This window comes from Carica papaya, chromosome 9, assembly GCF_054855325.1.
Source record: "Carica papaya isolate Zhongbai chromosome 9, ASM5485532v1, whole genome shotgun sequence".
Classification (NCBI taxonomy): domain Eukaryota; kingdom Viridiplantae; phylum Streptophyta; class Magnoliopsida; order Brassicales; family Caricaceae; genus Carica; species Carica papaya.
In genome coordinates, this window is record NC_142317.1 from 21,798,793 (window position 1) to 21,870,881 (window position 72,089).

Genomic DNA, 72,089 nt, shown 5'->3' on the forward strand with positions numbered 1-72,089 from the left:
ATCTTTTAATTCTAATAGTTGTAGTAAATGGAGAATATTACTCTCGAATACTTTGCTATTGTAACAAATACAATTTTTTTTAACTAATTCAATTTGATTTTAAATAAATTAAGAATAAAATAAAATTTATATTTTTCTCTAATTACTGTAACATAACTAAAGTAATTATTATCCTTTATTTAATTTATAAAAGTTAACTTCAATATTTGATTTTTAACTATTAGTATTTTATCTATTTCTATCTCTTTCAATAACAATATTATAAAGTAATTATGTTTTCTTTTGTTGGGCGGATAGGGTGGATAAAAGCTTCATAAAAATCAATACCAATAAAATCTCTACAGGTTGTAATAAGTATTCCTTTTCATGGAAAACAAATTTAAACTCTAACTTTTTTATATTAGTAGTGATGCCGTGATTAAATTGAGTTAAATCTCAACATGCCTATTATGTTTTTAGGCGAAAGAAATATTTCATGACTATTAGGTTCCCTTAGTTAAGGAAACTACCATAGGTCAAAATCTCGATCTAATTTTTAATTTTTTACTTTGAAACTGAAACTTATTTTGTAGAGATAGCTACAAACTAAAGGGTATTATTTCAAAAAATTATAAATTTTATTGCTATTGGTTGAGATGAATCATTGATATTTAATAGTTTCATGTAAAAATATTTTGGTGAGAAAAGATAGAAGAATTTACCTTAGACACTTACTTTCTATACAAATAGGAATTGAAGTTTGAGGATACATTATAAGGATTGAGGTGTGCACTAGGTCAATCAGATAAGGCGAGTATAAAAAAGAGCTTTTTGACATGTTAATTGTATGATACAATAAGCTTAGCTGTAGATCATAGATTTTATTAATTTGCACAACTAGAAAAGTAAAAGTTAGAAATCTTTCAAGAAAATTTTAGAAAAAGTGAAAGTGAAAGAAAAGAGATAAAAATGAGAGCAATAGAGAAATGTAGCAATAAGATAGGATAGAGTAAATGAGCTAACTATTTATAAGGTAAACATAGGATGATATCATTGAAAAAGAGAAAATAGCCACTAACATCCATTAACATGAGAACATGCATTTCAAGCACAAAAAATGCCCCATTAAAGTTTGTGACAATTGTTCATTTATCACAATTAAGCACACACTACAATGAAGTTTTTATGAATTTTTGTAAATTATCATAAATATGGTGTTTGAATACTTAAAATTCTTACATTTTTCTTGAAGACAACAAGTCTAAATCTTATTAAAATATAAAATTTATCACTTTTTAAATGTAATTATATGGATTAATGATGCTTTGTTTATAATATTTGATTCAATAGAATCAAAAGATTTAACTTATGACTGTGTTGGTAGAGATATAGTAATTAAATTGGATTTTGTTGTAAAGAGTCCTGACATATCCAACGAAAATAATATTCTGTAACGACTAGATTCCTTTAATTAGAACAATTATAATAAGTGAAAAAATCCGAATTAGCATTTTTCTTAAATTATTTATTAACATAAATATTAAAGAAGAATAAATAGACTTGGATTCTATACTAAAATATTTATTATTAATTATTTCAATAGTAATTATGATATCGTTCATGAAGGATAAATATTTTTTTCACATAAAAACTCTTAACGAAAGAGGAAAGAGGAAAGCATTAATTTTTTAATAAAAATTTAAAGAATCTCCCTTCTATCCTACTTCGGCCGAGATACTCATCTCTTCTTTCCTTCCCCTTATCCCCGACATACTTGCCGGGATATTCGACCATGATTCCATCAATTTTTTCCCCTATTCATCTCGTAACCATTTGCTCATTGGAGCGGGTTTCTGTAAGGGATTTGCGCGGAGGGATTCATCCCACTCCTGCTGTAGTGGTGCCACACTTGAATGGATGTGGAGTTTGCAGAAGGATTCTAAGTGCCCTAACCAACCGCACAATAGAATAAAGGTAGGCATTCATATTTGAAGATTGCAAATGTTGATTCCCCATTTCTTAAGTGGAGCCTCATTCTTCTGAACTGAGGCTTCCGAACATCAATGACCGCCTAAACCCCAGATAACCCCCATCCCAACCATAGAATATGAACGTGTGTCATAGTCAACAAAGCTCCCTAACAATTTCCCAAACTACCTAGCCATTGTTTTTGATACACAATCTGATGGGAGTGAGCGAATCTGTACCTAGAAGAGGCTCGTGTCAATACCTACTTTTATTAGATATTCTCCTTCCCTAAGGTAGTGCACAACCAACAAATGGTTGTTAAAAGTCCACGGCCCTCTGTTGAGCACTTTTTGGATATCTACTTTGCAGAAAAATCTATATAAGTAACAGTTAGAACTAAGATCTACAATATTTACTCCCCTTATCAGCCTCCAAAAGTCTGCCAATGTATTCTTCATCAGTTCAAACTTCACGACTACTTTCATCAAGAATCTTCTCACCAAACAGAGGTCATACAACTTTTGTTGTTCAGGAACAAGTTTAGTTAAGTCCTAGCCCCCATCCTCGTCCTCTGTGATTGACAATGATGCCGCACCATCCACTGTATTCATTGGTCACCCCTTACGTGCCAATCAACAGACTATTGAGAGAAACAACAATAACTTGTCTATGGTTCAAAAAGGTCTCACTGCTGGAAACAATACCTCTTGCAACCAAACAAAGAAAATGGAGAAGAAGGTCATCCAACACTAACTTCGAACTAAACCAAGTAAATTCCTATTTGCATTTTATTTACATTTGTAAGTTTTAAAACCTAATCCTCATAGTAAAGAGGGGAGGTAATTAACTCTATCATATGGAATGAAGAAATCATCAGGGCATATTAATTTTTTGTTCTAAAAGTGGTTTGAATAGTCATATGTGCTCATCAGCTATTTATTTCAAGCAATTGAAAAATTGTCTTTATGGCTCACTTGAAATGGTAATGGACATTTGGTATTCGATTTTTGATTTTTTGGAGCAAAAGAGTGGTTGTACAAAATAATTCTGCACATGGTGTAATAGGGGCTTGTTCCAACAACTATGCTGGAAGCGAAATTATAAAACTAAATCGATTTGGGAAACAATATTAGAAGTTTTAAAATAAAGCTAGGATTAAGTACTTGACAAGCTTGAGTTAAATTGATATCATATCTTGATGCTTCTCAAGTGAATTTCTGGCAGGCTTAATAAGTGTATGATTCCAATCTGGTTGATTCAGAAAATGTTCAATTGTTAGAATTATTACTCATTGTATTTTTGGTTGCTTCTGAATGGTGCAACTCCCTAGAATGATGGAGATTGTATAGTTTATAGCTTATATTTTTTGAGATAGTTCATAGCTTACATGCTTTACACCATGGAGTTATTGTTTATGCATTAAGTATGTTTGTAACATGTTGGTGGAAATAGCAGATTATGATCTAACTCACTAGCCTACATGAATCGACCATTATTTAAATTTATAAATTGGTAACTAATAGATCTTATTTGTTTACCTTCTTTTCTTGTGGTATCTCCAGTTAATCCTTATTTTTTTTCTTACAACCACTATTTTATTATGCCTTACTCTGTTCACATGAAATGCTTGCTCTAAAATGGATTTGTTGATCTTATCCAAGCACTAAATAATCGCCTACTTGCTTTTTCATTCCACATCAGGGAGTATTATTGGATTGATTTGTGAAAACTGAATGAGATTTATTTTTACAAGACTGAGGAGTAGTCATATGATGCAGTTAATAAGTTCAACATTTACCTTGATCAAAATTCTCCTTGGTTGGTGGAATGGATGCCTAATAAAGCAGGTTATCTAATTGGAAACTTACAGGCGACACACGGATTTCCAATTTTTTTCTCTAGGAAACATGTGGTCTATTGTAAGAAGTTTGGCAATAGCTGATCAATCACATGCCATACTGGATCTTATTGAAGTGAAATGGGCAGATTTAGTAACAGACATGCCATTCAAGATATGTTATCTCACTCTTGAAGGTTAGGAGCGCAAATAATCACTTGTAGTGATGCAAAAAACACATAAGATATTTGCTCTCGTATTATTTATTTATGATCTATTTTTTCATTATCTTTAACATTTCTCACTACATTTCCTTCTTATGCAGGCCTTGGTCTTACTATAATGGTGGTTCTTGGCCAAACTCTGCTATGGCAGGTTAGTTTGTTATGATTAAATATTCTCTCTGCTGCTAATTTTTTTTCATTGCTCCAAAGAACCCTTTGTAGAAGTTATATTTAGGTATAAGTTTCCTGAGTTGTCATGCTTGGATCCAATAGAATATGACACATTGTTGATGTTTTATAAAATAAAGCAATAATAAAGGAATGAAGGCAGTGCAGCTTAAGATTTTAAAAATGAACTTTTTACAGCTTACTGTTGTAGCCATAAAGATGAAAAGACCAGAAATCGCTGCAAGAGCTATTGAAGTTGCTGAAAAACGCATATTAAGAGACAAATGGCTTGAATACTTTGACACAAAAAGAGGAAGGTTCATCAGAAAACAAGCACAGTTATTCCAAACATGGTTAATTGTTAGATACCTTGTGGTTAAGCTTCTACTTGTAGACCCAAGTGCAGCCAAAATTTTTATAACTAAAGAGGATTCTAAGCTTGTCAATGCCTTCTCTTACATGATAAGTGTTAACCCCAAGAGAAAGTGTTGTCGGAAGAACTCCTGAAAGGCTTATAAAATATAAGAATATGAAGTTTCTTTCACACAAGGATAGGTAACTTCAATTTGTGGCTCAACTTACTTATATGAAAAACTTAAATGTATAACAATCAACTTTTGAGCAATGATTCGTGTATCATAGGATCTTAATTTAAAGGTGATATGTTGATTTAGGATTAGCATTAGCTTGAAACATCTTCCTAGATTGGAGATTAAACAAATTGTTTCTTGTTTACAGACTTTATATCATATACATAGTACTATAGGAGTGAAAGGCATTCAAAATCAGGAATACCCTTACATTATTTTAACTCTACTGTTCGATTATGACATTTTCTATATCTTGTAAATCATTTGGATTGGTTATGGTATTTTTCAGTCTCATAAATCATCATCGTGCCATCTAAATTAATGCTTGACAATAGAACTTTTTAATACATTTCCTCGGTTGAGTCCAGATCAGTTGAAAAAATTCAACTGCTATGTAAAGCATTGTCTGAGAGAGTGATTAGAGAGTGATGATACGATATTTCTTGCAAACTCATATTTTATTCATTACATAGTTTTGCATTACTACAGACTTGTAAGTTTTAAATTTTTAGCATCAGCTCATAAAGGAAACTAAACGTATAGGATTCAACAACTTTTGCTTCATTTGGTTCTAGCATTAGCCACGATCTTTCTCTCAATCTATACCACAAAAAATATCAAAAACAAAAAAATAAATATATTACTAATAACAATAGAAATTAACCTCATATATATGTATATATTTTCAATTTGTACATGAAGAAATTACGAAAAAATTTTAGGTTGTGGGTCACAGTGAGAAACTATATTGTAAAAATAGATATAGTATAGTATAGTATTAGAAGTTAAAATATTTGTATACGTATCTAATTGTCCCATTGGCTTTAATTTCTAAACAAGTTTAATCATTTTCTTAAGAAATTTAATTGCTACATTTCTCCAATATTTTATAATTTAATGATATATTACAATTTTAATATTTAAACTCTCTTATTTATGTTTTTTGAGAACTCAATTCTAGTTGATCTTCCATATATGAAGGATTATGAAATAAAATTTCATTCAGTGAATTCAAGCTAAAAATATGAGTGGTTCAAAAATAAAATTAATTAATATATACCTCATTCAGCTGTAAAGGATTACTAGTAACTACAAAAAAAGTAAAAATTGAACCGAATGAATAAGACATATTTAATACCGCTTAACGTAAGTACAAGTATATACTTTTGGACATATTTAATTTAGATTGTACTTTTATGTTTTTCTGTTATTTAGGGTAGAGAGGTAATTTCATGAAAAGTCAAATATGTGATTTGAGTTAGTTTGTAGTCTGAAACTTAGGAATTGTTGGAAGAATATGACTCCTTATAACGAATCTACTTTATAATTACTATCTAATTGTGCGTTATGCGTTAGGAAAAAAAAAGAGAACTTACCTCTATAATGCTTCCAGTCTAGCTCTTGCTTTCCTATTTCATTTCCTTATGTTTTTCCTCCTCTTTCTCCCGATTATTTTCTAACTCTTCTTATATTTCTAGATCACCTAAAATTGATCACATCGTAACACAATAACAAATGTGAGGATAAGATTATGAAGAAATTATATTGTGGTGAAGAAATTATATTGTGGTGAAGAAATTAATAGAAATAATTTTATAAAAAAACTATCTTATTGTTTTCTATCTAAATATTGCATCGTAAATATAAATCATAGCATTAAAGAAAGATTGAAAGAAAAGTCAAAAGCATCAAGAAAGAAAAAAAACATAAAAGCGTCATAATCTATTTTTAAACTTATGTAATCAAATATTTTAGAGTTTTAACATTATTTTTCATTCTAAAGTATGTAATCTTTAAAAGAATTATTATAAGATTATACTTAAAAAAATATCTAAATATAGAGAATTGAATGCTTACTAGAAGTCAAAATTTAGAGATTTCTTTCTACATTACTCTTCAAAATTTAAAAATTAAAGAGATGGAAATCTTATTTTCATTATTTTGAACTTACGTAATAAAATATTTTAGAGTTTTAACATTTTTTTCATTATGTTTTCTATAAAAAAACTGTTATAAGATTACACTTAAAGAATAATAAATTTAAAGAATAGAAGGCTTATTAGAAGTTAATGTTTAAAGATTTCTTTTCTTCATTAGTCTTTAAAATTTAAAAATTTGATTACTACTTAAGCAATTAAAGAGATAAAAATCTTCTTTTCAAAAACTAAATATATAAATATATAATTATATTTAAGAAGATGTTATTAGTTCCTACCTTAATTATTAAAAGTAAAAATATTGATTATGCCTCAATTATCAAAAACTATTTTGTAACCTCTATTTAATTTAGGGATTTCGTTGCCATCCTCAACGATTCTGATGGTTCCTCCTTCACTTTAAAAGAGGACGTCAGGTTGCAGGGAAAGAGGGAGAGGAAGAAAATTCGCAGCAAGGGTAAACTGAAAGGAAGATTTTGTGTGATTCTTCAATCAGATTAATCAGCTAGTGGTGGAATCAGGAGCAGAACATGGGAGGAATCCGTTAATCAGATTAATGCAGTCACTGAGAACAAAGGTAAGTGAAATTTGACTCTCACCACTTGAGTAGAATCTTCTAAATTCTTTGAGATATTTTTTGGAAAGAAATGAGTTGATTTGGGAATAGGGAGATTTTTTTGAAATCATATTAGAACCAGGAGTAAAAATAAAAAAAAATGGAGAGTGAGATCTAAGGAGAAACAGAAGATCAGACGAAATGATGGAATTATTGTGTGGACAGCTATGAGGAGAGGACAGAGGAGATATGCTAGAAACATTGGAGGAAAATTGAAAGGATGGGAATGTGAGAGGAATAGGAAATAAAAAAAAGGGGGAAATAGTGGTCTGAATATGATGTCTGTTTATAAATTATTATTCTGTTATCTTTTGTATTTAATTCCCTTGACATTTGTTTGGAAAATAGTGGTATTGTTGAGCATAAACAGGGAAACAAACTGGAAAAGGATTAAAAAATAAATAAATATAAAATTCTGGGAGGCAAATCTAGGTTAGCAGAGACAATATTCTCTGTGAGGGTGAAAGTGATGTTGTTTGGAAGTAGGAATAGGATTAACAACAGAAAAAACAAACTCTTGGAGACGATCTGGGTGAGGAGAGGCAGTGTTCTCTATGATGCACATGTAGGAAAGGATGAATTACACAAACTTTAATTAGATGTTTTCTTGATTTTAGATAGATGTAATGGTTAACCCTTATAGTCGAGGGATGTGAACACTATGCTTCGACGTACTTATTTTTAATTGGAGATAGAAGTTTATTGTATTTTTCGTGCTGGGAATATAAGTTCTTACGGTACCCCGACTCCCTATGGAGGTATGAGTTGTTACAGCTCTTATCCAATCATTTGAAATAAGAGGATCAAAGCACACAACTCCTCTACATGATCCATTCGATGGAACAAGAGATTTAATGCTTAACAATTGATCTATTTTTCTCTTATTTGTTTACTGATCATGTATATTTATCAATGTCGTTGATTGATTTGCATTCAATTTTTTTTAAAAGGATATCATAGATCACTTTCTTATAGCAATGTATAAAATGAAAGGAGATTCTAGTTGCGGTCCTAATTATTTCTATGACTTGCTTTCCACCTTCATGGCTAAATCTGAAATCACCTTATCAGACATGGATAAAGCTTTGTATGTGTATGTAATATATATCTCGATATAGATTTGAGTAGTTATTAACCATATTTGATTAATTGATGGGTTTAGTTATTTGGTTTTCTTCTCTTAATTAGCAAGGACAAATTATCTTATGCGGATTTTCCTAAGATTTATGCACTTTGCATCAAGATTAAAGGAGCCTCCTCAAGGTACATAAGTAATACTAATCATCACAACTTAAAACTCTTTAATTTGGAGTATTTATGTGTATTATTATTGATCTTAAAATAAATATTTAATAATAAAAATTCTCAAGTACAATTTTTGCTAGTAAAAATTTGTACATTTTAATATTTAAATGATATGTTCTGAGATGTATAGCCTAATTTGAACTCATACTCTTATAGATAAGGATGAAAGTACTTAGATATCAACCCAAAAGATAAATAATTATTAATTTAATTAACTATACATGTGTATACTTAATTAATTAAATAATTAGTTTAATAGCTTATGTGTTTCTTCTTTTACAAGAGATTATAAGTTTGAGTCAGATTGTATTTTTATGTGTATCATCATTTGAAAGTTATTTGTATTATATTGTAATTAGTGTACATCACTTGACTAATCTCAAGTCAAATTGTATTTTTATGTGTATTCTTACTTGGAGATTATTTGTATTGTGTTATGATTGATGCATATAACTTAATTAATAGATGTAGCCAATTTTTGTTTTTTAAAAAATAATTAGCTGATATTAATTGCAGCATTCGCGCTTGTCAAATGGTATTGAAATGTGAGGAATTTGTCAAGGCATCTGATAAAAAGAGTAAAGAAGGGTAGTAAATGAATTTTATACTTATTTTTTATTGGAGATATTACTAATATATCTCTTTTTTGAGTTTTTTTTTTAATTTCTTTTTTTGAATAAAAATTGCATGGAAGAATTAGATGCAAACATGAATTCTCATTAGTGAAGGAAAAAATGAAAATCCCTCTTAAGATAATATTTTATTTTATATATACTATAAAATTTTATTTTCATGGATATCTTTTTTTTTTGGGACTTTGCGAAATTTTTAACTGAATTTAAATTTGCATACTTATACAGCATGAGTTTTACTTCATTGAAAATCTGTTTTGTCCGTTGCATAATTATAGGCATTGATAATTATAAGGAATTATAACAATATGATAGTAGTTAAAACTCTTATGTTCTATTTAAAATTTATAAGTTTAACATTAATTAAAAATGTAGAATATTTTATACTGTATAAGTTTGTAAATTTAAATTCAATTAAAAATTTTACGAAATCTATAAGAGAAAAAGATATATATGAAAATAAATTTTATAAAATATATAAAATAAAATATTACCTCAAGAAGGATTTTTATTTTTTCCTTCATTACTGAGAATTCATGTTTTGTTGCATTCATTGCCTAGGCCACCTTTTTAAAAAAAAATTTAAAATTTCTTTAAAAAAACTCAGTAAAGAAATATATAAATAATATGTACAATAAAAAATAAGTATGAAATTCATTTACTAATTGATTTGATTTATGACATCGTCAATTATATATGAAAGTTTACCCTTCCTTACTCATTTCATCGGATGCCTTGACACGTGTGTATATATATATATATATAAACATATAATTCATATATATGATGGTGTATGAGCAATCATATGTGGCACAAATCATATGTGGTACCAATAAGTACGAAATTCATTTGTGATCGGTGGTCGTGTTTACTCACTAAGTTCTGTCCTAACGGTGATCTTAACGTCCTCCATCAAAGGCAGCGAAATAAACGCTTCAACGAAGTTGTTGCCTGGTACGTACATACAACAACATTAATTATTTATATCTATAAAAATATATTATATGATTATACAATTGTTAATTTATTATTATGATATTCAGCGCAATTAGTATCGTGATATACATACAAAAATTATCTATATACACACACACACACACACACATATAAATTGACAAAATTAAGAAGGTTATATATATATATATATGTAGACACACACATTATATATTTATATAATTCCCAATTATAAGTATCTTCTTTGAAGTTTCTAACCTTTCCCTGTAACGGCCCCGGAAATTTAAATGGAATATATGTATTAAAAATCTCAAATGTGGAAGCGTAATAAAAATTTTGATTAACATCCCTTATACAATAACCAAAACGTACTCAAACATGAAGGAACAAACTAACTAAAAGAGATACTCGAAATAAAAACTATAAATATAACTATAAAGTCTTTAGGCGTCCCCTTCGCCGTCTTCCTGCGGAACGGGCTCGGGAACAACGTCTTCCTGATCTAAAATGGTTAAATAAGAGATGAGCTACAACAGCCCAGTAAAGACATCACACTACCTCACCGCCACGGAAGTAAAGGTGGGTAGAAAACAAAAATGACCAATGGAGCAGAATTTATAATGAACTCGTTTATTAACATAAAAACCTTTACTGTCCACTTACCTCGGCGAGATCTATGAAAACAACATATGAAAATAATAACCTTATAATATCATGAAATCATACACACTTTATAACTTAACATATATCACACCTTTACATTTCAATCATCAGGAAACAGATTTCCTCTTTTACCAGCCTACTAGTATCCATGGGAATCCATAGGGGGTCCCCTCTACATGTGAACCATTAACATTTACAACCTGATTCCAGGGCTGTCCCCATACCCCGTCCGGTATGGGTGCCAAAATCATGAATCTCAATACCCCGTCCGGTATGAGGGTGAAACGGGCCGTCCCCATATCCCGTCCGGTATGGGCGCCAAAACACATGAGGTCTCCATACCCCGTCCGGTATGAGAGACCATGTTCCCGGTAGGGTTCCCTACGGACCCGGTCCGTCCACTACCTCCTAGGATATCTAGTTAGGCTGTCCACATTATTCACTTATCAATTCACATAACCTTTTTGCCTTTTTCCTTAATCTCAATCATTCAATCATACAAAATATGTAAACCAGTAATTGACACCAAATAAGACAATACAGTAACGGGTTCACCATAATACAAACCATAATAAAAGGAACCATAGTTCATGCATACAAGACCATAACATAATTACATTAAAAATCAAGCTGCATTTAATACTGGAAATTAAATCAAACAATAATAGACCAACACTATATCAGATTCGGGCTCCGTTGGCAACCTTAATCAATTATACATCTATAAAGTCACACAGTACAGTTTAATTATTTATTTAGCTTTAATATCGTGATAGGAAATAGGGTGAAGGGTCCTTACCTGTTTCAGGGTCTGAAATCGACTCTACAGTGCGCCTACAGGCTGTCCCTAATTTCCCTGAATTTTTTTCGAAAAACTGAAAAGCACTACCGGTACCTGCACGTGACCCAGAAAATCCCAAAACATACCTAGGGCCCCTTTCGGCCAATATCGCAGTTCTGGCCGCCGTGCTCTGGCGACGGCGCTGCCGCTTGCAGTAGTGATTCGCCTCGAGTTGGCCATTTTCGGCTGAATTCGGCCACACTTGCATCGGTTCCTGTGATAAAACAACCCTAGGACCCTCGGTGGGCCAAAAAATCTTGAAAAACCAAGGCTTACCGGCGGCGGTGCTCTCGGGTGCGGCGGCTCCTCCAGCGTGAGTCGTGTTTTGATGTTTGGCTCTGATCAACCTGTAGAGAAAAGAACGATGATCACAGTGGTATAAAATTTGCATTGAACGGAGGCCGGAAAGGGCCTCATCGGAGGTAAAAATTAAGGAGGGGCACGGCAGCGCTGCTAGGCTTCGGCTAGGTTTTTCGGCAGTTTGACCGGTGGTTTGGCTCCGGTTTGGCCATAGGCGGACTCAGCATCGAAAAACGAGTAAGGGGGAGAAACTTTACCTCGATCGACGGTCGGAAACTTCCCTGGTTCGGCGGCGGGTGGCGGCAGCCGGCTCCTCCAGCGTTTGGTTCTTCTTCTCCGGCGAGGCACTAGTGGCTAGGGTTTTTGTGGTCAGGTGTGGGTGGGGTTATTTATACCCTTTGCCTTTTAATCTCAACCGTCCATCAAGATTAAATCTGGACTGTTTGATCGCGATTTAATTGGGATTAAATTTGGGCCGTCCATCGCGATGCAATCTGGGTTGTCCGTGCCTGATTGAATCTGAACCGTCCGTGTGCGTGAATCTGGGCCGTCCATGCGCACGTTTGATCTGGGCCGTTCGTGCGCGCGGGAACGGATCTGGGCCGTCCTATCGCGGTACGCGGATTGCCCACGTGGCACGTTCCCTAGTCAACGTTGCCTTGCTACGCGGCGGGTCCTGATTGGCCGGGGCTGCTTACCGGACCGCTGACGTGGCTGCTGAGGTGGGTTCTGACGTGGCACAATTTTTTTAAATTGCGTTTTGACCCTCGATTTTCGATTTTCTTTTCAAAAACACCCCCAGAATCCAAAATTTCACCCTTTTTTCCCAAAATCAATTTCAATTAAATCCAAATAATATTTTTACCCAATTTTATCATTATTATTATTTTTATTTTCATTAAATTAAATTAAATTAAATAAAAATCAAATAAATAAAAATAAAAATAATAAAATAAAATTTTATTTTACTTGGGTGTTACATTCCCCTTTGCACCTTCTTGATTCTCTCATATTTATTCATAAATATATATATATATATGTATATATAGATACCATATTCATTTTCATCTTTATTAATTAATAAAATCTTCTTTTCATATTTTAATATGGTCATAAAATGTTAAAGTATAAGAGCCAAATTCAAATATGAAAGAATTTGGTTTACAAGTTCATGAACCTATTTGTATATTAATAAATTATTTATATTATATATTTTTACTAATCCATGTAATATTACAAGAAATAATTATATTTTAATAGTATATTAAACATATTCTTAAATATATTAAGTAGAATAAAGTATTAAAATTTTCAACAAGCTATTCGCATAACTTATCAAACTCTATTTCATATATTATGAACTTATTTAAATTTATTCATTTATTTATTTTTTTAAAAGATTTGTGACCTTCTCCTTTTTGCACAGGTTTTATGCATTCAACCTAGTATAGATTTTGTTTTACTTAATTATATGGCAAATTTTGTACCAAGTACAAATTTTATACTTGATGAATATTTCTCTAAGTTTAGGTTATTACTTGAGGATGTTTAAGCTTTCGTTTTGCATTTTGTTTCCTTTCTTAGTTGGATTGAAAAGTATAATAAGAATAATACATGGCTTAGTTAGAGATGAGTAAGGACTTCTGAAAGATAGATAATTGTTCATGAACCTCCTCAGTTTTTGCTTCACTTACTTGAGCATGATGGTTTTGGTCATTTACATGAGCATGATGGTTTTTGTTGTTAATTAATAATGATTTTATCTTTTAAAAGATAATGTTATATTAGATGCTATTGTATTGACTTCCATTGTATAAGTTGATTCAGAACTAAAAATAGATACTATTAAATTTATAGTTCAATCAAATAATAAAATAGAATCTAATTTGAATGAATTATTTAATATTATAATAAATAAGTGAATTAAATTATGTATATTTATTGTTTAAAATATAGTATTTGATGACCAATTGTGAGAACTTACACTTTAGTGAATAATGAGTGGCGATTGATGGTGACAACAATGAAATGCAACCAGCACAAAAATAAAAGCTTTGGTATCTTGTGAAAAAGTAGATCACATTTTCTTTAGGATTTAAGACAAAGATGAACTATTTTATTTTTAATTTTTTTTGGTATTCTTTGTTGTTGATATAAAAGTTAAACAACTTTTTTTTTTTCAAGTAAAGAAATAGATAGGGTGGGCACAAAATGGACACATGAGTTCCTCTATTTATGGCATATTACCTAGCAACATTTCAATTTTGTTATAGTCTGAATCAACCACTAAAATTATATCGTCTATTGTCTAATTTTTAGCTGTAATAGGACTATAATATCCATTTAAAGGAAAAGAAATGAAAATAAAATTTAGAGTTTGGGTATAAATGAAAGAAATTTTCAAAAATTTGAGCTTTTAAGTAAATTTAGGGACTTAAATGAAAGTAGGTAAGAAAAAAGGAGGTAAAAACATAACTAAGGAGAAGTGGAAGGGGGAAAAGGAAATAAGGAGGATGGATGGCCTAGATTGGCCCACTTGAGGAGATCAGATGGAGGAGATTTAAAAGAAAAGGGACGGCCCAGATCGAGTCATAAAGATCCAACGGTTGAAGGAATGGGTATAAAAAGGGAAGAGTTTAGGGTTTTCTCTTCATTTTGAAAAGTAGCCGAAAAAAAGAGAGGGAGAAGAAAAAATAGCAATCGGGAAGAGAAGGATGAAGAGAGGGTCATGTGGGGAAGTAGAGAGGAAGAAAAAAGGAGAGGGAAGGAAGAGGGAAGGGAAAGGAGAAAAAAAGGAGGAAGGAGAAGAAAAGATAGGAGGGGCCGAACGGGACAAAAAGGGGAGCCAAAGAGCGACTGCCATGAGGGAAGAAGAAAAGAAGAGAGGGGCGGAGGCAGAAGAGTGTGGAAACTGAAGCAAAAGGAAGAAAGAGGAAGAGGAAACGATCGAGACGCAATATGACTGGGGAGACCGAGGCAAGCGAGGTAAAGTTCGTCCTTTTCATCTTTTCTTCCCCTATTTCCATTCAATCTATTTCTATTTTGCAGTAATCAATTTTTTAGGCGTAAAAATCACCATTCTAATTGCAAGCATGCAAGGGAGCCGTGGGTGACCGAGAGGAAGCGATCGGGAGCAAAGTCGAGGCCAAATCGCCCACGTCGAAAGGTAAAATCGTTCTATTTTAATGTTTTGATGGGGGTTGAGTGGCAGTGGGGTGGGGCTGGTGTCGGGCTAACCGCGCTGGCTCAGCCAGGCCACCCACCCGCATAGGAATCGAGAGGCTTCTTCGAGAATGGGGATAGCCGACCCATTCAGGAAGCCAAAGGGTCTTCCCCGAGCATGGAAATCCGATCCACCATTTTGGGTTCCGATTTTTCATCTAGGAAGCTAAAAAAGTCTTCCTCAGGAAACGAGAATTTAGTTTTCCTGGGAAGCTAAAAATTCTTTCTCAAAAAATTGGAATCCAATTCGCTGAATGTGGAGCCAAAAGGTTTTTTGGGTGCGAATCCTAATAGATTCAGGTATTTCATTGGGTGGCTGTTGGAACCCGTAATCTAATTAAATTAATTTTTAGTATTTCAAAGTATTTTAATTAATTATATCGTGTGTATAGGAAAATTTGGACATTTAGGCGGATATGGGAAGACACGTAGGAGAGTAAGTATTTCTAAATCTCAACAAGGCTAAATTTTGAAAAGTGCATTCATTTTATAAAAATTATGAATTTTAAAATTTGGAGGGACATTGGCCCAATTTCGATGGAAAAACAGAACCCAAATTATGATCAGTAAACCTAAGCAATTAGAACCCTATGGGGAGACGAAATCAGAAAACATACCCAATGGACTGAGAGTTATCTGAACTGAGTTATTTTGACTTATGAAATATGAAATTGAAAGAAAAATTCCCAATTAAGGAAAAATTGAAAAAGAGAAAGAAAAAAAAAATTGTAAAAATAAGAAAAGAAAAGAAATAATTGAGGTTAAAAAATGATTATTTAAACAAATTGAGAATTTTGGAATAAGAAGGTATGAGTGAATAGGGTAGGAACCCTAAATATCTTCTTGTTTAGTCTGAATCAAGGAAGAGAGTGAGTGTGTGTGGCTGAAGTTCAGCAAGAATGTGAACCTTCACATGCATAGAGTCTTAAACCTAATGTAGACGTGGATAGGCATTTGTGTGAGTGTAGGCCACCTAGCAAACGTACCTGCTGTGGCCATTGTGTGATTTGTGTGTGTGCTATCCATTCACATTTTCTCAATGATGACATAAACGGCATCGCGCGATGAAACCACAGAAATGACCGTTCGAGTGTATCTGTGATATTTTGTATGTGTGTGATTATGTTTCGAGATTATAAACGATATTCGAGTGTATCTATGATCTTTTGTCTGTGCGATTATGTTTCAAAATGACGATTGATATTTGAGTGCATTTATGACTTTCGAGAGTATGGGAATAAACTTTTGAGGTTTGTATATGATATTCGAGAGAATTCATCCGATCGATCAGGAACATGTGAAATAGTGAAAATAAGAACATGAATTTGTACTGAAATATTTTTATTACTTTTGTTTCTTACTGTGTGTTTTGCATGATATTTTATCTGGGTTGAGAGAATAATAATACTTATTGAGTTAGTGAAGCTCATTATGTAACACCCTAAAATGAAATTGTAATGTAATTTAAAATTAATAAATGTAATTTTTTAATTTTTTTAAAATTTAATTTAGAGTAAAAATGAAGTAAAAATTGAAGGAGGATGAAAGTGGAAACAATTTTGGGGAAAAGGGGTGAAAATTTGGGTTCTGGGGATATTTTTGAAAGAAAAATAAAAAATCGGGGACTAAAATGTAATTTAGGAAAGTTTTGTCATGTCAAATGCTCGGTGAATTAGGACGCATTGTGTGGTAGCGGACGCTGATGCAGTGCCACGCGGGAGGCTACGTGGGCGATCGAAAGGCCCATATTAAATCGAAATGGATGGCCCAAATTGGATCGCAATGAATAGCCCAGATTCACTCCCCATTTAATTGCGATAAGACGGTCCAGATCAAACACGATGGACGGCCCAGATCAAAAGCGGACGGATATAAATAATCCCTATCCACACCAAATCCTAACCCTATCCATCAGAACCCCTCACTAGAGAAGAAGACCCAGTCGCCGGGAAAGAGACCGCCGCCACCTGCTGCCGCACCGAAGCCCTTTCTGACTTCCAAAAAAGATAAAAAAAATTTATTTTGCTCAAAATTAAATTCTAAACACAATCATGGCAAAATTGGAGCAAAAGGACTGGCCAATTGGCAAAAATATACAGGCAAAGCCCGGCGGCGCCACTACCTAAAATTTCACAAAACGCCTTCGATGAGGCCCTTCTCGATTTTTATTATGTGTAATTTTTCTACCATTGTGATCACTGTATCCTTCTCTACAAGTTGGCCAGAGCAAAACACCCAACTGCAGCTTGAGCTAGAGGAGCTGCCGTATCGGAGCACCCCACCGCTGGTAAGTTTTGATTTTTTATGTTTTTTCAGCAAACCAAGGCTCCTTAAAGTATTTTCTCGCAGGAATTCATGCAAAGTCAGCCAAATTTAGCCAAAAAAGGCCGAAAATAGCCAACCTGAGATGGACTACCGCCGCAGGCGGTGGTGCCACCGCCGGAGCATGGCGAAGCTGCCGTGCCAGAATTCTAAAATTGGCCATATAGGCCCTAGGACTGATTTTGGGTTTGTTTGGGACATTTGTAGGTACTAATAGAGCATTTTAATTCCTAAAAAAAATTCAGAGAACCCGAGAATCACCTGTAGGCGCAGTCGAACAGCTTAACTTTTCGGGCATCAAATCGAGTAAGGATCCCTCACCCTATTCCTTATCATAGAATTGAAGTCTAAATAAATAATAATCCGGTATTTTGTGCGAATTTGGAAAATGTGCATAATTAATTACGGATTACTAATGGAGCCAAGACAAAAAATTATCTACTGTTGTTTGTTGATTGTTTTTACAATTTGTATGCATGATGGCATCTTATTAATTTATTTTATGGCTTTGAATGCATGTATGGTTTATTCTATGTGTTTACGGCTGAATTAAGAAAAAAAGAAGGTTTAACGATAAAAATTGTGTGATTAAGTGAATGCATGAAACAGCAGCCTTACTGGATATCTTGGGAGATGGTGAACGAAGCGGGTACATAGGAAACCCTACCGTGAATATTGTCTCATGCCGAACGGGGCATCGGGACTTGGCAATTTGGCACTCATACAGAATGGGATATGGGAACGGCACACTTCACCCTCATACCGGACGAAGTATTGAGGTTTTATAAGTTGGCGCTTATACCGGACGGGGTATGGGGATGGCCCATAATGGAGAATGTTAAAGGAAAGAGTTCATGTGTAACAGGGACATCTCTATGAACCTCCATATATACCAGCAGGCTGGTAAAAAGATTGACAGTTATTGTTTGATTTATTGATGATGGATATATAACTATATATGTGCTATGTTGCTGTTTATACATATAATCATGATCTTTATAATATTATTGTTTGTATAGGTTATTTTTAAAAATTTCACTACAGTAAGTGGAGGGTAAATGGTTTTATGATTGATAAATGAATTTGCTAAATTTAGTACTCTATTAGTGATTTTTAATTTTCTACCAACTTTTTTTTCTTTGTCGGTGATATAGTATGACGTTGTTACTGGGTTAGTTTAGCTCATTCCTTATTTAACCATTTCAAATCAAGAGAACCAAGTTCTAGAGTCCGAACCGTAAGAAGATTGCGAGTAGATGCTAGTTTTCTTTATTTTCTGTTTATTTCCTTATTTCTTATATTTTGTTTTAAGACTGAAATTTGTAGCCCCATTTGGTTCTTTAAGTTATTGTGTAGGGAATGTAAACCTTGAACATTTATTACGCTTTCGCACTTAATTTATAATTTATTTCCTTTAGATATTTACGGGGTCGTTATAGTTGGTATCAGAGCTACGTTCCTCGGACCCATTTCTTGTATAAAATCCTTAGGGAACACCAAAACAATGGATTATCACTCAACCATTCCTTGTGAAATGCAGGTACAGATAGATAAGGAGAGGAAGACCCCTACTAAACTGAGCAGCTCGAGATGGTTTGCTTAGAGAAGATGTTGACTAGATATTTGAGATGCTGGAGAGACTCATTATTGCCTAGCAGGGCCGGGAGGAAAGGAGGGAGCTACCTGATCCTCCCCCACTGCCACAGGGTAGAGCCACCCCTGCAACAAGAGGATCCCGAGCCACCCCGATACGACCTTGCTCCTCCACAATACCACTCGGCACCACCATAGTATGATCCAGTGCCCCAGCCGCAGTACCCCCCGGCACCACTACAGTACAATCTGGTGCCCCCACCGTATCAGCAAGTACCACCGCAGGGCCATCCAGTCCATCCTCAGCACGACCTAGTCCCTCTTCCACGGGACCCAGCTCCTCCCATGATGGACCCATGCTACATAGAGAGCTACAAAAGATTAAACTCATCTACTTTTATAGGGGGATCCTCTTTCAAAGATGCCGAGTACTGGTTAGCAGAGATAGACAAGGCGTTCAAGACTAGTGGAGTGATTCCCGAACAAAAAATTATCCTTGTTACCTACATGCCAGTGGGAGAAGCAGACCGCTGGTGGAAAGTCAAACAGACCACCCTGCCTGTTCCAATTACTTGGAAATAGTTCCTGGCGGCCTTTAATGCAAAGTACCTTCCAGAGCATCTCCGACATCTGAAGGAGATGGAGTTTGTACAGTTGGCCCTAGAGAACATGACTATATCATAATATGCTCGTAAGTTCCTAGAGTTGGGCCGATATTCCCCTGAGACATTGTTGGATGAAGGTAGGAAGGCTAGAAGGTTGGAGTGGTGTCTCTGTCCAGAGATCAACCAACAGTTGTTTGTGCTTGAGTTCAGTACTTATTTGGCTGTTCTGGCAAAGACACAGTTAGTGGAGAGGAGCCTCCGTACCTTCTCTCAAGCAGCAGGGAACCTCAGACCCTCAGCTCCACCCCACAGACCAGCACCTACTGCACCTGTTCAACAAAACAAGAGTCCCAGACCGATGATTCAGGCTTCCCCTCAAGCTCTAGTGGCAGGACGCGGTAAGATGTGTCAGCATTGTGGCAGGGATCATGGGGACCAACCCTACTATCGCCTCAATAACACTTGTCGCATATGTGGTAGTGCCCAACATTATGCGAGGGAGTGCCCGAGGAATCAGAATCAGGCCAGACCACCTATTTAGGGTAGGGCTTACAATCTCAACTAGCAGGATGTAGAAGCCAACCCGGATGTGGTACAGGGTATGTATACTATCTGTAACTATCTTGCTCATATTTTGATTGATACTGGTGCATCGCATTCATTTATTTTACCTATTGTTGAATCAAAATTTAATGTATTACCTGATAAACTTGATTCTGTGTTGTTTGTGTCTACTGTTGGGAGTACGACACTATTGGAAGAAATTGTATATAGAGCCTGTGTCGTAGATATAGTAGATAGGAAATTGAGTGTGGACCTAATAGAATTAGACATGGGGGACTTTGATGTAATTTTAAGAATGAACTTGCTAGCGGTGTATCACACCACTGTAGATTGTTTTAGAAAGAAGGTTGTATTCAATCCTCTTAATGAGAAGCCATTTATAAATTAATAAAATCGTTTAGCATTTGTTCCCTCATGAAAAATTTTCTTATTACCAAGTACTTTAACCTTGTTGTTTTCTCTAACTAGGCAAACCCAAGAAAGAGATTTGTATTCAATAGATTTTAGTAGTCCGAGACTTTCAAGATGTGTTTCCAGATGAACTATATGGATTACTAGTGGACAGAGAAGTCGAATTCACCATAGACCTTTAGCTAGGCACCCAACTGATTTCAGTTGCTCCTTACTGTATGAGCCGTGTTGAGATGGAGGAACTGAGGAAACAGATCACTGAATTACTGGACAGTGAGTTCATCTGACATAGTGTGTCCCATTGGGGTCCTGAAGTCACATTTGCAAGAAAGGGAGATGGGACATTAAGGTTATGTATTGATTACAGAGTCTAAATAGAGTCACGATCAAGAACAAGTATCCCCTCCCCAGGATTGATGACCTCGTTGACCAGTTGCAGGGTGCCCGGGTCTTCTCCAAAATAGACCTATGTTCAGGTTACCATCAGGTAAAAATCAGGGTAGAAGACATCTCCAAGACAACCTTTCGAACCAGGTACGGACACTATGAGTTCCTGATCATGCCATTTGGACTAACCAACACTTCAACAATCTTCATGGACTTGATGAATAAGGTTTTCAGACAATTCCTGGATCAGTTTGTTATTGTGTTTATTGATGACATCTTGGTTTATTCAAAACGCAAAGAGGAACACGCCCACTATCTAACTCAAGTTTTGCAGGTTCTAGACCTATCTTAAGACAACTATAAGGTTTCGAGCATGTATTAGGTCTTAATAAAGCTTTAAAACTGCGGTGTTACATCTAAATCTTAAGGTTTTAGTCTTTTTTTTTTCGTAATGTTATGTTGCACTAAGAAACAAAAGTTGTGTCCTAAAATTTAATTTAGTATAGATTATGTTTTACATGTTGAATGAGGTATATATTCATTAATTTTATTTTTGAACTTATGTTTTCAGCTTGAATTTATTGAATGAAATTTTATTTCATAATCCTTCATATATAGAAAGATTAATTAGAATTTAGTTCGCAAAAAACATAAATAAGAGAGTTTAAATATTAAAATTGTGATATATTGTTAAATTATAAAATATTTGAGAAATGTAATAATTAAATTTCTTAAGAAAAGGATGAAACTTGTTCAGAAATTAAAGCAAATGGGACAATTAGATACATATACAAATATTTTAACTTCTAATACTAAACTATATTATACTAATATGGTTTACTCATTCTGTCATAAAATGGTGCATGTATGTTATATATATTAATGCTCCTAAGGATGAATTAACCTAAACAGAAAATACTAGAAACAAAAAAAAATTGAAAAAGAAAAAATGCTCAGCACATGACATAGAAAATGTTTATGAATAATGAGTGGTTTACAGATCAGAGAACAGAGAGTTATATGCATAGGTGGCCGCAATTTTGTTTCCTTGTGAAGGAAAACGGTGAACAACTCACTATCAATTACTCCACTCTATGTAACCGCCATTTCACTCTATATGTATATACATACACCTATAGACACTGTCTTTTTCATCACTCTCAATTACCAGTTGATTAGCTCTTCTTCTCATTAATGGCTGATACGGCTGCTCTCAAATCCCAGATCTTAAATGTTACTGTCTCTCTTTCACTCACTTTTTCTCCAATATGCTACTGTATGATACATATATGTATATATATAATGATTTTGATGCATGCGTGTTTAGTTAATACTTGTAATGGTGAGGTGCAGGGAATAGTGGACGAGCAGCTTGCAATGGCTTATGGAATGAAAGAGATTCAAGAATGTGGACCTTTCTATTTTTTCCATCTGCTTCCTACTTTCATGAAGGATTCTCGAGTTATTTTAACGAATATGATGATAAAGTTGTATGTGTGTGTCTATATATATATATATATATATATATATATAGATATAATATTGCATATGTCTTTAGTATTTTTTGTAAAATGCAATATATATTAATTTTGCGTAATGCAAAAAGTGGAACTTAATATTCTAATACGAATAAAAATATAAACAGTCGTTTGATTCATTTATATCCTTTTAATCATTCATATATTATGTGGGTATATATATATATATATATATAATTGGGTGTGTATATATAAGTATAGATAATTTTGCTCTTTATTTAACTTCGGTGAAAAATCGGAGGTGGACTTTCACGAGATTGGAGAACTTATTTTCAAAATCAAAGGGGCTTCTTCATGATAATTAATTATACAACCCCGGATAAACTATATATATGATATTAATGTATAGATCATAATAAATATTATTGTGTGTGTGTGTGTATATATATAATCATGGTTACTATGGTACTCCAGCATTGGTGCTTGTCGCATGGCACAGATCTGTCGTGAATTCCTTTAGCCTATTGAGGAACAATCTAAGCAACAGTGAGCAAACATTTATTTTTCTGTGTTTTTTTTTTTCATCTCTATAATATTCTTATACAAATATACGCACCAATACATATATATATGTATTGAAATTTCATTTACTCAAATATTGATGATCAAATTAACTTTGGTTCGAAAATTCATCTTGAGACACTTGTGTCTTCTCTATACGTGTATCTTTCAATTGGTAGCACTCAAACATGAATTCTCAATCTTGCAAGAAAAATTAAGCATTCTTCATGAGGTAATTAATAATTATTGTTGGTATTTTTTATAATGGGTAATCATTTCACATTTTCATTAATAACCTTTTTAAGCTATTATATTGTATATTTATTTTTACAACACAATTTCTCAATTACTAGGTGATTTGACCCACAACCTAAATATTTCTATGTAATTTCTTCATTTACAAATTGAAAATATATACATATATATGAGACTAATTTCTATCGTTGTTGGAAATATATTTATTTTTTTATTTTTGATATTTTTTGTGGTACAATTTGAGAGAAGGATTGCGGCTAATGCTAGAACTAGATGAAGCAAAAGTTGTTAAATGCTATATGTTTAGTTTCCTTTATGAGCTGAGCTTTAGTTTCTTCTATGAATTGATCCCATAAACTTGGTAGTTTGTAACAGAGATTTAGTTTCCTTCATGAGTTGATGCTAAGAACTAAAAACTTACAAGTGTATAGTAATGCAAAAATATGTAATGAATAAAAAATGAGTTTGCAAGAAATATCTTATCATCACTTTCTAATCACTCTCTCAGACAATGCTTTACATACCAGTTGAATTTTTTCAACTAATCTGAAATCAACCGAGGAAATATATTGAAAAGTTTTTTTATCAAGCATTAATTTAGATGGCAAGGTATGATTTACGAGATAGAAAAATATCATAACCAATACAAAATGATTTACAAGATGCAGAAAATATCATAATCAAACAATAGAATTAAAATAATATAAAGGTATTTTTGATTTATAGTGAATTCTTTAAAAGAATGTCTTTCACTCCTATAATACTATGTATATGATATAAAGTCTGTAAATAGGAAATAACTTATTTAATCTCCAATCCAAGAAGATGTTTCGAGCTAATGCTAATCCTAAATCAACATATCATTTTTACATTAAAATCCTATGATACCCGAATCACTGCTCAAAAGCTTTAACTTCCAAATAAAATGAAAAATAAACCATTGTTATCATCACCATTATACATTTAAGTTTTTTAGATAGGTAAGTTGAGCCATAAATTGAAGTTACCTATCCTTGTGTGAAAGCAACTTCAGAATCTTATATTATATACGTCTGTTGGGAGTTCTTTTGACCATGTTTTCTCTTGGGGTTAGCACTTATCATGCAAGAGAAGGCATTGACAAGCTAAGAATCCTCTTTAGTTATTAGAATTTTTTCTGCACTTGGGTCTGCAAGTAGAAGCTTAGCCACAATGTATCCAAGAATTGATCATGTTTGGAATAATCGTACATGTTTCCCGATGAACCTTTCTATTTTCATGTCATAGTATTCAGGCCACTTGTCTCTTGATATGTGTCTTTCCGTAACTTCAACAGCTCTTGCAGTGATTTTTTGTCTTTTCATCTTTATGGCTGCAACAGTAAGCTATAAAAAGTCCATTTTAAAATCTTAAGTCGCACTGACTATTGTAGACTGATTCAACATTGACAGTTGGATATTTGACTTAGTTTTGGATTTATCTCCTAAAATTTTTAAGGTTTTGTTAGTAGTGATAGAATTTGAGTTAGTGGCAGATTGCTCTACCATTTTTTTTTTAATTTTTTGTTCAGTTGTAAAGCCTATTTAAAAGGTATTTCTGGTTGCTGAATATGTCATCCCACTGCATTTAAAATTCCAGCAGCAATTCATACCCATAAAATGTTTTGATTAATATTTTTATTTTTCTACTGCATTCATTTCTTGTCTACTATATTTTTCCTTGTTGCCGCAGTAAATTTGCCGCAAGTTTGAGTTTAACAAAGCTCTCTTCTCCAACAATAGTGGTATCAGAGCAAAGTTTTGTTGTAATTGGGCGTGCATCTCATGGCGACAAATGGCAATGTCGTGAGTATTTCTCAACCATCAATTCTTATCTTTTCATGGTGGAAGCTGCGAATTTTGGAGCATTAAAATGAAGACATTATTCAAGTCTCAAGATTTATGGGACTTGGTTGGGAATGGGTATCCTAATCTGGATGAAGCAGGCAGGTTAAGAGAAAATAAAAAAAGGGATTCCAAAGCACTATTTTTCATCCAGCAAGCAGTGCATGAATATATTTTTTTTAAAATTTCAACTGTAAATACAACCAAAGAAGCATGGACGACTTTGCAAACAACATACAAAGGCTCATCCAAGATAATTATGGTAAAACTTCAATTTCTCCGTCGTGACTTTGAGATGTTGTAAATGAAAATTAGAGAATCGGTACAAGAATTTCTTTTATGAGTTGCAACGGTTGTTAATTAAATGAGATCTTACAGGGAAGAGATTTCTGATCAAACCACTATTGCAAAAGTGTTAAGGTGTTTGACTCTAAGTTTTGATCACATTGTTGCAGCTATTGAGAAGTCTAAGGACATAGCTACTTACTCATTTGACGAGCTGATGGGTTCTTTCTAATCCCATGGGCCAAGATTGAATCAGGTGAATGAAAAGACTGAAGAGAAGGCTTTTTAAGTGATGGGGGAGTCTCCCAAATAACAAGATGATTCAAAGAAGGCACAAGTAGAGGATGTGGTAGAGGAGGTTATATAGACAGCGGTAAACGAGGTAAAGGCAGAATTGCTAGACAAGATGAACAAAGGGAGATGATTGGAAAACAAATAAATTACAAAAGTAATATTTAGTGTTATTATTGCAAGTGATACGGGGATGTAAAGGTAGACTTCCAAAAAGAGAAAAACTAGCAAATTATGTTGAAGATGAGGAGGAGATTGAGCTATTTATGGCCTATCAAGATGGCACCAAAGCATCAAGCGGTATATGATTTTTGGATAGTGGTTGTTTCAACCATATGACTGGGATCAAATCTCTATTCAAGGAGCTGGATGAGTCATGTAAGGTGAAAGTAAGACTTGGTGATGATGGCAAAGGCACGATGGCATTAAGCAATGGTCATGGTAACACAAAACTCCTTCACAATGTCTATTATATTCCTACTTTATCACAAATCTATTGAGCATTGGGCAGCTTATGGCTAGTGGGTATTCTATAATGTTTGATGATGTGTCTTGTGTGATTAGAGATAAAACATTTGATCGAATTATTGTTGGTGTTTAAATGGAACTTAATAAGCTTTTCCAACTTGAGGTTTTTAGTGTTAAAAACCATGCTCTTATTGTTAAAGAAAATAGTACAAATTGTGGCATTTAGGATATGGACATTTAAATGTAAAAGGTCTACAATTATTGAGTTAAAAGGAAACATTGTTCGGGCTACCTAAAATTGAGTCCTTAAATTTTTGCAAATGGTGCATTTATGGGAAACAATGTAAAAAACCATTTGCTATAGGAAAGTCTAGAAGGGCATATGAGTTTGTTGAACTTGTACATACTGATTTGTGTGGCCCTATGAAAGCACAATTTTTTGGTGGAAGTCAATATTTTTTGTTGTTTACAGACTATTACAGCCGTATGAGTTAAGTCTATTTCCTCCAATTCAACTCTGAAACGTTTGAGATCTTTAAGAAGTTCAAGGCACTCGTTGAGAAGCAAAGTGGAAGAAGCATAAAGGCATTGCGTACTGATAGAGGAGGGGAGTTTCTATCTAATGAATTTAACCAATTTTGTGAAGAACAAGACTTGCACAGAGAATTGACAGCACCACATACACCAAAACAAAACAAAGTGGATGAACATAAAAACTTAACAGTTGTTGAAATGGAAAAAAGCTTGCGAAAAGAAAAGGGGTTGAAAATGTTGTCGTTGCTATCTATCTATTGAATTTATCTCCTACAAGGGCTGTTCTCAACCAAACACCATATGAAGCTTTGAGTGGTAGGAGACCTTAGGTAAGCCACTTAAAATCTTTGGTTGTATTGCCTATTCCTTGATAGATTCACATAATCACAGCAAACTTAATGAAAAATTTGTGAAATGAATCTTTGTTGGTTATTGCTCTCAATATAAAGCATATAGGCTCTATAACCCTTTGAGTGGAAAGATAATTGATATAATTGAATTTTATAGATATTTTTCTATTTTATTTGAGTTGATTTTGATCGATTTTTGCCAGATATGCTGTTGGATTGTCTTTAGCACTTTTCAAGAATGATTTTAGAACTTGGAAGCAAATTAGAATGGGTTGGAAAAAGATTTGGGCGAAAATGGGTTGAAACATGAAGATGTGGGAGAGATGGCCATAACACACAACTATGTGTTATGGAGCCAACATTTTTATTTCTTAGGAGGAGTGAGACATGGCCGTGTTCCTGAAAGACACGGCCATGTGCCCTATACTGGGTTAGCACACAGCCATGTGTTAAGAAGGCAATGTTTCTATTTTGTTCGATAAAAGAGACACAGCTGTGAGCCTAGGAGACACGGTCGTGTCATGTCTAAAAGCTAAAAATTGACATAATTTCAAGGAAGACACAGCCGTGTGTCGATTTGACATGGTTGTGGGATGTGCCAGATTAGAAAATTAGGTTTTGAACGATATAAAAAAGAGAGGATCTGAAAAAGAAAAGGGGAGACTGGAGGAGGAGAGGAGGGAAGACAGCTGCAGACATCAAGAACTTCTTTTTGTCGGTCATTCTTTTCACGTTTCTTTTAGATTTAATTCTTATAATTTTCATTAGGATGTGTAACTAAACTCTTCTGTTGGGATCTTTGATGAAACCCGAAGGGATACATGTGATTTTCTCATTCAATCTATGAAAAGCTTTTTCCCCAATCCCTATGTGTTATCTTGTGGCTTAATGCATAAATAGATTGATCACCTATTTATTGATTTATGATGAATGATTGGATTGAGAGATTGATTGTTCATTAGAATAGCAAGTTAGCACAATAGATTGAATGTGAGAAGAGATATTAAGCATAATCTATATATTTGATGATTGAATGTTAATGCACTGATTCATACTAATCCACAGAGATATGTGTGTTACAATGAAGTAGGTAAGGTAATTGATCTTTAGAAAGAGATTACTACATGATTGAATGAAATTGGGAAAAAGTTCTAGTTGTAGATTGAATTAAGGAAATTCATAGTTGAACTTAGGGTGGATTCTAAGATCTTGACTATTATTATATCTTGATTGTTAATTGAGAAGAGATTACTACATGATTGAACGAAATTGGGGGAAAGTTCTAGTTGTAGATTGAATTTAGGAAATTCATAGTTGAACTTAGGGTGGATTCTAAGATCTTGACCGTTATTATATCTTGATTGTTAATTAATCTTAATTCATTGTTTTTGTTGTTGTTGTTAAGTTTTAGTTTATACTCATTCTCTTAGTCATTGGCCAAATAATATCAATAAGTAGTGATTCTAGTAATTGTTATATTAGTCCTCGTGGGACGATATCCAAATTTATTGCTATAGTACGTGTTCGAACTAGTGCACTTGCTAGGTGAGTTCATATAACAACAAAGTTTTGGCTCTGTTGCTGGGGACTAATACTAGCAATATTAAAGTTGACTATTTTTTATTAATTTGGTATTTTTACCTTGTTTTTTTTTTGTTTTGCTAGCTATTTACAAGGGGTTCTATAGTGCATGACAAAAAGAAACAAAGAACCATTGATTTTTGAAACATAAATCGAGAGGACTCGCCACAGACTGAGAGCACAAGCAAGAAGTAGATTTCTCCCATCTCGTGTCAGAAATTTGTTGAGAAGAGGAACAACAACAATGGTTGATGAACCAGAAGGGCGAAGAGAGCACACAATGATGGATTATTCTATTCTACTCTTACTGGAATTGAACCGAGTGTCACATGGTCAGCTGTAAAAGCTAACAACTTTGAGATTAAGTCAGCCATCATCCAAATGATTCAGCAAAGTGTACAATTTTTTGGGTTCCCAGCTGATGATCCTAATGAGCACATTGCAAATTTTCTGGAAATCTGTGATACTTTCAAGCATAATGGAATGAGTAATGATGCAATCAGATTGAGACTTTTCCCTTTATCATTGAAGGATAGATCTAAGGCTTGGTTGAATTCATTACCAGCTGGTTCCATCACTACTTAGGAGGATATCACTCCACCTTTTTGAGCCAAGTACTTTCCACCTTCAAAGATAGGTAGGTTGAGGAATGAAATCACCACTTTCGCATAAATAGATGGAGAATTTTTGTATGAGTCTTAGGATCGCTATAGGGATCTACTAAGGAGAGTTCCTCACCATGGTCTACCTATGCTGCTTCAAGTACAGACATTCTACAATGGTCTCACAACCAACATCAAGATAATGATTGACATAGCAGCTTGAGGAACACTGAACAACAAGACACCTGAGGCTGCCTAGAAGTTGATTGAGAATATGGCAAATAATAGTTACCAATGGGAGAAGGAGAGATCTTCATCAAGAAATAATTGCAGCTTGCATAGTGTTGACAACTATACAGCTCTATCTGCACAAATTGAGGCCTTAACTAAGAAGATAGACAGCATGAATAGGGTGACAGCACAAGCAGTGCAAGTTCAGAATTATGAAGTTCAACAAGGGAATCCTTATTCTAATACTTATAATCCTGGATGGAGGAATCACCCTAATTTTCCATGGGGCAACAAAAATAATCAGACACAAGCTTCCCCGCTAGCTTTAATTATATATTTTTATAAATATTGAACCTTTCAACATGAATTTCTTTAAAATTTCTTGCTCTAATGTACAAATTACTTAAATCCCACTTTTGTTTAGTTATTAAAATTCAATATACATAAAAAAAACATATATCATGTAAATTAAAGACTAAATTTCTTGCTTCCTATTAATACTATATCGAACTCTCTATAGTACTATCAAATGTAATAAACTCCTTGCAAGATACAGGAGAAGGAACAAATGATGATTTTATACATCTCAAAAGTTCCTAATTAAGCCCATCAAAAAATTGGTGTCGTTTGATTGTTGTTACACCCATTGTGGACCCTATTTGCCTTGTCGGGTCCTTGATTAATAGCGATGTGATCAAATCCTTTGCTAGCTCTGAAACCATGATTTCTTTGGGAAACTCAAGTGCTCGAGCCACAATATTTGCTAAGGGTAACTCCTAGTCAACTCCCTTACAAGATGTCATCCCATATAACATTTCGAATACGAATATCCCTAGTGTCCACCAATCAGCTGTGTTTCCATGCCCTTCACCAGACACAATTTCTCATGCTAAGTACTCGTGGGTCCCAACAAAAGGCCTTGATTGGACATTGATTGACTCTGTGATGATTTCGACGGTTGTGGGATGTGTTGATTTTTTTTTATTTATGTTGACTAGGGTGTAAGCAGGAGGCTATTGCAGGTGTTATACAATAGGGTAGAATGCATGATGAATTAGAAAAGTTGGGTTGATCATCAGGGTAACAACTTGTTTTTGTGATTAGTGATGCATTTTGATTAGAAATTATATGAATCGTTGATGTGGAATTATCGTCTTTTTGTGAGAGATCGAAGTCAGTCAATAAAATGTGACCGTCGAATCTTACTAACACGTCTTAAAATCACAGTAAACTATCCCCATCATGTGTAAGTATTATATGGCCACTGTGACTTCAGATGCATAAAACCCGTGCCAAAAAGAGAAGGTCACAAAACTTTTTAAAAAATTGAATAAATTTAAATAAGTTCAAAATATATAAAATTGAGTTTGATAAGTTATGTGAATAGCTTGTTTAAAATTTAACACTTTATTCCATTTAATATATTTGAGAATATGCTTAATACATTATTGAAATATAATAATCTCTTGAAATATTACTTAGATTAATAAAAATATATAATATATTTAATTTATTAATATATAAACAGGTTCATAAACTTGTAAACCAAATTCCTTCATATTTGAATTTGGCTCTTATACTTTAACATTTTAGGACCGTATTAAAATATGAAAAAAAGATTTTATTAATTAATAAAATTGAAAATGAAGATGGTATCTATATATACATATATATATTTATGCAAAAATATGATAGAATCAAGAAGGTGACATGGGGAAAAGTTAAAAACTTCAAAAAGAAGATACTTATAATTGGGAATTATATAAATATATAATGTGTGTGTCTATATATATATATAACCTTCTCAATTTATCAATATATATGTGTGTGTGTGTATAGATAATGTATGTACGTATATCACAATACTAACTGCGTTAAATGTCATAGTAATAAATTAATGATTCGTATAATCATTTAATATATTTTTATTGATACATATAATTAATATTGTCGTACGTCTGTAGCGGGCAGCAGCTTCATTGAAGCATTTATCCGGCTACCTATGATGGAGGATGTGAAGATAGCCATCGGGATAGAACTTAATGAGTAAACACGACCACCGATCACAAATGAACTTCATACCTATTGGTGCCACATATGATTGCTCATACACCATCATATATATGAATTATATGTTTATATATATATATACACGTGTCAAGACATGGGATGAAAGGAGTAAGGAAGGGTAAACTTTCATACATAATTAACGACATCATAAATCAAATCAATTAGTGAATATAGTAAATTAATTTCATACTTATTTTTTATTGTACATATTATTAATATATTTCATTACTAAGTTTTTTTAAAAATTGTTTTAAATTTTTTCGAAAAAAAGGTGCATAAGCAGTGGATGCAACCAAACATGAATTCTTAGTAATGAAGGAAAAAATAAAAATCTTTCTTGAGGTAATATTTTATTTTATAAATTTTATTTTCATATATATCTTTTTCTTTTATAGATTTCGTAAAAATTTTAATTGAATTTAAATTTATAGATTTATACATATAAAATATTCTACATTTTAATAAAAGTTAAAGTTATAAATTTTAAATAGAAAATAAGTGTTTTAACTACTATCATATTGTTATAATTTATTATAATTATTAATAGCTATAATTATGGAGCTGACAAAATAAATTTTTAATGAAGTAAAACTCATGCTGTATAAGCATGCAAATTTAAATTTAATTAAAATTTTCACGAAGTCCAAAAGAAAAAAGAAATACATGAAAATAAAATTTTATAGAATATGTAAAATAAAATAATACCTTAAGAAGGATTTTCATTTTTTCCTTCATTAATTATTTATTAAAAAATAAAAATTGGGTACATCTATTAATTAAGTGGTATGCATCAATCATAAGACAATACAAAAACCTCCAAGTAAGAATACATATAAAAATACAGTTTCATCCGAGATTAGTCAAGTGATATATACTAATTACAATACAATGCAGATAACTTTCAAATGATGACACACATAAAAATACAATCTAACTCGAACTTATAATCTCTTATAAAAAAAGAAACATATCAACTATTAAACTAATTATTTAATTAATTATGTATCCACATATATAATTAATTAATTTAATAATTATTTATCTTTTAGGCAGATATCTAAGTAATTTTATCCTTAACTATAAGAGTATGAGTTTAAATCAGACTATACATCTCATGACAAATCATTTAACTGTCAAAATGTACGAATTTTTACTAGCAAAAATTGTATATGAGAATTTTTATTGTTAAATATACATTATAAGATCAATAATAACACACAATAATACTCCAAATTGAAGAGTTTTGAGCTGTGATGATTAGTATTACTTATATACCTTGAGGAGCCTCCTTTAATCTTGATGCAAAGTGCACAAATCGTAGGAAAATTTGCATAAGATACTTTATCCCTGCAAGTCAAGAGAAGAAGATCAAATAATCAAATCCATCAATTAATCAAATATTGTTAATAACAATAAACTTTTATCTCCAAATAAAAATAAGTACATCCAAGGGCAGTGTTCACATCCCTCACCAGTGAAGGTTAACCATTACATCTATCTAAAATCAAGAAAACATCTAATTAAAGTTTGTGTAATTCATCCTTTCTTACATGTGTATCACAGAGAACATTGTCTCTCCTCACCCAAATCAGCTCCTAGAGTTTGTTTGTTCCGCTGTTAATCCAATTCCTACTTCCAAACAGCATCACTTTTACCCTCATAGAGAACATGGTCTCACTCACCTGGATTTGCCTCCTAGAATTTTATATTTATATTGTTTTTAATCCCTATACAATTCGTTTCTTTTTCTCTACTCACCAATGCTACCATTTTCGAAACAGACATCAAGAGAATTAAATATAAAAGATAACAGAATAATAATTCCCAAATAGATATCAGATTCAGACCACAATTTCCCTTTTTTTAAAATTTCCTATCCCTCTCCTGTTCTCATCCTTTCAATTTTCCTCCTATGTTTTTAGCATATCTCTTATGTCCTCTCCTCATAGTTGTCCACACGATAATTCCATCGTTTTGTCCGATCTTCTTTTTATCCTCAGATCTCACTCTCCATTTTTTTTGTTTTTACTTCTGGTTCTAATCTGATTTCAAGAAAATGTCCCTATTCCAAGATCAACTCATTTCTTCCCAAAAATATCTCAAAGAATTTAAAACATAAATTCTACTCAAGTAGTGAGAGTCAAATTTAACTTTGTTCTCAGTGACGGCGTTAATTTGATTGTTGGATTCCTCCCTTATTCTGCTCCCAATTCCACCGCTAGCTAATTAATATGATTGAGAAATCGCACATAAACTCCCTCTTAGTGTACCCTAGCTATGAATTTTCTTCCACTCCCTCTTCCCCTGCAGCCCGACATCCTCTTTGAAAGTGAAGGAGGAACCATCAAAACCATTGAGGATGGCAACGAAATCCCTAAATTAAATAAGATTACAAAATATTTTTTGATAATTGAGACATAATCAATATTTTTACTTTTAATAATTAAGGTAGAAATAATAATGTCTTCCTAAATATAATTATATAATTATATATTTACTTTTTGAAAAGAAAATTTTTATCTCTTTAACTGCTTAAGTAGTAATCAAAATTTTAAATTTTAAAGACTAATGAAGAAAAAAAATCTCTAGACTTTGACTTCTAACAAGCATTCAATTCTCTAATTTTAGATATTCTTTAAGTGTAATCTTATAATAGTTCTTTTATAGATAACATAATGAAAATAATGTTAAAACTCTAAAATATTTGATAACGACACTTCTAGTTTTTTTTTCTTTCTTGATGCTTTCAGTTTTTCTTTCTTGATGCTTTTAGTTTTTCTTTCAATCTTTCTTTAATGATATAATTTATATCTATGACGCAATGTTCATATAGGAAATGATAAAATAGTTTCTTTATAAAATTAGCTCTATTTATTTCTTCACCACAATATAATTTCTTCATAATCTGATCCTCACATTTATTACTGTGTTATGATGTGATCAATTTTAGGTGATCTAGAAATATAAAAAGAGTTAGAAAATAATTGGGAAGAGGAGGAAAAACATAAGGAAATGAGATAGGAAAATAAGAGTTAGACTATAAGTATTATAAAGTTAAGTTCTCTTTTATTCCCCTAACAAATAACGCATAATTAGGTAGTAATTATAAAGTAGATTCATTATAAGGATTCATATTTTTCAAACAGTTCCTAAGTTTTAGTTAACGACCGCGAACTAACTCAAATCACATATTTGACTTTTTATTAAATTACTTTTTTACTCTAAATAACAGAAAAACATAAAAGTACAATCTAAATTAAATACATCCGAAAATATATACGTGTACTTACATTAGATATTCTTTAAATGTAATCTTATAATAATTTTTTTTATAGATTACATAATGAAAATAATGTTAAAACTCTAAAATATTTGATTACATAAGTTCAAAATAATGAAAATAAGATTTTTATCTCTTTAATTTTTAAATTTTAAAGACTAATGTAGAAAGAAATTTCTAAATTTTGACTCCTAGTAAGCATTCAATTCTCTATATTTAGATATCTTTTAAGTATAATCTTGCAATAATTCTTTTAAAGATTACATACCTTAGAATGAAAAATAATGTTAAAACACGAAAATATTTGATTATAAAAGTTTAAAAATAGATTATGACACTTCTATTTTTTTTTCTTTCTTGATGCTTTCAGCTTTTCTTTCAATATTTCTTTAATGCTATGATTTATATTTATGATGCAATATTTAGATAAAAAACAACAAGGTAGTTTTTTTTTATAAAATTACCTCTATTAATTTTTTTCACGACAATATGATTTCTTCATAATCTTATCCTCACATTTATTATTATGTTACGATGTGATCAATTTTAGGTGATCTAGAAATATAAGAAAAGTTAGAAAATAATTTGGAGAACGAGGAGGAAAAACATAAGGAAATGAAATAGGAAAACAAGAGTTAGATTGGAAGCATTATAGAGGTATGTTCTCTTTTTTTTTCCTAATGCATAACGCACAATTAGGTAGTAGATTCGTTATAAGGGGTCATATTCTTCTAACAATTCGAAATTTTAGACCGCGAACTAACTCAAATCTCATATTTGACTTTCTATGAAATTACCTCTTCATCCTAAATAACTGAAAAATATAAAAGTACAATCTTCCAAAAGTATATACATGTACTTACATTAAGCGGTATTAAATCTATCTTGTTCATTTGATTCAATTTTTACTTTTTTATGTAATTATTAGTAATCATTTACATGTTGAATGAGGTATATATTCATTAATTTTATTTTTGAACCGCTTATATTTTTAGCTTGAATTCATTGAATGAAATTTTATTTCATAATTCTTCATATATAGGAAGATCAACTAGAATTTAGTTCATAAATAAGAGAGTTTAAATATTAAAATTGTGATATATTGTTAAATTATAAAATATGGGACAAATGTCGCAAGTAAATTTCTTAAGAAAATGATGAAGCTTGTTTAGAAATTAAAGCAAATGGGACAATTAGATACATATACAAATATTTTAACTTCTAATACTATACTATACTATATATATTTTTAAAATATAGTTTCTCAATGAGTGGTGTAATTTGACTCACAACCTAAAAATTTCTACATAATTTCTTCATTTACAAATTGAAAATATATACATATGCATGAGGTTAATTGAAATTATTATTGTCATAATCGAGCAATAGAGTTAAAATAATATAAGAATATTCTCAAATTACAGTGAACTCTTTAAAAGAACACCTTTCACTCCTACAGTACTATATATATGATATAAAGTCTATAAACAGGAAACAATTTGTTTATTGTCCAATCCAGGAAGATGTTTCAAGCTAATGCTAATCCTAAATCAATATATCATCTTTACATTAAGATCCAATGATACCGAATCACTGCTCAAAAGCTTTAACCCCCAAATAAAATGAAAAATAAACATTGTTATCATCACCATTATAAATTTAAGTTATTCAAATAGGTAAGTTAAGCCACAAATTGAAGTTAACTATCCTTTTGTGAAAGCAGCTTAAGAATCTTATATTATGCAAGTCTTTTGGGAGTTCTTCCGACCACACTTTTTCTTGGGGTTAGCACTTATCATGCAAGAGAAGGCATTGACAAGCTCATAATCATCTTCAATTATCAGAATTTTGACTGCACTTGGGTCTGCAAGTAGAAGCTTAGCCACAAGGCATCCAGTAATTGACCATGTCTGGAATAATCGTGCTTGCTTCCTGATGAACTTTCCTCTTTTTATGTCATAGTATTAAGGTTAATTGTCTATTGATATGTGTCTTTCCGCAACTTCAAAAGATTTAGCAGTGATTTCTAGTCTTTTCATCTTTATGGGTGCAACAGTAAGCTATAAAAAGTCCATTTTTAAAATCTTAAGCCACATTGCCAACATTCCTTCATTATTACTTTATTTTATAAAACATCAACAAGGTGCCATATCCTATTGGATTCAAGTATGTGAACTTAAGAAACTTATACCTAAATATAACTTATACAAAGGGTTCTTTGGAGCAATGAACAAAACATTAGCAGCAGAGAGAATATTTAAGTATAACAAACTAACCTACCATAGCAGAGTTGGCCAAGAACCACCATTGTGGTAAGACCAAGGCCTGCATGAAAAGGAAACATAGTGAGAAATGCTGAAGATAATGAAGAAATAGATCATAAATAAATAATACGAGAGTAGATTCTTATGTGTTCTTAGGATCACTACTAGTGATTATTTGCCACACCTAACCTTCAAGAGCAGGATAACATATATTGAATAACATATCTGCTACCAAATCTACTTCGCTTCAATAAGATCTAGTATGGCATGTGACTAATCAACTGTTGTCAGACTGCTTACAACAGACCACATGTTTTTTAGAGAAAAAAATCAAAAATCCATATGTGCTGGTTGTAAGTTTCCAATTAGATAACCTCCTTTATTGGGCATCCATTCCACCAACCAAGGAGAAATTTGATCTGGGTAATTGTTGAACTTATTAACTGCATCATATGAGTACTCCTCAGTCTTGCAACTATAAATCTCTTTTAGTTTTCGCAAATTAATCAAATAATACTCCCTGATGTGGAATGAGAGAGCAAGTAGGCAATTATTCAGAGCCGAAACAAATCAGCTGATCCATCTTCTTGAGCAAGCATTTCACGTGCACAGAGTAAGGTAGATTAAAATAGTGCCTTCAAGAAAAAAAAAGGATTAACTAGAGATACCACAACAAAAAAAGGTAAACAAATAAGATCTCTCTATTACCAACTTATAAATTTAAATAATGGTCGATTCATGTAGGCTTGTGAGTCAGATCATAATCTGTTGTTTGAATCCAATTTGCTAAAACATGGATCAAAACTAAAACGACTGGGATTAGTTCTAGATAAAAGTAGCAAAACTCCCTCAGAAATTCCCATAGACATAATGATAATCAAATAATTATAACCTTCTCAATCCTCAAACCCTTCTTTTATCAAAGTGAACCCAAGAAATTCTTGACTCAATTGAAATAATACCTTTTTCTACTTCAATTTCAAGAATGATTAACCTTAAATCAGAAAATAAGCAAAAGAAACAAATCAAGGCATTAGATTCAATGTGAGTATTTTAGTGAAAACTTTCAACTAAATCAGACATACAACCCAAAAGTAAAAAAATCAACAATAAAAAGGAAAATAAACTTTGACACTCAAGGAAAACTAATGAAATGATGCTACGAATATACATAATACGTCTCTTTTTCCCCTTTATTTTTAGGAACCATAAAGAATTATCTTCTAATACCTAGAAGTCATATAATAAGAGTACTCAAAAGGTGAGAAAAACCTGATCAAAAGCCAAAAGCTAACGATTACAAGGCACCAATGCAATTTTTTTGTAAGAAACAACCAGAAGCATCTAAATAACTAGTCAATTTGTGATAGAACTTAACAAAAGTCTTACTATATGGACCATTCATAAATCAAGGATTCCAAAACAAGAAAAAAAAAGATCATAGCTTAAATCCAAACCTAGATGAAGTGATATTAAAATGAACATATGGAACTCACTATTTCCATGCCCCTTTTAGATAAGGAAGAAAATGAGGAATTGCAGGAAGTCCTACCTTCGGAAGTCTATGAGGATCCCATGGATCCACAAATCTGAGTGCATGACTGTTCTCGCACTCTAATGGATTCAATGGCATAGTGAAAGAAGTGGTCGTTATGTCTTGTATTTTGTAGTCGTTTCTAGCCTCAGTTTATGTATGTATTTGGAACATTATATATATTTGTAAGGAATTTATTATGGTCTGATTCCGCTACATAAATTGTATATGCACTCATTATTTTGAATCTATATCTGATACCCATTTGCCTTAATTAGCACTTGGGATGTCACAACCCATGAGTTTTCCTGCTTAATATTATCAAGACCTTGATGCAATAAATGTCCAAGTAATACCTTAAAAAGAGGATTACTACCTCTTATACCAAATATTAGAGAAATTAATAATTGAATACCAAATGTCCATTACCATTTCAAATGAACCATAAAGGCAATTTTTTCCTTTCTTGAAATAAACAATTGACGAGCACATGCGGCTATTCAAACAACTGTTAGAACAAAAAACGAATCTACCCTGATGATTCCTTCATTCCATTTAATAGAGTTAATTACCTCCCCTTTTTCCCTGAGAGGGTTAGGTTTTGAAACTTACAAAAGTAAATAGAATGTAATAGGAATTGACTTAGTCTAGTACCAAGTTAGTGTTGGATGACCTCTTCTCCATTTTCTTTTTTTGGTTCCAAGAGGTATTGTTTCCAACAATGAAACCTTTTGCACCATAGACAAGTTATTGTTGTTTCTCTCAATAGTCTATCAATTGGCATGCAAAGGGTGACCGATGGATATGGTGGATGGCATGGCATCATTATCGATCGTAGAGGAAGAGGATGGGGACTTGGACTTAATTGAACTTTTCCCTGAACAACAAGAGTTGTATGACCTCTATTTGGTGGGAAGATTCCTGACAGAAGCACTTGTGAAGTTTAAACTGATGAAGAATACACTGGCAAACCTGTTGAGGCCGATAGGGGTAGTAAATATTGTAGATCTCAATTTTGGCCGTTACTTGTACAGATTTTTCTACGAAGTGGATATCCGAAGAGTGCTCAACAGAGGGCCATGGACTTTTAATAACAACTTATTGGTTGTGCACCACCTTAGGGAGGGAGAATATCCAATGAAAGTAGCCATTGACACGAGCCTCTTCTAGGTGCAGATTCACTCACTCTCGCCAAGTTGTGTATCGAAGACAATGGCTAGGCAGTTTGGGAACCTGTTGGGGGGCTTTATGGACTATGACACACGTTTGTCTTCTATGGCTAGCCATTGATGTCTGAAAGCCTCTATTCAGAAGAAAGAGGTTCAACCTGAGAAATGGGGAATCAACATTTGCAATCTTCAAGTATGAACATCAGCCTTTATCCTACTTCCTGTGCGATTGGTTGGGGCATTCAGAATCTTTCTACAAACTCCACATCCATTCTAGTGCAGGAGAGGAGGGTTGATTCCTTCTGTGCAAATCCCCCACAGAATTTTTTCTCTGACGAGCAGATGGTTACGGGATGAAAAGGGGAAAAACTGATAGAATCATGGGCGAATATCCTGGCAAGTATCTTGGGGATAGGGGCAAGGAAGGAAGAGACGAATATCTCGGCCGAAGCGGGAAAGAAGGGAGATTCTTAAAATTTATTAAAAAAATATAAATTTATACATTTTATTAATTATATAATACTTATCCAGTAATAATAACACAACTTATGAATAATAATATATAGAATGTATAGTTCATAGTCCGAACTATAAGTTCAACTTTTATAGAAAATGGTGAAAGTACAAATGATTTATCTAAAAAATATTAAACATTGATAAATTTATATTTAATTAAGTTGTAAAATGTTAAAATAATTTTTAAGAAATGAAAATTAATTTTATGTAAAATTAAAAGAAAAAATTTTTAAATTCTTTCAATTTTTGTTATTTTCTAATTCGTTTCATCTCGTAATTAAATGAAATATGAATTTATTAATCACCTTAGTGAATAAAGTGGAGTTAACTTATATTTGTTATGCTTTGATAATTGATACATACCTAATATAAGTAACTACAGTTATTTAACTTTTCATATCATCATATCTTCTTGAGAAATGCACACACAAACACACAAATATATATGTGTGTGTGTGCATTTTATAAATTTAAAGAGCTATTGTAACTTGATGTAATGCTAAATCACTATAAAATTTTCGGTGGAATTTATAATAGGAAGTGGATATGATGATGATGACTGTCATATCATACATGAGAATCACTAAATATATATATGAGAAAAAAATACATTTTTTGGTTCTGATAACTAAAAGTTGAAAAATAAAGGAAATAAAAATCTTAATATTTTGTTTGGTTTAAATTTATAAATGAAAAATAATTACTATAAGAAAGTAATTAATAATATCAGTTATTAATATAATGATGAGTTAGCTACCGAGAATCAAAATAGAATTTAAAAAGAAATTAATCCTTTCCTCTTTCCTCTTTTGTTAAGAGTTCTTGTGTGGAAAAAGATTTATCATTCATGAACAATAGCATAATTACTATTTAAATAATAAATAATAAATATTTTAATATTTTAGTATAAAAACCAAGTCTATTTCTTCTTCTTTAATATTTATGTTAATAAATAATTTAAGAAAAATATTAATTTGAATTTTTTCGTTTAATTGTTCTATTTAAAAGAATCTATTTGTTACAAAACATTATTTTCGCTTGGATATATCATGACTCTTTAGGACAAAATGCAATTTCATTACTATATCTCTACCAATGCAATCATATGTTAAATCTTTTGATTCTATTGAATCAAATATTATAAATAAATCATCATTAATCCATATAATTACATCTAAAAAGTGATTAATTTTACATTTTAATAAGATTCAGACTTGTTGTCTTCAAGAAAAATTTAAGAATCGTAACCATTCAAACACTATGTTTATGTTAATTTATGAAAATTCTTAAAAACTTCATTGTAGTGTGTGCTTAATTGTGATAAATGAACAATTGTCACAAACTTTAATGGGTGCATTTTTGGTGCTTGAAATGCATGTTCCCATGTTAATGTATGTTAGTGGCTATTTTCTCTTTTTCAATGATATCGTCCTATGTTTACCTTATAAATAGTTAGCTCCTCTACTCTATCCTATCTTATTGCTACATATCTCTATTGCTCTCCCTTTTATGTCTTTTCTTTCACTTTCACTTTTCTTCAAATTTTCTTAAAAGATTTCTAACTTTTTTACTTTTCTAGTTGTGCAAATTAATAAAATCTATGATCTATAGCCAAGCTTATTGTATCATGCAATTAACATGTCAAAAAGCCCTTTTCTATACTCACCTTATCTGATTGAGAAAGGAACACTATTTCACACACATAACCTGATAAATTTACAGAGCAATAAGCAAAAACTTAAGATTCAATCATCCTTATACGAAATTACAAATTATGAGGCTTATAAAATTCTTTACACTACATGACTATAATATAATTAAACTAACTTTACAAGATGAACTTTCACTGTCACTAAAGGTTCTACAAAGTCTTCCTTCGACCTTAAACTTACTCTTGATTTGGACTAATCTGCATTGGGGGGTGTTAATTGGAGTGAGATTCACGAACTTAGTAAGGAAAAAGGGCAATGCCCATAACAAAGACATGCAAACACTCAACCACACAAGATTTACAAAACATATGCATATTTTCTTAAAACCAATTCTAAAGCAATGCAGTAACCATAATTTCACATATCTCAATAATTCACTCTTTCACATGTGATTTCATAAACATCATAAATACTCTAACATCACATCTACATAAATAAACAATATTATTCACTAGTTTCATAACACTTGCACTTGTACTTTCTGACAATCACTTGCACTTGTTATTGAATTACTTATCTTTGCATATGTCAATATGACTTTCACCTTACATTGTTCACTTATCACTTTTCAGTTATACTTTCATTCTCAGTTACCTTTCTATTAAGGTTTATAATTTGTATTTTTTTGTCTTTTAAGAGTTTCATAGTGCGATGCCGTTTTTGCTGGCATCAACGAAAGCAGTAAGGATCCCCTCTACCATATGAATACATTCCAATTTAATTCACAGTTCATAATTTACAGTACACAATATACAATTCAAAGTTCTCATTGCTTCACCACATCCGGCAAAATTCGTATCCACAGTTAGGGTTCACCACAGTCACATGCCAAAAGACTACACACACACCCACCCTTTATTGATACCAATTAAATGGATTTCTCATCTTTTAAAGATTCTTATGTTATTCTTTTACTAATCAAGTTCATCATTGGATGACCGACTCAGGCATGGAGCTACTTATATATCATATATGTTATACATCAACATGCTTATACAATAAGCATAATATATACCCTTTACATACACAGTTATCAACTCAAATAAATATATATGTACATGTAACACATATAACATGAATATACTTGTATATTTACACAATTCATATGTGTATCCTATAAGTAGGCACATACAAGTTGTTCACTCATATATATACACGTTACACAACCTACAATTATACATATATATGTATCACACACACTTATAACTCGATACTTAGCATGCATAAAATCTACATATATATACAAGTAACAATATGAATACATAAACATATGTCATACACAACATCATGTAGGTCTCCAATCATATACAATTGCACACATGCACATAAGTGAGTTCATAAAACTCGTGTTAGAAAACTTAAATAGTTTGCAAAGTCTGTAAAAATTCATTTTAATGGAAAACAAAGTTTCATAAAAATAATGGGGTTTTTGATTGAATCTAACCTAATCCCTTACCTACATTTGAATTGACAAGTTTTGGAATCCTTATTACCTCAGGTCTATGCTCTCTTCTAAATCCGATACTGTTTAAATAATTCTCTCATTTATAAATAAAAAATATGTGGGTTAATGATGGACACTTATAAAAATAATTAGAATACAAAAAGAAGATCAAGTTTTATCGTAGTGCGATCCTAGTCACCAGAATCACCACACGCCACCATACGCGTATCCTTGATTTCCTATGCATCACTGCAGAGAATTGCTACTGGATCATCATCACCAGAGCACCATTTGGCCATCGTACACCGCCACAAAACTATGTGAATCGACTGAAATTCACCACAAAATTCCTTGTGCACTCAGATCCAGCACGTATATGGTGAAATCGCACCAGAAAAAGCCAGAGATAAACAGAATTGTGCGACCAACTGTAGTGGATCTACTTCTTCTTTGAATGCATTTTGTCATATGATTCTCCTTCTGGTTTCTAATCGCGCAGATCATAGGCCACTTAGACTCCTCTACTTGTCGTGAGGAAAGTCATGCACCATCATAGACTGCCTCGTGCAGGTCGAAGGAAATTTTCCTCCCTCATTTTTTATGCCAAGAATCTTTCCCCATCTCTCTTCATCTAATTTTGCAACTTGGTGTGAATCCAATGGTTCAAATATTCTATAAATTGCCCTTCTCTTTTTGTTCCTCTCCGTACTTCAACTTCTTCCATTTCTCAAAGATTTAGAGAGAGAGAGAAAGAGAGAGAGATAGTAAATTAGTGAGAGAAGAAGAGAAAGAAAGGAAAATGGTGAAGAAGAAAACATCAAAGTTTTGGTAAGAACTCTAGTATTACTTTCAACATCTTAAGGAGTATTTTTTAGATAAAAAAATTTAATATGATTGTTATTTTGTCTGTTTTACATGCCTTTATGTTCAATTGAGTCGAATTGTTCTAATTTTCAAACATGCTATGTGAATTACTGACATTTGATGAATTTGCATGTAATATATGTAACATGTAGTTCATAATAGTAAAAGTAAAAAAAAAAAATAAAAAAGAGAAAAGTGGAATGAAGCCTGCATGGTCTGAAGTGTATCTGTATTAACATGCATATTACATCAAGTATCTTGTTAGGCTTTTTATCTCTGAGGGGTATCGTTTCCCCTTGCCCTTCGGGGTATTTATTTTTTCCTCCTTTATCTGGTCTGGAAAGACGTAAGAGGACCACTCTTAGTGGATGACGGCGTGCCTTCTGACGAGAGTAGTATCGCACTATCTGTAGGGGCCACTAGTGGTTAAGTAATGTCGTGACTATAGATATCTATTAGGACCACTATAGTTAGTACGATCATGGTCATAGATCATACCATGGTTTGGCTAGCCAGAAGTGGGCATGAGAAAATTGTTGTATCTCTATCTGATCTGGTCATTTTACTTAGGCAGTTAGAAATCTATATTTGCCCTTAGAGATGGAAGTTTGTAACGACTTCGCGAAGCATGACACGAAATATCTGTGCATTTCATGATTTATTTAATTTTCTCTATTATTTGGCATGATATATGATTTTATGTGCTAATGTACTATTTTGATATTCAAATAAATGTTTTCTTTTTCTAATGATGAGTTAGGTAAAATCGAAGCTAAACGATGAGATAAAATAAAAAAATTTTGAAATCTTACGAGGTTAATTTAATACTATTGTCCTTACTGAGCATATGAAAAACATTCATTCCATCTTCCTCCTAGATGAGGAAGAAAATGATGAACCGTAGGCAGACTTACCCTTATAAGTCTATGAGGATCCCGTGGATGCATAAGTGTGAGTGCATGACTGTTCTTGCATTCTGATGAATTCCAGTAGCATAGTGAAAGAAGTGGCCTTTATGTTTTGTATTTTGTTGCCACTTCTGGCCTCAGTAATGCATGTATTTGGAACATATATATATTTGTAAGGGATTTTTTAAGGTTTGATTCTGCTGCATAAATATTATCATGCACTCGTTATTCTGAATTTGTATCTAACACCCATTTGCCTTAATTGGCACCTGGGATATCACAAAAGCCCTAATTCTTTGATCTCTAGATTTATCACATTCTAACTCTTGTAACGTCTATCTTTTTAGGCTTTTGGAACTATAATCCTACTTCTTCACATTCACAAATGTTTTGGAGGAAGTTCCAAAACATCTCCTAAGGTGTGTATTATCTAATTTCTTTAGACTATAAACGTTATAAGAATCCTAAACCTCATGATATAAGGGATGGTTCCTAGGAACGTGGGCTTTGATACCAATTGTAACGACCCGCTTTTTTTGTTGAGAAATGAGCACTATTCCACACACATAACCTGATAAATTTATGCAGTAATAAGCGAAAACTTAAGATTCAATCATCCTCTATATGGAATTACAAATTGTAAGGCTTATAAATTTTTTTACACTACATCACTATAATATAATTAAACTGACTTTACAAGATGAACTTTCACTATCATTAAAGGTTCTTCAAAGTCTTCCTTCGACCTTAAACTTGCTCTTGATTTTGACTAATCTGCATTGGGGGTTTTAATTGGAATGAGCTTCACGAACTTAGTAAGGAAAAAAGACAGTGCCCATAACAAAGACATGCAAACACTCAACCACACAAGATTTACAAAATATATGCATATGTTCTTAAAACCAATTCTCAAGCAATGTAGTAACCATAATGTCACATATCTCAATAATTCACTCTTTCACATATGATTTCATAGACATCACAAATACTCTAACATCATATCTACATAAATAAATGAAATTATTCACTAGTTTCATAGCACTTGCACTTGAATTTTCTGACAATCACTTGCACTTATTACTGAATTACTTATCATTGCATATGTCAATATGACTTTCTCCTTACATTGTTAACTTATCACTTTTCAATTATACTTTCATTCTCAGTTACCTTTCTATTAAGGTTTATAATTTGTATTTTTTTCATCTTTTAAGAGTTTCATAGTGCGATGCTGTTTTCACTGACATCAACGAGAGCAGTAAATATCCCTTCTACCACGTGAATACATTCCAATTTAGTTTACAGTTCACAATTTGCAGTACACAATATACAATTCAAAGTTCTCATCACTTCCCCACATCCGGAAAAATCTATATCCACATGTAGGGTTCACCACAGTCACATGCCAAAAGACTACACACACACCCACCCCTCTGTGATACTAATTAAATGGATTTTCTCGTCTTTTAAAGATTCTTATGTTATTCTTTTACTAATCAAGTTCATCATTGAATGACCTACTCAGGCATGGACATACTTATATATCATATATGTTATATATCAACATGCTTATACAACAAGCATAATATATACCCTTTATATGCACAATTATCAACGCAACACATATAACATGAATATACTTGTATATTTACACAAGTCATGTGTATCCTATAAGTAGGCACATACAAGTTATTCACTCATACATACACACGTTACACAACCTACAATTATACATACATCTATATGTATCACACATACCTATAACTCGATAACTATCATGCATAAAATTTGTATATATATAAAACTAACAATATGAATACATAAACATACATCATAGATAATATCATGTAGGTCTCCAATCATATACAATTGCACACACGCACATATGATGAGTTCACATAACTCGCGTAGAAAACTTAAATAGTTTGCAAAGTCTACAAATAATTTATTTTAATGGAAAATAAAGTTTTATAAGAATATGGGGGCATCTGAACGAGACTAACAATATTCGTTACCTACAGTTGAATCAAAAAGTGTCAGAATTCTTATTGTCTCAGCTCACCCAAATCAACTCCTAGAGTTTGTTTGTTCCGTTGTTAATCCCATTCCTACTTCCAAACAGCATCACTTTTACCCTCACAGAAAACACGGTCTCACTCACTTGGATTTGCCTCCTAGAATTTGATATTTATTTTGTTTTCAATCCCTATCCAGTTCGTTTCTTTTTATTTACTCACCAATAATACCATTTTCGAAACAGACATCAAGAGAATTAAATATAAAAGATAACAGAATAATAATTCCCAAATAGATATCAGATTCAGACCAAAATTTCCCTTTTTTTTAAATTTCCTATCCCTCTCCCATTCTCATCCTTTCAATTTTCCTCCTATGTTTTTAGCATATCTCTTATGTCCTCTCCTCATAGCTGTCAACACGATAATTCCATCATTTCATCCGATCTTCTTTTTATCCTCAGATTTCACTCTCCATTTTTTTTTGTTTTTACTTCTGGTTCTAATCTGATTTCAAGAAAATGTCCCTATTCCAAGATCAACTCATTACTTCCCAAAAATATCTCAAAGAATTTAAAAGATAAATTCTACTCAAGTAGTGAGAGTCAAATTTAACTTTGTTCTCAGTGACAGTGTTAATCTGATTGACAGATTCCTTCCTTATTCTGCTCCCAATTCCCTCGCTAGCTAATTAATCTGATTGAGAAATTGCACATAAACTTCCTCTTAGTGTATCCTAGCTATGAATTTTCTTCCTCTTCCCTTGTAGCCCGACATCCTCTTTAAAAGTGGAGGAACCGTAAAAACCATTGAGGATGGCATCAAAATCCCTAAATTAAATAAGATTACAAAATATTTTTTGATAATTGAGGCATAATCAACATTTTTACTTCTAATAATTAAGGTAGAAACAAATAATATCTTCCTAAATATAATTATATAATTATATATTTACTTTTTGAAAAGAAGATTTTTATCTCTTTAACTGCTTAAGTAGTAATCAAAATTTTAAATTTTAATGACTAATGAAGAAAATAAATCTCTAGACTTTGACTTCTAAACAAGCATTCAATTCTCTAATTTTAGATATTCTTTAAGTGTAAACTTATAATTTTTTTTTAATAGATAACATAATGAAAATAATATTAAAACTCTAAAATATTTGATTACATAAGTTCAAAAATAAATTACAACACTTCTAGTTTTTTTTTTCTTTCTTGATGTTTTTAGTTTTTTTTTTCAGTCTTTCTTTAATGATATAATTTATATCTATGATGCAATGTTCATATAGGAAATGATAAAATAGTTTCTTTATAAAATTAGCTCTATTTATTTCTTCACCACAATATAATTTCTTCATAATCTGATCCTCACATTTATTATTGTGTTACGATGTGATCAATTTTAGGTGATCTAGAAATATAAGAAGAGTTAGAAAATAATTGGGAGAAGGAGGAAAAACATAAAGAAATGAGATAGGAAAATAAGAGTTTAGAATATAAGTATTATAAAGGTAAGTTCTCTTTTATTCCCTTAACACATAACGCATAATTAGGTAGTAATTATAAAGTAAATTTGTTATAAGGATTCAAATTTTTCAAACAGTTCCAAAGTTTTAGTTAACGACCGTGAGCTAACTCAAATCACATATTTGACTTTTTATTAAATTATTTTTTACTCTAAATAACAGAAAAACATAAAAGTACAATCTAAATTAAATACGTCCGAAAATATATACGTGTACTTACATTAGATATTCTTTAAATGTAATATTATAATAATTTTTTTTATAGATTACATAATGAAAATAATGTTAAAACTCTAAAATATTTGATTACATAAGTTCAAAATAATGAAAATAAGATTTCTATCTCTTTAATTTTTAAATTTTAAAGACTAATGTAGAAAGAAATTTCTAAATTTTGACTCCTAGTAAGCATTCAATTCTCTATATTTAGATATCTTTTAAGTATAATCTTGCAATAATTCTTTTAAAGATTACATACCTTAGAATGAAAAATAATGTTAAAACACTAAAATATTTGATTATAAAAGTTTAAAAATAGATTATGACACTTCTATTTTTTTTTCTTTCTTGATGCTTTCAGCTTTTCTTTCAATATTTCTTTAATGCTATGATTTATATTTATGATGCAATATTTAGATAAAAAACAACAAGGTAGTTTTTTTTATAAAATTACCTCTATTAATTTTTTTCACGACAATATGATTTCTTCATAATCTTATCCTCACATTTATTATTGTGTTACGATGTGATCAATTTTAGGTGATCTAGAAATATAAGAAAAGTTAGAAAATAATTTGGAGAACGAGGAGGAAAAACATAAGGAAATGAAATAGGAAAACAAGAGTTAGATTGGAAGCATTATAGAGGTATGTTCTCTTTTTTTTCCCTAATGCATAACGCACAATTAGGTAGTAGATTCGTTATAAGGGGTCATATTCTTCTAACAATTCGAAATTTTAGACCGCGAACTAACTCAAATCTCATATTTGACTTTCTATGAAATTACCTCTTCATCCTAAATAACTGAAAAATATAAAAGTACAATCTTCCAAAAGTATATACATGTACTTACATTAAGCGGTATTAAATCTATCTTGTTCATTTGATTCAATTTTTACTTTTTTATGTAACTATTAGTAATCATTTACATGTTGAATGAGGTATATATTCATTAATTTTATTTTTGAACCGCTTATATTTTTAGCTTGAATTCATTGAATGAAATTTTATCTCATAATTCTTCATATATAGGAAGATCAATTAGAATTTAGTTCTGAAAAAACATAAATAAGAGAGTTTAAATATTAAAATTGTGATATATTGTTAAATTATAAAATATGGGACACATGTAGCAATTTAATTTCTTAAGAAAATGATGAAGCTTGTTTAGAAATTAAAGTAAATGGGACAATTAGATACATATACAAATATTTTAACTTCTAATATTATACTACACTATATCAATTTTTAAAATATAGTTTCTCAATGAGTGGTGTAATTTGACCCACAACCTAAAAATTTCTATGTAATTTCTTCATTTACAAATTGAAAATATATACATATACATGAGGTTAATTGAAAATATTGTTCTCATAATCGAGCAATAGAGTTAAAATAATATAAGAGTACTCTCAATTTATAGTGAACTCTTTAGAAGAACACCTTTCACTCCTATAGTATTATATGTATGATATAAAGTCTATAAATAGGAAACAATTTGTTTATTCTCCAATCCAGGAAGATGTTTCAAGCTAATGCTAATCCTAAATCAACATATCATCTTTACATTAAGATCCAATGATACCTGAATCACTGCTTAAAAGCTTTAACCCCCAAATAAAACGAGAAATAAACATTGTTATCATCACCATTATACATTTAAGTTGTTCAGATAGGTAAGTGAAGCCACAAATTGAAGTTACCTTTCCTTATGTGAAAGCAGCTTAAGAATCTTATATTATGCAAGTCTTTTGGGAGTTCTTCCGACCACACTTTCTCTTGAGGTTAGCACTTATCATGCAAGAGAAGGCATTGATAAGCTCATAATACTCTTCAATTATCAGAATTTTGACTGCACTTGGGTCTGCAAGTAGAAGCTTAGCCACAAGGTATCTAGGAATTGACCCTGTCTGGAATAATCGTGCTTGCTTCCTGATGAACTTTCCTCTTTTCATGTCATAGTATTAAGGTCAATTGTCTCTTGATATGTGTCTTTCCAATAGATTTAGCAGTGATTTCTGGTCTTTTCATCTTTATGGGTGCAACAGTAAGCTGTAAAAAGTCCATTTTTAAAATCTTAAGCCACACTGCCAAGATTCCTTCATTATTACTTTATTTTATAAAACATCAACAAGGTACCATATCCTATTGGATTCAAGTATGTGAACTTAAGAAACTTATACCTAAATATAAATTCTACAAAGGGTTCTTTGGAGCAATGAATAAAACATTAACAGCAGAGAGAATTTTTAAGCATAACAAACTAACCTACCATAGCAGAGTTGGCCAAGAACCACCATTGTGGTAAGACCAAGGACTGCATGAAAAGGAAACATAGTGAGAAATGCTAAAGATAATGAAGAAATATATCATAAATAAATAATACGAGAGCAGATTCTTATGTGTTCTTAGGATCACTACTAGTGATTATTTGCTACTCCTGACCTTCAATAGCAGGATAACATATCTTAAATAGCATATCTGCTTCCAAATCTAATTCGCTTCAATAAGATCTAGTATGGCATGTGACTAATCAACTGTTATCAGACTGCTTACAACAGACCACATGTTTCTTAGAGAAAAAAATCAAAAATCCATTTGTGCTGGTTGTAAGTTTCCAATTAGATAACCTCCTTTATTGGGCATCCATTCCACCAACCAAGGAGAAATTTGATCTGGGTAATTGTTGAACTTATTAACTGCATCATATGAGTACTCCTCAATTTTGCAACTGTAATCTCTTTTAGTTTTCGCAAATCAATCAAATAATACTCCATGATGTGGAATGAAAGAACAAGCAAGCAATTATTCAGTGCCGAAATAGATCAGCTGATCCATCTTCTTGAGTAAGCATTTCACGTGCACAGAGTAAGGTAGAATAAAATAGTGCCTTCAAGAAAAAAAGAAGGATTAACTGGAGATACCACAACCAAAAAAAGTAAACAAATAAGATCTCTCTGTTACCAACTTATAAATTTAAATAATGACCGATTCATGTAAGCTAATGAGTCAGATCATAATTTATTGTTTGAATCCAATTTGCTAAAACATGGATCAAAACTAAAACAACTGGGAATAGTTCTAGATAAAAGTAGCAAAACTGCCTTAGAAATTCCCATAGACATAATGGTAATCAAATAATTATAACCCTCTCAATCCTCAAACTCTTCTTTTATCAAAGTGAACCCAAGAGATTCTTGACTCAATTGAAATAAGACATTCTTTTGCTTCAATTTCAAGAATGATTAACCTTAAATCAAAAAACAAGCAAAAAAACAAATCAAGGCATTAGATTCAATGTGAGTATTTTGGTGAAAACTTTCAACTAAATCAGACATACAACCCAAAAGTAAAAAATTCAACAATAAAAAGGAAAATAAACTGACACTCAAGGAAAACTAACGAAATGATGCTACGAATATACGTAATACGTCTCTTTTTCCCCTTTATTTTTAGGAACCATAAAGAATTATCTTCTATTACCTAGAAGTCATATAATAAGAGTACTCAAAAGGTGAGAAAACCTCATCAAAAGCCAAAAGCTAATGATTACAAGGCACCAATGCAATTTTTTTGTAAAAAACAACAGAAAGCATCTAAATAACTAGTCAATTTGTGATAGAACTTAACAAAAGTCCTACTAATTGGACCATTCACAAATCAAGGATTCCAAAACAAGAAAAAAAAAATCATAGCTTAAATCCAAACCCAGATGAAGTGATATTAAAAATGAACATACTCCAAAACTAAATCTAGAAAATAAAAGAGAAAGATGAATACCTTGTTGAAATAAAAAGTGGGTTTGTATCGAAGCGATGTTTGGGAGCAGAAAAATCTAGAAAAAGAGAAGATAATGTTGTGTCGTTTCAACATCTCCACATAATCAATAATAATCCAATTGTATGTATCGTATTTACTTTTGTTTTTGATAGTTGTGGATTATTATGAATAAATAAGAAATTATATGAAGATTCCACTTGCTCTTCTTTTCTCATCTTGTCCCTTTATTTTATTTATTCATTTCATTTGATTATTTTTTAATTCTATATATAAATTTTCTCTCATTTTTCTACTTGCTTTTCCTTTTCTCTCTATTTTTTCTTTTCTCTGAATCACATGGTTAATGATAAGTATAACATATGTGCAGACGGAGGAGATATCTTGCGATGAGGGTAAGCACACTATAAATTCATGCACCCTCCATTTTCATCAATTTACCATTAATTTATTCAACTTATATGATCAATGATTTGTGTTGACCAGATTTCTTGTTTGTTTGTGTACAATAGTTCCCTCAATAATGATATACTCATAATCTTCCCTCTCTTGCTTGGTTAAGATAAATCATGAAAAACAACATGCAAGCAAGCTAGAGAAGAACAAGTGCCTGGAATTCAAAAGCTTCTGCAATGAACTTTAGAATCATAAAAAATAATTGATATGTGAACCAACTAAGATGAAGTTGTTTTTTTTTTGTTTTTAGATTTTCATGATTCATTAATGAAATTTGAGATATGATCACACTTTTATATGAGATAATAAGAATCTATAAGTAAGAATCATTACTTTGTTTCTAAAGTGGAGGTTTTATAATCTGAATGTTTTTGTTTTCTTTATTAAAAGAATTGAAATTAAACTATTTTATCTTACATTATTTTTTATTAAAATACATGAGATATTGTTTTAGTATTGTAATAACAATATATATTCATATGAGTTTGTGAAAAAAAAAATCAAAACTAAAGGTCTTTTATATGTGTGTAATAAGAAGACGAGAGATCTTCGACTTAATGAGAGAAAATGTAGGAAATCTCACCCTTTATATGTAGGCATTTTGTGAGTTTTACTTTAACAAATTTCTTCTTCTTTAATATTTATGTTAATAAATAATTTAAGAAAAATATTAATTTGAATTTTTTTGCTTATTATAATTGTTTTAATAAAAGAATCTAATCATTATAGAATATTAATTTCATTTAGATATGTCATGACTATATCTCTACTAAATCCAATTTCATTACTATATCTCTACCAACACAGTTATAAGTTAAATTTTTTGATTCTATTGAATCAAATATTATAAACAAATCATTATTAATACATATAATTATATCCAAAAAGTGATAAATTTTACATTTTAATATGATACAGACTTGTTATCTTCCAAAAAAATATAAGAATCTTAACCATTCAAACACCATGTTTATGATCATTTATGAAAATTCTTAAAAACTTCATTGTAGTGTGTGCTTAATTATGATAAATGAACATAGTCACAAGCTTTAATGGGGGCATTTTGGTGCATGAAATGCATGTTCCCATGTTAATGGATGTTAGTGGCTAGTTTTTCCTTTTCAATGGTATCATCCTATGTTTACCTTATAAATAGTTAGCTCCTCTACTCTATCCTATCTTATTCCTACATTTCTCTATTGTTCTCTCTTTTATTTCTTTTCTTTCACTTTCATTTTTTTCTAAAATTTTCTTGAAAGATTCTAACTTTTCCTTTTCTAGCTGTGCAAATTAATAAAATCTATGATCTATTGGTAGCTAAGCTTATTGTATCATACAATTAACATGTCAAAAATCTCCTTTCTATACTCACCTTATCTGATTGACCTAGTGCACACCTCAATCCGTATAATGGATCCTCAAACTTCAATTCCTATTTGTATAGAAAGTAAATGTCTAAAGTAAATTCTCCTATCTTTTTTCACCAAGAGATATTTACGTGAAACTATTAAATATCAACAATTCATCTCAACCAATAGCAACAAAATTTAATTTTTTTTGAAATAATACCTTTCAATTTGTAATTATCTATGCAGAATAAGTTTGAGTTTCAAAGCAAAAAATTAAAAGTTAGGTCAAGATTTTGACCTACTATAGTTCCCTCAACTAAGAGAACTTAATAATCATGAAATATTTTTTTCACCTAAAAACATAACAGGCACGTTGAGATTAAACTCAACTTAATCACGACATCAGCAACATAAAAAAAAAGTTAAGAGTTTAAATTTGTTTCCCATGAAAAAGTAATACTTATTACAACCTGCAGAGAATTTATTGGTATTGATTTTTAGAAGCTTTCATCCCCTCATCTGCCCAACAAAAGAAAACATAATTACTTTATAATATTGTTATTGAAAGAGATGAAAATAGTTAAAATACAACTAGTGAAAAATTAAATATTGAACTTAAATTTTATAAATTAAAAGGATAATAATTACTTTAGTTAAGTTACAGTAATTGAAGAAAAATATAAATCTTATTTTATTCTTAATTAATTTAAAAGCAAATTGAATTAGTTAAAAAGAAATTGTATTTATTACAATAACAAAGTATTTGAGAGTAATATTCTCCATTTACTAGAACGATTCAAATTAAAATATTAAGGAATTAAAAAAATAAATAAGAATCGAATTAAATAAGTTGTTAGAAGCAAGAGTACCTTCATTTAAAAGAGTACGTTTGCGCTTGCAAGGGGTGGCGCTAGCTTCAAACTGCATCAGCATACATACCCATTCAGTGAATAATAATAATAAATATTTTAAAATCAAAATCTACAATGTTTAATATTTTAGAAAAACAGTTTTACTTTTTATTAAAATATAAACTTTACATTTTCAGCAAAACTTAAACTTGTAAATCTTAAATAAAACACAAAAATTTTAACTATTACCATATTATTATAATTCATTATAATTTTTAATTGCTATAATTATGAGCTAGCAAAACAAATTTTCAATTAAGTAAAACTCATACTTTATAAGTCAGCAAATTTAAATTTAGTTAAAATTTTTATGAAATCCATAAGAGAAAAAGATATATATGAAAATAAAATTTTGCAAAATATATAAAATAAAATATTACCTCAAGAAGGATGTTTATTTTATCCTTCCTAAGTAAGAAGTCATTTTCGATTGCATCCAATTGTAACTTGATGTAATGGTAAATCACTATAAAGTTTTCAATGGAATTTATAATAGGAAGTGGATATGATGATGATTGCCATATTATACATGAGAATATCTAAATATATATAAATGAGAAAAAAAATATGTTTTTTGGTTCTGATAACTAAAAGTTGAAAAATAAAGGAAATGAAAATTATAATATTTTGTTTGGTTTAAAGTTATAATTGAAAAATAATTGAATAATATTAGTTATTAATATAATGATGAGTTAGCTACCGATAATCAAAATAGAATTTAAAAAAAAATTATACTTTCCTCTTTCCTCTGTTGTTAAGAGTTCTTATATGAAAAAAGATTTATCATTCATGAACGATTACTATTGAAATAATTAATAATAAATATTTTAGTATAAAATCCAAGTCTATTTCTTCTTCTTTAATATTTATGTTAATAAATAATTTAAGAAAAATGCTAATTCAGAATTTTTCGCTTATTATAATTGTTCTAATTAAAAGAATCTAGTCGTTACAGAATATTATTTTCGTTTGGATATATCATGACTCTTTAGGACAAAATTCAATTTGATTACTATATCTCTATCAACACAGTCATAAGTTAAATCTTTTGATTCTATTGAATCAAATATTATAAACAAATCATTATTAATCCATATAATTACATCTCAAAAGTGATAAATTTTACATTTTAATAAGATTCAAACTTTTTGTCTTCAAGAAAAATGTAAGAATCTTAACTATTAAACCACCATATTTATGATAATTTATCGAAATTCTTAAAAACTTCATTGTACTGTGTGCTTAATTGTGATAAATGAACAATAGTCACAAACTTTAATGGGGTAATTTTTGGTGCATGAAATGCATGTTCCCATCTTAATGGATGTTAGTGGCTATTTTCTCTTTTTCACTTAGATCATCCTATGTTGACCTTGTAAATAGCTAGCTCCTCTACTCTATCATATCTTATTGCTACATTTCTCTATTGCTCTCCCTTTTATCTCTTTTTTTTTTTCACTTTCACTTTTACTAAAATTTTCTTGAAAGATTTCTAATTTTTACTTTTCTAGTTTTCTAAATTAATAAAATCTATGATCTATAGCTAATCTAATTGTATCAAGCAATTAAAATGTCAAAAAGCTCTTTTTTATACTCACCTTATCCGATTGACCTAGTGCACACCTCAATCCTTATAATGTATCCTCACACTTCAATTCCTATTTGTATAGAAAGTAAATGTCGAAGGTAAATTCTTTTATCTTTTATCACCAAGATACTTTTACATGAAACTATTAAATATCAATGATTCATCTCAACCAACAGCAACAAAATTTATAATTTTTTGAAACAAAACCCTTTAGTTTGTAACTATCTCTGCAAAATAAATTTGAGTTTCAAATCAAAAAATTTAAAATTAGGTTGAGATTTTGATCTACTATAGTTCCCTAAACTAAGGGAACCTAATAATCATGAACTATTTTTTTCGCCTAAAAACATAATAGGCACGTTGAGATTTAAGTCAATTTAATCATGGCATCGCCACTAACATAAAAAAAAGTTAGAGTTTAAATTTGTTTTCCATGAAAAAGGAATATTTATTACAACCTGCAGAGAATTTATTGGTATTGATTTTTAGAAGCTTTCATCCACCCCATCTGCCCAACAAAAGGAAACATAATTACTTTATAATATTGTTATTGAAAGAAATGAAAATAGATAAAATACTAATAGTGAAATATTAAGTATTGAAGTTAACTTTTATAAATTAAATAAAGGATTATAATTACTTTAGTTAAGTTACAGTAATTAAAGAAAAATATAAATCTTATTTTATTCTTAATTAATTTAAACTCGAATAGAATTAGTTAAAAAGAAATTGTATTTGTTATAATAGAAAAATAATTGAGAGTAATATTCTCCATTACTAGAACTATTCGAATTAAAAAAAATAAGAATCGAATTAAATAAGTTGTAAGAAACAAGAGTACCTTAATTTAAAGGAGTGCGTTTGCGCTTGCGAGGGGTGGTCCTTGCTTCCAACTACATCACCATACATATCCCATTCAGGGAATGATAATAATAATAAAGATTTTTAAATTGAAATCTACAATGTTTAATATTTTAAAAAAATATTTTTACATTTTAATTAAAATATAAACTTTACATCTTCAGTGAAACTTAAACTTATAAATATTAAATAAAATACAAAAATTTTAACTACTACCATATTGTTAAAATTCATTATAATTGTTAATAGCTATAACTATTAGCTGGCAAAGCAGATTTTTAATTAAGTAAAACTCATACTTTATAAATCAGCAAATTTAAATTCTATTAAAATTTTCATGAAATCCATAAGAGAAAAAATATATATGTGAAATAAAAAATTATCTCAAAAAGGATGTTTATTTTTCCCTTCAGAAGTAAGAAGTCATTTTTTATTGCAAAGTACACAAATTTTAGGAAAATCTACATCAGATACTTTGTCTCTGCAAATTAAGAGAAGAAGACCAAATAATTAAAACCCATTAACTAGTCAAACGTGGTTAATAACTACTCAGATCTATATCGAGATATATATTATGTACACATACAAAGCTTTAATCATGTCTGATAAGGTGATTTCATATTCAACTACGAAAGTGGAGAGTAGATTAGAGAAATATTTAAGACCGCAATCAAATACTCCTTTCATTTTATATGCTATTCCAAAAAAGTTATCTACCGTACCTTTTAAAAAAATTGAATGCAAATCAATCAATAATATCGATATATATACATGATCAGTAAATAAATAAGAAAAAAAATAGATAAGATGTTAAGCACTAAACCTCTTGTTCCATTGAGGGGATCATGTCGAGGAGCTGCGTGCTTCGATCCATCCTATTTGAAACAATTATAGAAGAGAAAATGGTTTTACCTAGAGAAAGGAGACTATTTTTTTTTTCGTATCTACAATGCTCACCGAAGTGGCGGAGAGTTATAATGAGTTTAGTATTTATAACAAATTGCTAATAATCTCAATCATTTCTAGTGATTAATATTTAGGTTATCAATATTCTATGCATTAATGAACTTGTATATTTTTGTATTTTGTGTTCCGAGTTTAGATTAATTTTGCCAATTGTTTTATGAGAAAAAATATTTTCTTTTAAAAAAACAAGAGTTTAATTTAATCCATTTATAATATTGTATAAATGACAAAGATGGTTTTTCTCCAAATAAATTACTTCAACTGATAAAGACATTATATTGGCACCTTTGAGAATGGTTAATTGTTGTTAAAAATTAGACAATAGATGATAAAATTTTACCAACAAATTTACATTTTCACTAAAAGTTCAAATGCCGCAAATTTAGAGGAAGCCACGTATCCATTTCATGCACAACTTGTCCATTTCTTTATTTGAAAAAAAATTATTTAACTTTTATGTTGACAAAAAGAAGTACAAAAGAAACTATAAATAAAATAGTTTATCTTTATGTTTTAAAACCTAAAGAAAATTCAATCTCCTCTGTTGCAAGATACTGAAACGTCTCTCTCTCTCTCTCTCTATTAGTTGCATCTCATTCCAGTCATCACTCATCACCTCTCATTATTTATTGACGTATCAAATTTTCTTATTAGTCGTTAAATATTGTATTTTAAACAATAAATTTACGTTACTTAATTCACTCATTTATATAGATTAAATTACTTATTCGAGTTATACCTTATTATTTGACTGAACTACAAATTTAGCCATATTTCTTCCTAAACACTGTATAAGCCACTAAACAATGTAAATTAATACACTAACATCCAATACACGATTTACTTTTTCCTTTTTTTAAAAAAATCATGGATAAAACCATTCTGCTTAAGCAAGTAAACAAAAAATTGAGACTTATGAACAACTATATATCTTTCAAAATTCTTTACTACATCTCTAGCTCTGTTACATACTATCTAATTACACTTTACATCCAATTAAGAAGAAGAGAAACAAAATGTGGAATGAAAAGTTACTTTTAAATCCAACTAAAAATTAGACAATAAGTGACACAATTTTAGCAGGTGATAGAGGTTGTCACTAAAAGTCAAAATGTCGTTAAGTAAATAAATATACACCAAATAAAGGAAGCCACTTGTCCATTTCATGCACAATCTATCCATTTCTTTGAAAAAAATTATTTAACTTTTATATCGGCAAAGTAAATACATAAGAAGCTAGAAATAAAATAGTTCATCTTTATGTACTCAAACCTAAAGAAAATTTGATCTCTTCTATTGTAAGACATCAAAACTTCTATCTTTGTAATAGTTGCATCTCATTGCAATCGCCATCAATCACCTCTTATTATTTATTAAAGCATCAGTTCTCTTGATCAATTGTCAAAACACTATATTTAAACAGTAAATGTACATCATTTGATTCATTCATTTGTATGAGATTAAATAATTCATTCAAGATAAGTTCTATTTTGTCATTTCATTGACCTATAAAATTAGTCATATTTCTTTCTAGTATGGTATAAGTTTATACAATGTAAGTCAATATAATAACAACATTACAACATTTACTTTTTTTAAAGAAAATGTCTTCATCCATAAACAGTAAAAACCATTTTGCTTAAGCAAGTCAACAAAAAACTTAGGCTTATGAATAAATATACATCTTTCAATAGTCCTTACTACATTTCTAGGTAAGTTATGTACTATTCTACTAAACTTTTAAATCTAACTAAGAAGAAAAGAAACAAAATACGAAATGGAAGCTTAAACATCCTCAAATAACAATCCAAACTTTAGAAAAATATTCGTCAAGTATAAAATTTATATCTGGTACCTTTAATAAGGGTCCGATTACAGGTAGAAATTAGATAATAGACGATATAATTTTAGTGGTTGATTCAGACTGTCACAAAAGTTGAAATGTTGCTAGGTAACATGTGACAAATAGAGGAACTCATGTGTAACGGCCCCGAAAATTCAAAAGGAAATACATATAATAATAATCTGAGTGCAGAAGCTAAATAAAAGATTAAGGTTAACATCCCTTACACAATAACTTAAAAGTATTAAACAACATCACAGAATAAGTTCTCTAAAAGAAATACAAGAAATGAGAAAAATAAAGGAAACTATAAAGCATCTAGCACCTACTCGCAGTTTTCTTGTGAATCGAGCTCGGGAACCAGGTCCTCTTGATCTGAAATGGTTAAATAAGGAATGAGCTACACTAGCCCAGTAAGGACATCACACTATATCCCCGTCACAGAAGCAAAGATTGGTAGAAAACCAAAAATAACCAATGGAGCACAAATTTTAAACCAATACATTTATTTAAAATAAAACCATTTACCCTTTTTCTTACCCTTGGAGAACCTGTGAAAACAACCTATAAAGACAATAACATCATACAGATCACAATTTCATGCATAATCAGTAACATAAAACATATCATAAATCTGTATTCATTAACAATAACTAATTATCACCGTTTCTCATTTTTATCAGCCTACTAATATCCATGGGGATCCATAGGGGTGTCCCCGCTACACGTTAACCATTCTCCTTAACAATCTTAATTCTTGGGCCATCCCCATACCCCGTCCAGTATGAGCGCCAAGACGTTAAACCTCAATACCTTGTCCAGTATGAGGATGAAGCAGGCCGTCCCCATACCTCATCCAGTATGATCGCTAAATGACTAAGTTTTCATACCCCGTCCGGTATGAGACAACGTTCACAGTAGGGTTTTCTATGAACCCGATTGGTCCACCATCTCCCTGGATATCTAATGAGGCTATCACCTCATCTGTTTTTCCATAGTCTCCGTTACCAAGTTGAAGATAATCACATAAACAATAAACATGCACCCAGTAATACAATCATATTATAAATTCTAAAATCACACAATGGTCAAGTAAAACAGTAATACATGCATTTAAAACTATAGAATAGATAGACCAGATACCATAATGCATTTAAACTGTAAAATAAATCAAACAGGAATCGACAGAGAATAATGTCCGGTTCGGGCTCCATAAGCAACCTTAATTAATTATGCATATCTATTAATTTGCACAAAATACAGTATTATCATTCATTCAAACATTAATTCCATGATAGGAAATAGGGTGAGGGGTCCTTACCTGATTCAACGACAAAAACCAGATTGTTACTGCGCCTACGTGCAGTCTCTAGGTTCCCTGAATTTTTTCTCGGGAACTGAAACGTGCTTACGGTACCTACACATGTCCCAAATAACCCAAAAATCATACCCAGGACCTACTCGGCCAATTTTAAAATTCTGGCACGGCTGCTTCGTCGTGCTCGGGTGACGGCGCCACTGCTCGTGTCAATAATCTGCCTTGGTTTGGCTATTTTCGGCCGTTTTCGGCTAAATTCAGCAAAACTTGCATTGGTTCCTGTGAGAAAACACACTTAGGGCCCTCGGTGGGTCAAAAAAATGTAGAAAATTAAAACTCTCCAGCGATGGGGCTCTCCTGTGCGGCGACTCCTCCAGCTCATGTTGAGGTTGGGTATTTTACTCTGGTTAACCTGTAGAAGAGGAAACGGTGATCACAACGGTAGAAAAATCACATCGAATGGGAATTGGGAAGGGCCTCAATGGGGGTAAAAACTGAAACACCCCGTAGCCACGCCGTTGAGCTTCAGCGACGTTTTTCAGCCAATTGGCTGGTTCTTTCACTCCAATTTGGCCATGGGTGGGTTTGGAATCAAATTCTAAGTAAAGGGTAAGATTTTTACCTCGTTTGGCAGCCAGAAATTGCTCCGGTGCGGCGGCGGGTGGCGGCGGTCGGCTCCTTGGCGGCTGGGTTGTCTTCTTAGATGAGGGGCTCTGGCAGCTAGGGTTAGGGTTTGGGTGCAGATGAGTTTATTTATACCTATCTGCTTTTGATCTGGGCTGTCCATCGCATTTAATCTGGATCGTCCGATCGCGATTAAATAGGGAGTGAATCTGGACCGTTCATCGCGATTCAATCTGGACCGTCCGTGCGCGATTCAATCTAAACCGTTTGTGTGTGATGCAATCTTGGCTATCCGTGCGTGATGGAATCTGGGTCGTCTGTGCGCGTTTTTCATCTGGGTCGTCCGTTTGCGCAGGAACGAATCTCAGTTGTTCGATCGCGCGCACGCGGGTCGCCCACGTGGCTCGCTCTTGTGTGGCCTCCCGCATCAGCGTCTCTACCACCTGGCGCGTCCTGGTTGGTCAGGGCTGTTGACCAGGCAGTTGACGTGGCGTAACTTTTTTAAATTACGTTTTGACCCCCATTTTCTGATATTTCTTTCAAAAATACCCTCAGAACCTAAATTTTCACCCCTTTTTCCTAAAATTGTTTTCAATTAAATCCTCAATTATTTTTTTTACCCTTTTTATTATTATTATTACTATTATTTTCATTTAATCAAATTAAATTCAATTAAATTCAATTAACACATATTTATATTTATATAGAAATAATAAAATAACATAAAAATAATTCAAAAAAAAATTGGGTGTTACAACTCTCCTCCCCTTAAAAAGAAATTTAGTTCCTCAAATTTGTCTCTTACTCTCGATCGAACAACTGGGGGTACTGGGCTCTAAAGTCTGATTCTAGCTCCCACGTAGCCTCCCTTGGTGTGTGGTTCTGTCATACGACCTTTACAAAGAATATTTTCCGATTGCGGAGTAATCTGCTTTTTTGATTCGTAATGCCAACTGGTACTTCCTCGTAAGATAAGTCCTCCTGGAGTGGGAGAGGTTCGTGGGCCAAGACATGAGAGGAGTACGGATTGTACTTGCGTAGCATGGACATATAAAACACATTGTGAACCTTGGAAAGTTCTGGAGGCAGTGCTAGGTTGTAGGCAGCGGTACTAATCCTGTCAAAAACTTCAAATTGTCCAATAAATCGGGGGTTCAGTTTCTCCCTCCTGCCGAACCTACTAATTTCCTTGAAAGGAGTGACCTTAAGGAATACCCAGTCGCCTTTCTCAAATGCTAAATCTCTCCTCCGGGTGTCTGCATAACTCTTCTGCCTGCTTTGAGCTGTCTAAATGTTCTTCTTGATCTTAACTATTTTGGATGTAGTCTCCTCTACCAGCTCCGGGCCGAACAGTTTTTTATCGCCCACTTCTTTCCAACAAATCGGCGATCTATATAGGCGCCCATATAATGCCTCATACGGAGCCATGCCAATACTCGCTTGCTAGCTGTTGTTGTAGGCGAACTCTATCAGGGGTAGATGGTCGTCCCAATAGCCCCCAGAGTCAAGGACACAAGCTCGGAGCATATCCTCAAGTGTACGGATTATCCTTTCTTACTATCCATCAGTCTGATGGTGGAAGGCAGTACTGAGGGACAGCTTCGTTCCCATGACTTGCTGAAAGCTACTCCAAAACTGAGAAGTGAACCTGGGGTCCCTATCGGACACCACTGTCACTGGGACTTCATGCAATTTGACTATTTTTTGGATATACATTCTTACCAATTTGTCCAAGGGATCAGTCATCCTGGTGGCTAAAAAGTGGGAAGACTTGATAAGCCGGTCAACAACTACCCAGATGGCATCATGTCCTGAGCGTGCCTTAGGTAACCCTGTCACAAAGTCCATTGTGATATGTTCCCACTTCCACTCTAGGATCGGTACAGGCTGAAGTAACCTGCCTGGGCACTGATGCTCTGCCTTGACCTGCTGACATACGAAGTATTTAGACACAAAGTCAGCTATTTCTTTTTTCATCCCATTCTACCAAAACCGGGGTTGCATGCTTTGGTACATTTTAATGCTTCCGGGATGCATGGCAAACTTTGAGCTATGGGCCTCTGTCATGATGTCTCTCTTTAACTTATTGTCACCTGGAACACACACCCTGTCCTAGAATCGGAGTAACCTGACAGCGGAGACTCAGAATTCTGAGCTAACTCCCTGTTGTGCATCATTCTTGAGGGCTACTAGGGCGGGATCAGCTGACTGAGTTTCCCTTATTCTCTGGATTAACTCAAGCTAGACGGTCAAATGGCCCAAACATGTGACTCTCTTCAAGTTCTGAAGTCGAATCTGTTGTCTGGCCCCAATTTGTCTGCATTCTGAAACTATCAAATGGGCTAAGATACCTGCACTTTTTTTGCTGAGTGCATCGACTACCACGTTGCCCTTACCTGGATGGTGCAAGATGTCACAATCATAGTCCTTACGAAGTTCTATCCACCTTCTCTGACGCATGAAGTCCATAAGTAAAGTGGGCTTGGTGAGGGGTCTAAAATTTTAGTGGATTGAATCTAATGAAAGGAAAAATAAAGAAATAAATAAACAAAAAGGGAAAGGAAAGCCCAACTCGAATGGGTTGAGCTCGTAGGAAGAATAAAGGAATTTCAGTGATGAATTGGGCCAAACCTCAAGAAATTAAGCAAAAAACAAGAAGGAAATTAAATCTTGTGGACCTAGCCTATAGGAAGGGGATAAGAGTAATTAAAATTTAAGTGAGCCCAGCCTTTAGGAATGGGTTAAGAGAGAAGGATAAAATTTAGTTTGAGAGGTTACATTAATTCAAAACAAACAAAGATAGGAAAGAAATAGTAATATTGAGAAACTAACAAATGGGTTGTTTCATTGGGGTTCTAGTCTATAAGCAAATAAAGTAAATTTGAATGAAATATGATATGGCCCCTAGTTGTGTTGGGTCAACGACGTTTCAGGCAGTGAATAGTAACTAGTCAAAAAACAACAATGATTATGATGGGCTTGAGATCTAGAATATGGGTTGAGGAAATTAATTACGACTTTGGAAAGATAAATTATATAAAATGAGACATTATTAATGAATATAATGCCTTAAATAAATATTAGGTATGTGATTTGGTTCAATAATTAATGAAGTTTTGAGTAATCTTGCCAACAATTTTATGAGAAAAATTATTTGAGAAAAATTATTTTTTTTTTAAAAAACAAGGGTTTAATTTAATTCATTTTAATATTGTATAAACAACAAAGATGGTTTTTCTCAAAATAAATTATTTCAACTAATAAAAGGCATTTTATTGGCACCTTTGAGAACAGTTAATTGCTGCTAATAATTAGACAATAAATAATAAAATTTTACTAGCAAATTTATATTGTCATAAAAAGTAAAAATGTCGCAACATAAATTTGCAACAAATAAAGGAAGCCACTTATCCATTTCATGCACAACCTGTCCATTTCTTTATTTGAAAAAAAATTAAACTTTTATATTGACAAAAAGAAGTACAAAAGAAACTGAAAATAAAATAGTTTATCTTTATGTTCTAAAATTTAAAGAAAATTCAATCTCCTCTCTTGCAAGACACCAAAACTTCTCTTCCTCTGTTAGTTACATCTCATTGCAGTCATCATCCATCACCCCTCCTTATTCATTAAAGGATTAGTTTTCCTTATCAGTCATTAAATATTGTAGTTTTAAAATAGTAAATTTACGTTATTTGATTCACTCATTTGTATGAGATTAAATTATTTATTTAAGTTAAATCATATTTTATTATTTGACTGAACTACAAATTTAGTCGTACTTCTTTCTAGTATTGCATAAGTCAGCAAACAATGTAAGTTAGTACAATAACCTCCAATACAACACTTACTTTTTCCTTTATAAAAAAATATTGGATAAAAACCATTTTGCTTAAGCAAGGGAACAAAAAGCTAAGAGTCATGAACAAACTACATATCTTTCAGAAGTCCTTACTACATATTTGGCTATGTTATATACTATCTGATTACACATTTACATCCAATTAAGAAGAAGAGAAAAAAAATATAAAATGAAAGTTACTTTTAAATCTGACTAAAAATTAGACAATAAATGACACAAATTTAGCAGCTAATAGACGTTGTTACTAAAAGTCAAAATGTCCTTAACTAACTATACAACAAATAAAAGAAGTAACTTGTCCATTTCATGCAAAACCTATCCATTTCCTTATTTTGAAAAGCAAATTATTTAACTTTTATATCAGCAAAAAGAAATACATAAGAAGCTGGAAATAAATTTGTTCATCTTTATGTACTCAAACCTAAAGAAAATTTGATCTCCTCTACTATAAGACATCAAAGCTTCTATCTTTGTATTAGTTGCATTTTATTGCAGTCGCAATCAATCACTTCTCATTATTTATTAAAGCATCAGTTCTCCTTATCAATCGTCAAATACTATATTTTAAATAGTAAATGTACATCAATTTATTATTCATTTATATTAGCTTAAATAATTCATTCAAGTTAAGTTCTACCTTGTTATTCGATTGACATACAAAATTAGTCGTATTTCTTTCTAGTACGGTATTAGTTTATACAATGTAAGTCAATACAATAATGGCCATTACAATATTTTCTTTTTTTTTTAAGAAAAAATCATCATACAATAACAGTAAAAGCCATTTTGCTCAAGCAAGTCAACCAAAAACATAGGCTCATGAATAAATATATATCTTTCAATAGTCCTTAGTGCATTCCTGGCAAAGTTATGTATTATTTGATTAATCTTTTAAATCTAACTAAGAAGCAAAGAAGCAAAATACAGAATGAAAGCTTAAACATCCTCAAGTAACAACCTAAACTTTAAAAAAATATTCATCAAGTATAAAATCTATACTTGGAACCTTTAAAATGGTCCTATTATGGCTAGAAATTAATTAATAGACGATATAATTTTAGCGGTTGATTCATACTAGCACAAAAGTTGAAATTTTGCTACGTAATATGCGACAAATAAAGGAACTCATGTGTCCATTTCGTGCTACCCTATCTATTTCTTTACTTGAAAAAAAAGTTGTTTAACTTTTGTAGCAACAAAAAGGTGTACCAAAAAAAATTAAAAATAAAATAGTTCATCTTTGTCTTAAAACCTAAAGAAAATGTGATCTACTTTGTTGCAAGATGTTAAAGCTTTTATTTTTTGTGTTGGTTGCATTTCATTGTAGTCACTATCAATCGCCTCTCATTATTCACTGAAGTGTTAGTTCTCATAATTAGTCGTCAAATACTATATTTTAAATAATAAAATACATCATTTGATTCACTTATTTATTATAATATTAAATAATTCATTCAAATTAGGTTCTATTTTATTATTTAATTAAACTATAAATTTAGTAGAATTTTTTTTTAATACTAAATCAACTTATACAATGGAAGTCAATACAATAGCATCCAATATAAAATTATTTCTTTTAAGAAAAAATCATTATTCATTAACAATAAAAGCCATCATGCCTAAGTAAATAACCAAAACCATCATGTTCAAGTAAGTGAAGCAAAAACTGAAGAGGTTCATGACCAATTATCTATCTTATAGAAGTCCTTACTCATATCTAGCTAAGCTATATATTATTCTTATTATACTTTTGAATCCAACTAAGAAGGGAAACAAAATGCAAAATGAAAGATTAAACGTCCTCAAGTATAAACCTAAACTTAAAGAAATATTCATGAAGTATAAAATTTATGCTCGGTACAAAATTTACCATATAACTAAATAAAACATAATCTATACTAAATTAAATTTTAGGACACAACTTTTGTTTCTTAGTGCAACATAACATTACGAAAAAAAAAAGACTAAAACCTTAAGATTTAGATGTAACACCGCAGTTTTAAAGCTTTATTAAGACCTAATACATGCTCGAAACCTTATAGTTGTCTTAAGATAGGTCTAGAACCTGCAAAACTTGAGTTAGATAGTGGGCATGTTCCTCTTTGCGTTTTGAATAAACCAAGATGTCATCAATAAACACAATAACAAACTGATCCAAGAATTGTCTGAAAACCTTATTCATCAAGTCCATGAAGATTGTTGAAGTGTTGGTTAGTCCAAATGGCATGATCAGGAACTCATAGTGTCCGTACCTGGTTCGAAAGGTTGTCTTGGAGATGTCTTCTGCCCTGATTTTTACCTGATGGTAACCTGAACACAGGTCTATTTTGGAGAAGACCCGGGCACCCTGCAACTGGTCAACGAGGTCATCAATCCTGGGGAGGGGATACTTGTTCTTGATCGTGACTCTATTTAGACTCTGTAATCAATACATAACCTCAATGTCCCATCTCCCTTTCTTACAAATGTGACTTCAGCACCCCAAGGGGACACACTTTGTTAGATGAACTCACTGTCCTATAATTCAGTGATCTGTTTCCTCAGTTCCTCCATCTCAACACGGCTCATACAGTAAGGAGCAATTGAAATCAGTTGGGTGCCTAGCTAAAGGTCTATGGTGAATTCGACTTCTCTGTCCACTAGTAATCCATATAGTTCATCTGGAAACACATCTTGAAAGTCTTAGACTACTAAAATCTCTTGAATACAAATCTCTTTCTTGGGTTTGCCTAGTTAGAGAAAACAACAAGGTTAAAGTACTTGATAATAAGAAAATTTTTCATGAGGGAACAAATGCTAAACGATTTTATTAATTTATAAATGGCTTCTCATTAAGAGGATTGAATACAACCTTCTTTCTAAAACAATCTACAGTGGTGTGATACACCCCTAGCAAGTTCATTCTTAAAATTACATCAAAGTCCCCCATGTCTAATTCTATTAGGTCCACACTCAATTTCCTATCTACTATATCTACGACACAGGCTCTATATACAATTTCTTCTAATATTGTCGTACTCCCAACAGTAGACACAAACAACACAGAATCAAGTTTATCAGGTAATACATTAAATTTTGATTCAACAATAGGTAAAACAAATGAATGCGATGCACCAGTATCAATCAAAATATGAGCAAGATAGTTACAGATAGTATACATACCCTGTACCACATCCGGGTTGGCTTATGCATCCTGCTGGTTGAGATTGTAAGCCCTACCCTAAATAGGTGGTCTAGCCTGATTCTGATTCCTCGGGCACTCCCTCGCATAATGTTGGGCACTACCACATATGCGACAAGTGTTATTGAGGCGATAGTAGGGTTGGTCCCCATGATCCCTGCCACAATGCTGACACATCTTACCGCGTCTTGCCACTAGAGCCTGAGGGGAAGCCTGAATCATCGGTCTGGGACTCTTGTTTTGTTGAACAGGTGCAGTAAGTGCTGGTCTGTGGGGTGGAGCTGAGGGCCTGAGGTTCCCTGCTGCTTGAGAGAAGGTAAGGAGGCTCCTCTCCACTAACTGTGTCTTTGCCAGAACAGCCAAATAAGTACTGAACTAAAACACAAACAACTGTTGGTTGATCTCTGGACAGAGACACCACTCCAACCTTCTAGCCTTCCTACCTTCATCCAACAATGTCTCAAGGGAATATCGGCCCAACTCTAGGAACTTACGAGCATATTATGATATAGTCATGTTCTCCAGGGCCAACTGTACAAACTCCATCTCCTTCAGATGTCGGAGATGCTCTGGAAGGTACTTTGCATGAAAGGCCACTCGAACTATTTCCAAGTAATTGGAACAGGCAGGGTGGTCTGTTTGACTTTCCACCAGTGGTCTGCTTCTCCCACTGGCATGTAGGTAACAAGGATAATTTTCTGTTCGGGAATCACTCCACTAGTCTTGAACGCCTTGTCTATCTCTGCTAACCAGTACTCGGCATCTTTGAAAGAGGATCCCCCTATTAAAGTAGATGGGTTTAATCTTTTGTACCTCTCTATGTAGCATGGGTCCATCATGGGAGGAGCTGGGTCCCGTGGAAGAGGGACTAGGTCGTGCTGAGGATGGACTGGATGGCCCTGCGGTGGTACTTGCTGATACGGTGGGGGCACCAGATTGTACTGTAGTGGTGCCGGGGGGTACTGCGGTTGGGGCACTGGATCATACTATGGTGGTGCCGAGTGGTATTGTGGAGGAGCAAGGTCGTATCGGGGTGGCTCGGGATCCTCTTGTTGCAGGGGTGGCTCTACCCTGTGGCAGTGGGGGAGGATCACGTAGCTCCCTCCTTTCCTCCTGGCCCTGCTAGGCAATAATGAGTCTCTCCAGCATCTCAAATATCTAGTCAACAACATCTTCTCTAAGCAAACCATTTCGAGCTGCTCAGTTTAGTAGGGGTCTTCCTCTCCTTATCTATCTGTACCTGTATTTCACAAGGAATGGTTGAGTGATAATCCATTGTTTTGGTGTTCCCTAAGGATTTTATACAAGAAATGGGTCCGAGGAACGTAGCTCTGATACCAACTATAACGACCCCGTAAATATCTAAAGGAAATAAATTATAAATTAAGTGCGAAAGCGTAATAAATGTTCAAGGTTTACATTCCCTACACAATAACTTAAAGAACCAAATGGGACTACGAATTTCAGTCTTAAAACAAAATATAAGAAATAAGGAAATAAACAGAAAATAAAGAAAACTAGCATCTACTCACAATCTTCTTGCGGTTCGGACTCTAGAACTTGGTTCTCTTGATTTGAAATGGTTAAATAAGGAATGAGCTAAACTAACCCAGTAACAACATCATACTATATCACCGACAAAGAAAAAAAAGTTGGTAGAAAATTAAAAATCACTAATAGAGTACTAAATTTAGCAAATTCATTTATCATTCATAAAACCATTTACCCTCCACTTACCGTAGTGGAATTTTTAAAAATAACCTATACAAACAATAATATTATAAAATCATGATTATATGTATAAGCAGCAACATAGCACATATATAGTTATATATCCATCATCAATAAATCAAACAATAACTGTCAATCTTTTTACCAGCCTGCTGGTATATATGGAGGTTCATAGAGATGTCCCTGTTACACATGAACCCTTTCCTTTAACATTCTCCATTATGGGCCATCCCCATTCCCCGTCCGGTATAAGCGCCAACTTACAAAACCTCAATACTTCGTCCGGTATGAGGGTGAAGTGTGCCGTTCCCATATCCCATTCGGTATGAGTGCCAAATTGCCAAGTCCTGATGCCCCGTTCGGCATGAGACAACATTCACGGTAGCGTTTCCTATGTACCCGGTTCGTCCACCATCTCCTAAGATATCCAGTAAGGCTGCTGTTTCATCCATTCACTTAATCACACAATTTTTATTGTTAAAC

The 72,089-nt window shown here is 32.1% G+C and overlaps 3 pseudogenes; 1 reads left to right on the forward strand and 2 right to left on the reverse strand.

Annotated features, from left to right (window-relative positions):
- Window positions 1-3,854: 3,854 nt before the first annotated feature.
- On the forward strand, window positions 3,855-4,683 carry LOC110825533 (alkaline/neutral invertase E, chloroplastic pseudogene; annotated as a pseudogene).
- A 19,888-nt stretch (window positions 4,684-24,571) lies between these two features.
- LOC148240178 (neutral/alkaline invertase 3, chloroplastic-like) lies at window positions 24,572-39,448 on the reverse strand (annotated as a pseudogene).
- LOC148240179 (serine/threonine-protein kinase D6PK pseudogene) lies at window positions 30,182-33,175 on the reverse strand (annotated as a pseudogene).
- Window positions 39,449-72,089: the final 32,641 nt, after the last annotated feature.